Source organism: Artibeus jamaicensis, unplaced genomic scaffold, assembly GCF_021234435.1.
Source record: "Artibeus jamaicensis isolate MK-2021 breed Jamaican fruit bat unplaced genomic scaffold, CSHL_Jam_final contig_1410, whole genome shotgun sequence".
NCBI classification, from domain to species: domain Eukaryota; kingdom Metazoa; phylum Chordata; class Mammalia; order Chiroptera; family Phyllostomidae; genus Artibeus; species Artibeus jamaicensis.
In genome coordinates, this window is record NW_026521281.1 from 2,245,200 (window position 1) to 2,317,288 (window position 72,089).

General features: G+C 36.0%; 1 protein-coding gene across 10 annotated transcripts; it reads left to right on the forward strand.

Annotated features, from left to right (window-relative positions):
• Positions 1-6,546: 6,546 nt before the first annotated feature.
• NBDY (negative regulator of P-body association) lies at positions 6,547-51,476 on the forward strand. Of its 10 annotated transcripts, none has more exons than XM_053667670.1 (6): positions 6,547-6,879; positions 7,490-7,587; positions 8,604-8,740; positions 19,058-19,264; positions 48,801-48,930; positions 49,713-51,476. In XM_053667670.1, the coding sequence occupies exon 1, from the start codon at positions 6,644-6,646 to the stop codon at positions 6,848-6,850; it is 207 nt and encodes a 68-aa protein (XP_053523645.1). In that variant the 5' UTR covers positions 6,547-6,643; the 3' UTR covers positions 6,851-6,879; positions 7,490-7,587; positions 8,604-8,740; positions 19,058-19,264; positions 48,801-48,930; positions 49,713-51,476. The 10 variants fall into 10 exon arrangements, with proteins under 10 accessions (XP_053523645.1, XP_053523651.1, XP_037009638.1 ...); XM_053667676.1 differs by lacking the exons at positions 19,058-19,264; positions 48,801-48,930; positions 49,713-51,476 and adding exons at positions 22,693-22,743; positions 24,706-24,806; positions 39,096-40,800; XM_037153743.2 differs by lacking the exons at positions 48,801-48,930; positions 49,713-51,476 and adding exons at positions 22,693-22,743; positions 39,096-40,798.
• Positions 51,477-72,089: the final 20,613 nt, after the last annotated feature.

Genomic DNA, 72,089 nt, shown 5'->3' on the forward strand with positions numbered 1-72,089 from the left:
ACTAAAATCACCTTTGAAAGGGAGGAGATTTTGGACCATTGATAAGATTCAGGAAAATACAATGGGGAAGCTGATGATGATTTGGAGAACTGTGTGAGCTCCCAAGGTGCCTACTTTGAGGGGGACTGAGGTGTCATTGTACTGTGTACAATGTTTCTTGTATCTTTATCCTCTTCAATAAATTTCTCTATATTTCATATTATGTGGCTGTATACTTTCCGGACAGACCTCGTATGCATCCCCATATTTATTCCAGCATTATTTACAATAACTAGATATGGAAACAACTAAGTGTCCATGGACAAATGAATGGATATATGTATATATCCATTGAAAATGAAATCTTGCTATCCACAATAATATGGATAGATTTGAGTGCATTATGCTAAGTGAAATAAGTCAGACAGAGAAAAATACCATATGATCTCCCTTATATGTGTAACCTAAAACAAAAACAAAACAAGCCTATCGATACAAATAGATTGGTTGCTAGAGGCTGAGGGGTGTGTATGGACAAAATGGTTGAAGTCAAAAAGTACAAACTTCCATTTATAAAATATATAAGTCATGGGAATATAATGTACAACATGACAACTACAGTTAATAATAGTGTACTATTATTATTAACTAATAATTGAAAATTACTAAGAGAGTAAATCTTAAAAGTTCTCATTACAAGAGACAAAATCTGTAACTATGTGTGGTGACAGATGGTAAGTAGGCTAATTGTGGTGATCATTTCACAATACATACAAATATCAAATCATTATGTTGAAACTACACCACTACATGAAGTTAAAAAAGGGCTATGAAGAAATAGCAAAAAAAAAAAAAAAAGATGACCACCATAAAAACCTCAAAATACAATTGTTGGTGAGAGTGTGGAGATATGGTTGATAATGTAAAATGATACATACAGCCACTATGGAAAATATTATGACATTTCCTTAAAATGTTAAATGTAAAATTTCCATATGATCCAGCAATTTCACTTCTGGGTTATATCCAAAAAACTTGAATCGGGAATCTTCAAGAGATATTTGAACACCCATATACATAACTGCATTATTCACAATAGCCAAAAGTTGGAAGCAACCCAAGTGTCTATCAACATCTGAATGGATGAACAAATGTAATGTATATATTATTCAACTTCTGGAAGGAATGAAATTCTGGCACATGCTACAACATGAACAAACTTAAGGAAATTATGCTAAGTAAAATAATTTGGTCACAAAAGACTAATGTATGACTTTATATATATGCAGTGCTACAGTAGTCAAACTCATAAAAACAAAAAGTAGAATAGTAGTTGCCAGGGGCTGGGGGCAATGGAGAATGGTGAGTTGTTGTTTAATGAACACAGCAATTAAGTTTTACAACATAAAAAGAGTTTTGGAGATTGGTTGAAAAACAATGTGAATGTAGTTAACACTACTTAAGTCTCCACTTTAAAATGGTTAAGATGTTTATCTCATTAAAACAAAATAAAAAGATAGCACATTTTATGTTATGTATGTTTTATCACAATAAAAATAAATAAGAAGCCCTGGCTGGGTGGCTTAGTTGGTTGGAGCATCATACTGTGCACAGGAAGGTTGCAGTTTCCATTCCCAGTCAGGGCACCTACTTTAGGCTGTGGATTCGATTCCCCCCTCCCCCGTGGCAGCGCATATAGGAGGCAACCAATCTGATGTTTTTCCTTCTCTTGCTCTCTCTTTGTCTTTTTCTCACTCTCTAAAATTAATGAACATATCCTTGGGTGAGGATTAAAAAATAAGTAAGAAAACAAAAGGAATGAAGCACTGATACATGGTATAACATCATGAATCTTGAAAAATATTGGGTTGTCCAAAAAGTTCATTTTTTCCCATAAGATGGCTCTTACAGGGCTTATTTCTCTTTAACTTCATTTGAAACAATTTTGTTAGATTGTATTGTGACAGCTGTTGCATTAGAATGCATTTTAAAAAACATCAAAATTGGTGAGTTTTTGTGTAGCCATTTTTAACATTGAAATAGAAGAAAATAAGCAATATTTTCAGCATACTGTGCTTTATTATTTGAAGAAAGGTAAAAACACAACTGAAATGCAAAAAAATTATTTGTGCAGTGTATGGAGAAGGGGCCGTGACTGATAGAATATGTCAAAAGTGGTTTGCAAAGTTTCATGCTGGAGATTTCTTGCTGGATGATGATGCTCTACAGTCAGGTAGACCAGTTGAAGTTCATAGCAATCATATCGAGACATTAATTGAGTACCGTCAATGTTGTACCATGTGGGAGATAGTCAACATACTCAAAATATCCAAAATCAATAAAGTTATTGGTGGAAATGAAAAATGTGTGTTTTATTTTACAGGAAAACCTAAACAGACTTGTTGGCCAATCCAATATTATGGTGAATAAAATAAGCCACTCACATAAGACCATATATTGTACATTTCTACTTATATGAAATATCCAAATAGACAAATTCATAGACAGAAAACAGATTAGTGTTTCCAATGGGCTGTGGGGATGGAGGATTGGGAGTGACTACTAATGGGGATGTACTTTCTTAATGAGAGTGATGAAAATATTCTAGTCTTACATAATGGTGATAGATGTACAATTTTGTAAATACTTAAAATACTGAATTGTATACAATCAAAAGGCAAATTTATGGTATGTAGATTAATTTGAAATTTTAAAAAAACTGTAAACAACCAAAGTGTTGACAAACATCCATTCATTGACAATTAGTCACATAAAAATTATAATAATTGGGATTGTGTGCAGCTTTTACATTCTAAAAAATATTTTTTAAATTTATTTTTAGAGAGGGGAAGGGGGGAGAAAGAAAGGGAGGGAAACATCAATGTATGGTTGCCTGCCCCACACCCCCTGGCCTGGCCTGCAACCCAGGCATATATGCCCTGACTGGGAATTGAACAGGGGACCCTTTGGTTTGCAGGGTGGCACTCAGTCCACTGAGTCACATCAAGCAGGGCTAAATTTTAAAATGAGAAGAAAGAATGTTTTATCTGGAAAATACGCCTGGTTGCATTGTTAAGTTAGAAACAAAATAAAACAAAAAACTAAGTAAAAAAATTGTAATACTTCATAAAATTCTTAACAATGAATAGTTAAATAATACATTAAGACCTAAAATAAAACAAAAATATGTGTACTCTCACTCCAAATTATTGTTATTTCTCATTTAATAAGAATGTTACAGAAAAGCCCTAATTTTTGTCCTTAGATATATCCTTAAAAGCCAATTAACAGAGAAATTCTTTATATTTCTACATAGAAGAGGGAAATTCTTGGCCTCAAAATGAAAGCTCATTTCTAAAAGAAATCACAATGAATCGACCAACATCTCAATTAAAAATAAAACAAAAACCTTGAATGAAAACTATCACCCAGAGGTGGGTTCAGTTTCATTCTTTATTTTCATTCTCTCTTTGGGCACTTTAAATTACGAAAGAAATTCAGATCTACAGCACTTTTCAAATCTACTTCTTCAACCTAAGGGTGCCCTCTTCTGGTTCCATGATTCACATTCAGCTCATTCATCAATGTTGAGAAAAGGGAAAAGCTTAACTTGAGAAAGATAATTGGGAAAAATTATTATGAAACCTAGAAGTAAAAGGCCTTAGTTTTCCATTTTGGTATGACAAAAAATACAAAAACAAAATCCAGTTGCGAGTATAATGGTAGTTGCCAAGGACCGGAAAGGGGAAAATGGAAAGCCCTGGCTGGTGTAGCTCAGTGGATTGAGCGCGGGCCTGCGAACTAGACAATCGCGGTTCCATTCCCAGTCAGGGCACATACCAGGTTGCAGGCCCGGTTCCCTGCAGGCCAGTTCCCAGCAGGGGACGCACAAAAGGCAACCATACATTGATGTTTCTCTCCCTCTCTCCTTCCCTTCCCCTCTAAAGATAAATAAATAAAAAATCTAAAAAGAAAAAAGAAGAAAGGGGAAAATGGAAAGGTATGTTTAATGTGTATGAAAATTTCTGGAGATTGTTTGCAGAACATTGACAATATACTTAACACTATTAAACTGTACACTAAAATGTTTAAGGTGGTGAATTTTGTTATATTTATTTTACCACAACTAAAAATAAAAATAGATAAATTCAGTTGAAATAGAAAGAGTCCAGGTTGATGGCAGCAGCTCTAAGTTGAGACTGTTTTCACCTCAAGTCAAATGTTTATGATAAATCATAGTCACCTGGATTTGATATAATTAATTCCTTTCATCTCACTAAAATGGGCACATATTTCTCTTAATTTACTTAAACTATAGTTAAAAACAACTTCATTTCAACTTTTCAAGTTTTTAGTCTCACAGATTTAGAGACCCACGTAAAAGACTGTAAAAATTCCTCTTCATTTACTTTGGGAAATATTTAAATATCTTGCAATAAAAAAATAAAGACTCTAAGATTTGACTTCTATTGGGTTGAAAGCATGACATTCACTGAGATGAAAAACACTAGAAAAGAAACAAGTGTTGTAACACTGGTTGTAACAAGTTGTTGTACTGGGTTGTAACAATGCTAAACATCCTACATTGCACAGACAGTTCCTCCTCACTCCCAAGAATGATCTGGCCTCAAATGTCAATAGTCAAGAATGAGAAATCCTGGTTTAGAGTTATTTCCTCTGACCTTGACCACTTTTTCTAGCCTTTCTAGCACACTTCTCTTCTTTCTCTATTACTCACTATTCTGTCTTTAGCCCACTTCTCTTTTCTCTGTATTTTCTCTTGGGCATGTAATCCTTTTCCATGACTTCAACTACCACATCTATGTTACTGGTTCCCACATCTATATATCTGGTCCCAACCACTCTTCTTGCCCTAGAATGTTGTTTCTCCTGATTTCCCCATCACACATTTCTATTAACCTACTGCTACATTTCCTGTCTTTATTAGTGGCATCTGATAGAAAACCATAGGGTCATTTATATTCCAAACATTTTATGAGTATTTAGTTTGCAAAAAGGGCTGTGTTGTTACTTGGTGGAAAGTAGTGATGGTGGAGATGAGAGGCAATCATGGTTAATAAGCACTTTAATTGCATTATCTATGATTATGGTGATATTTTTGCAAAGAAAAAAATTATCACCTAGAAGCTAAAGCTCAAAGTGTTTAATCAACTATTTAAATATCACAAAGCTTTCATTTAGCAGAGGATTTTGAAAGTCAAATTTTTATATTAAGGATTGAACTATCTCCATTTTTAAAATTTAAAAAAATGAGTACACTTACAACCCAGTTATTCCATTTGTGGGAATTTATCCCAAGAAACCCAAAACACTAATTGGAAAGAATATAAGCACCTCTGTGTCCATTGCAGTGTTATTTACAATCGCCAAGATATGGAAGCAGCTCAAGTGTCCATCAGTAGATGAGTGGATAAAACAACTATGGGACACTTACACAATGGAATACTACTCAGCTATAAAAAAAGAATACAGTTTTACCCTTTGTGATGGCATGGATGGACTTTGAAAACATTATGCTAAGTGAAATAAGCCAGTCAGAGAAAGACAAATACCATATGGTTTCACTCATATGTGGGATCTAAGGAACAAACTGACCTAACAAGCAAAATAGAGACAGACTCATAGATACAGAGCAGGTTGGTGGGGGTGGTGGAGGTGTGGAGGAACCCAGCAAAAAAGAGAAAGAACTCATTGGGGAGGGAGGGTGTGGGTAGCAGTGGAAGAGGATATAGGGGGATAAATGGTAATGGAAAATACAATATAATGAACTATTAAAGAATTGAGGTCAGTGCTAAAAATGTGTGGTTTAGTTTGTCCATAGCCTAAGGGAGATGGTTGTGAATGGTGAAGTTCCAGTGGCTTTTTCTTCCAAGCCAATTTGTACCCTCTCCTGGTTACTTATCACATATAATAGAATATAAAATGCTTGTGACAGGAAGATGAATCATTATTTTCCATAACCCTAGGACGAAATGAACATTACCAATTAAAGCATGACACACCATGAATTGTCCAAGATTTCATGGATATCCAAATGTTTTAAAAAGGTAAGCCTTCAGAAGTTTCTAATTTGTTACAATATGAAGAAAAACGTGATGTTAAATTCTGTGATATACGGTAAACTTACTGGCCACATTCAATTTCCAAGGTCAATGCTAGTGTGCTGTTCTGCATTTGAGTCAACTAACATGTTAGTGTATTGTTTCCTAAATGGTCAGAAGTAGTTCCATAGCTTTGTGTTTTGCATCTGCAACTCAAAGCACTTAGCTCTTCAATAATTTCTTTGTTTGCACCCCCAGCCCCTCACCCTCCACACCGCGTTACTATGCACACAGAGTTTACCAGCATAGATTGTATAAGAAAGCCCATAGATTTGGTTACACTATGGGGAGAAATGATGGGAAAACATCGTATTATATAAATGCGTCATTTAAGACCCATCCTCATAGAAACGTGAAAATGGGGTAGGGTTAAGAGCTGGGGCGGAGGCGGAGAGGGGATATACGTCTCAGGATACAGGAAATACGGTAAGAGAGAAACCGGGAGGAAGCTCTGTGTCTGGAGGGGACCCGGCGCCATCTCAGGTCTCTTTGCCTTGCTAGGGCCCACCACAAAAAGCTGACGCCCAGGTCCTACAATCCTTATGGGGGACCAACCTTGCACCTCCGGGAGATCTACGCTCCCACCTGGAAACACGCGGGAAATCAAGCCTCCGAAAAAGCGCTGCCTCCTAGCTCCACGGTGGGATTATCCGGAAGGGACCCCCAACGGAGGTACTACCCCTCTCCCCTCCGCACCTCCTCCTGCATCACCCGGCCTGAAGTCGCACCCTCCTCCTCCAGAGAAGTAGTAGATTATACTTCTCCCACCCTAAACCAGGTCAGATTCTTTCTTTCTCATCTGGGACATTCTGGCTCTCTGAAAGTTAATTACGTGTTTCCTATATCGCCTTCCCACTTTTCCTGATTTCTCCACGATTTTAAAATTGAAGAAAGAATATGGAGGCATTAAATCATTATTCCACAAAATATGCTTAGGTGAAATTTTGGATATTTAACGATATTAAGTAATTATTTTTACTATGTTAGTTGTGATAATTGTGGGTTATATTAAGAAAAGTAGGCTTAAATGTTTTAATGTGGTTGAAAGTATTGTAATTAGGTGGGGTTGAGGTGGGGGTTCGAAACAAAAGGTTCATAAGTTGATAATTATGAAAGGTAAGTGATGTATTTATGGGGAATCATTAGAATGTTCTCACTACTCTTGTGTACAGTTGAAACTTTCAGTTTAAAAATGCTTTAAGATAAATAATGACAATATATTCAAGGCCTAATTCCCCTGCCTAGCACTGTGCTAACAGAATATTTATAAAGTGAGCTATAGAACTGTGTGATCATTTCCCTGTATATGGTGGGAGAAATTAATAAGTAAAAACAAAATTACAATATGATAAGTCAAACCCAAGTGCCATAATGTTTGCTTGTTCAAGGTATTCAGGAAGCAACCTAGGATGGACCCAGTCATTCTGCCTGGTAGTAATCATGAACTTTCAGAGAGGAAAAGGGAAATTTGGGTGAGCCTTAAAGGGTGAGTGACATCTGCCTTGTGGAAGGGGAGAGAATGTTTTTCAGGCCTCATGTTTCTAGAACAAAAGCCCCAAGACAGGTTTGTTCTGGGAAGAGGTTGGCTATAACTCTGAAATCTATGAGGACTATGAGGTGAGACAGAATATTGTAGGGTCCTGAATATTATGCTAAGGAGTATGCAATTTAATCTGTAAGCATGGCAACCATTGATGATTTTCAAGCAAGTGATGTATTTTAGGAGTCTACTTTTTTACTGTCAGAGAAATAAATGTTCAATTTACATGAGCTTATAGAATGCAAAATATAAAACCAAATCTGATGTAAGCTTCACAGAGCCTTGTAATCCAAAGGAGACAGGGCTTTTTCTTTCTTAATTTATGCAATAAACCTCTCAATGAAGCCCTTGCAAGGGACTAGGCATTGTGCTGGCAGCTAAAAGGGGTGATGACCAAGGCATAGTGCCTGCTACATAGTAGGAGTAAAACAAATATGTGAATAAATAAATGAATGACAGGACAACAGTGACAACTAAGGGTGTTCTGAATTTAGGGCTTGGTGGTATTGCATAGAAAATGAAAGAGCTCTAGTGCACTTGAAAGTATTGCTAGATCATTCCTTACAGCCTGAATTCCCTCAACTTTAGTTCTGTATCCAAATGGGTAGTGGTGGTTGGTAAGAGTATAGGAATAGCAGTGCTCAGAGAGAAAACTAAGGAGGTAATATAGGCCAAAAAGTACTAGAGCTACATAATTTCCTCCACTGATTCAAATCACTGAAAATTGTAATAATAGTAAATATTTAGTGAATATTTTTATGTGCCAGATACTATTGTAAAGGGCTTCCATAGTCTATGCTTAACTATGCAGTAAACTCTCATAGAATATATATCCTTATAACTCTTTTACATGAATCATAATTGAAATGGGAGAATGGTGGAGCATAAGGACTTGAGGAGGCCAGGGAAAAGAGATAAACAGTAATGGAAAAAGTTATTTTACCTTATTTATTATTTTTCAGTCTTTGAGGGATTGCAGTATGACTCCATTTTCTTGGTGCATTCATAAAATAGTTTATTCAGTGAAGACAACGAGGATTATTGACAATGCTACCCTGCTTTTCCTGTTGTCCTGCACTGGGAAGTTGTGACTTTTAAGGTAATGTCTTTACCAAAAAATTAAGGAGAGAAGAAAAATAAGAGTTGATTATGACATTAAGTTAATTTTGACATTACAAATGACTAGCCAAACAAAAACCAAAAAGCTATCACCAAATGATAGAATTGAAACCATTTTCTATGCTATATGAACCATATATACAACATAAGAATGTTATTTATAATCTGTTTTGTTAGATTAACTCCTTATTACGTTATAGTTTCTGTTGTTACTATGAAAAGTATATTTTAAATCACATTTTCTGATTATTTCTGGTAAATGGGAACATGATTGATATATTTACATACTGATTTTACATGCTGCAACCTTTCTTAATTCTATTTATTCTGATAATTTATGTATTCTTTGTTAATTATATTGGGAATAATGGCAAATTCTTCCTGTCTAATATTTTTTGCTCATCCATATGTTTAGAAAATTTTTAGCTTGTTTTCTGTGCTAGATGGTCTTTAGTACAACAAAAATTAGTAGAAGTGATAGAGGATGTCCTTGTCTTGCTACTGAATTTACAAGGAAGTTTTACAAATGTTTCATTATTTTTAGTAGATTTCATTTTTCATCTAAGGAAGTTCCCTTCTATTAACTTGCTGAGAGTTTTTCTTGTGAATGAGTATGGAGTTTTTTCTTCAGACACTGTAAATATTTATTGCCATGATTATATGTTATTTCTTGATTAATATGACAGTGTGACTATATGATAAATTATGATAATCAATTTCTAATAACATCGGTTTTGGTTTCATTAGGTCTTACCACTGAATATTTTGGTTTTTATTTTAGTAATTTTTGGTTTTATCTTTTTTACTTTGTTTCCTCTTCTTCCAATGAAGAAGCTTTGTTTATTTGAACCTTTAGCTCAATAATTTTCAATTTTCTTTTCTAAAATGATTTATGACTATAAATTTTTCACTATGTACCACTTTAGAAGAACTTCACAGGTTTTTATATGTAGTAACTTATTTTCATTAAATTATTATTTTTTAATTATTTTATTGTTGTTCAAGTGCAGTTGTCTGAATTATTATTTTTGTTTTCTCATGATTTCTTTTTGACTCATGAGTTATTTGGTTTTTTAAAAGTTACAAACATGTGTGTCTTTTTAAAAATCATATTGTGAAATCATTAGTTCAATTACAGATGAACATCTTATTTTCTGCTGTAAAGTGTTTAATGTTTTTTATCTTTCAGGAAATAAAAACCAAAATTGTACACTGGCTCCTCATCCCAATAGATTTTGAAAATATAAAACTTTTTGTTTCATTAAATACGTAGGAAAAGAGTGATATTATTCAATGGTGGAATTATTACTGATATTTATGCTTATGTTTTTTTAACTTTTTTATTTTGATCCAATTCTACACTTAAAGAAAATTTGTAAGAATATTACAACAAACTACCATATACCCTTTCCCCAGATTCACCAATTAACACATTGCCATGCTTGCTTTATCATTCTCTATTTCTATATCATTCTTTATCATTCCACTCCCACTCCCTTCCCCCTTTTCCTCTTTTCCTCCCCCACCTGTTTCCCTTTCCTCCACCTCCCCCTCTTCCTCTCTCCTCTTTCTTTCTCCCTCTTCCATTTCATCTGTCTGAACTATTTGAGAGTAACTTGCAGACATCATGCTCCTTTACCTGTAAATACTTCAGTGTATATATCCTCAGAACAACGTCTTTCTCTTACACTGTGACAAAATAAAAATTTGACATTGTTCTGTAAACATTTATTGTCAAGATTACACACTCATACTTACTGGAAAATGGATGAGTCTGGGAAAACATCTATTTCAAGTGACAATATAAGCTGCGTTCTTTTTTCCAGCTTTATTGACGTACATTTAACATAACATTCTAAGTTTAATGTGATTATTTGTTATATGTATTATAGAATGATTAGCACAATATGGTTAGTTAACATTTCAGTAATCTCTCATTGTTACCATATTTCATGTATAGTTAGAACTTTTAAGATCTACTTTCTTAGCAACATTTAAGTATATAATACAGTATTGTTAACTATGGCCACTGTTCTATAGTATAGTACTACACTGTGATGATAGTTGTATAACTATGGATAACTAAATATAGTGTAGTATAATGCACATCATGCTATACACTAGATCTTGAAAAATTGTTATAGGTGAAGGTTTATACCTTTTGACCAACTTTGTCCATTTCCCCCACCCTCTTGCCCAAGGAAACCACCAATCTACTCTCTTTTTCTAGGTGTTAGGCTTTTTTAGAGTTCATGCATTAGTGAGATTAAACAGAATTTGTCTTTCTGTGTCTAAATTATTTCACTTAGCTTAAGGTCCTCAAGATTTATCCATTATGTCAGAAATGGCAGGATTAACTTTTTATGGCTGAATAATATTCCATTGTGTATATAGACCACATTTTCTTTTTCCATTCATCTCTCTGTAGGCATTTACTTTGTTTCAATGTCTTCATTATTATAAGTAATGATACAGTGAATATTAGGGTGCAGATATCTCTTGTCAGTAGTAATTTTATTTCCTTCAACTATATTCCCATAAATGGAATTGTAGAATCATATGGTAGTCCTATTTTTAGTTCTTGAAAACTTCCATACTGTTTTCCCTAGTATGTGTAACAATTTACATGCCTACCAACAGTATAAATGATTACCTTTCCTCCATGTCCACGCCAGCATTTATCTCTTGTCTTTTTCATTCTAGCATGTGAGATATCTCATTGTAGTTTTCATTTGCAGTTCCTTGACAATTAGTGATGCTGAGCAAATTTTCATGTAGCTGTTGGCCATTTGAATGTCTTCTTTGGTAAAATGTCTATTCAGGCCCTGTTCAACTTTTAAAAATTGGATAACTTATTTTTCTCCTGTTGAGTTTTATGAGATACTTATATTTTGGATATTAACTTTTATCAGGTATGTGGTTTGCAGTTATTTTCTCTCATTACATAGGTTTTCCTTACAATCTGTTGATCATTTGTTCTGCTGTGCAGAAGCTTTTGAGTTTGATGTAGTCCCATTTATTTATTTTTCTTTTATTGTTTTTTCTTTGGGTATTATACCCATTAATTGATAGCAAAGACCAATGTAAAAAGCTTTTTCACTATGTTTTTATTCTAAGAATTTTATGATTTCTGGTCTTTTACCTTAAGTCTTTAATTCATTGAGGTGAATAAATTTTTGCGAGTCATGTAAGGTTGGGATTCCGTTTCATTCTTTTTTCATGTGAATATCCAGTTTTTTCAGCATCATTTATTGAACAGACTATCTTTTCTCCATTGAGTACGCTTAGCTTCCTTGTCAGAGAATAGGTGACCATATATGTGGGGGTGTATTTTTGGGCAATCGATTATGTTCTATTGGTTTGTCTTTTTCATGCCTGTACCATACTATTCTTTTTTTATAAATTTTTGTTAAAGTATAGTAGCCATACAATATTGTATTGGTTTTAGCTGTACAGTGTAATGATTCAACATGTATATACCTTACAATGTGATCACCACACTGTCTAGTAACTACCTTCTAACATATCAGGTTATTACAATGTTTTTTAATTCTCTGTGTTGTAAACTATATCCCCATGGCTTATTTATTTTACCACTGAAATTTTGTACTTCTTATTCCCCTTTATATTTTAACCTATTCCCCAACCGTTCACTCCTCTAGCAACCATTAGTTTGTTCTTGTTGTAGACTGCTCTGCCTGGTTCTAGGAATTGTATCTCTACCCCTTGTGGCTAAGGGCCAGGGACAACCTTTGGAATGCCAGCCACAGGAGACAAAGCCTGTCTCTGGTAGCAAATGCTGCCTCAGTTTCCTCTCCCTGCCCCCAAAGCTTGGTTGAAAGTCAATGACTGGTAAGACCCCTCACAGCGAAGGGCAACCTAAGCCAGGCACGATCACTTGGGAGGCCTTCATGGAAGGACAGGGGGGAGGGGCTGTAATAAGGAGCAATGGACTCTCGCCCCCCAGCTTTGACATAGCCCGAGTCCCCATGTTCTCTGGGAGATGTGCTTCCTGGTTCTAATCCCCTTAAGCCTAATACCTGATGGGGAGGGGTGTAGCTCCTTGCCTTGCTAGAGCGTGTCCTGGGGGAAAATCTGGCATCACAAAGACTTCCTGATAAACCTGTGAAATCTGCTCTGCTAAGAGTGCTTTCATTCATATGTTAAGGGTTTGAGCAAGAAACCCTAAAACTCTGTTCCTGACAGACTGACTCATACTAAGATTTCTTTGAAATGTTATCTACTGTTTGATCCTTGCGGCCCTGTATTCCTGAGTATTACAACCCAATAAAAGGCCCTGGAGGAGGGAGCTCGAGGCCTTTTTCTCCTTGGAGAAACTGGCTGCTGCTGGCCTTTTCCCCCTGAGAAACTGGCCACTGCTCACGGCCTTTTCCTCTGGGAAAATGGCCACTTCTCCCTAAGCAGATCACATCATGTTTCAGTCATGTTTTCTCTCATTCATGGCACACAGGGGGACTTGCGAGGAAAGTCGCCCCCACATGTTCTCTGTATCTATGAGTCTCTTTTTGTTTTGTTTTATTTTTTAGATTGCCCATATAAGTAAAACCATAAAGTTCTTTGTGTTTCTCTGCATTTTACTTGGCATAACACTCTCTAGATCCATTCATGTTGTAGGAAATAGCAAGATTTCATTATTTTTATGACTATTATTCCATCATGTGTGTATCACATCTTCCTCTTTTTAAAGATTTTATATATTTACTTTTAGGGAGAGGGGAAGGAGGGAGAAAGACAGAGAGAGAAACATCAGTGTGCCAGAGAGACATCAAGCGGTTGCTTCTTGCACACCCCCAGCTGGGAACCTGGCCCGCAACCCAGGCATATGCCCTAACTGGGAATCAAACTGGTGAATTTTCAGTTCTCAGGCTGGCACTCAATCCACTGAGCTACAGTAGTCAGGGTTGTATCACATCCTCTTTAACCATTCATCTATCAATGGACACCTAGGTTGCTTCCATATCTGGGATATTGTAAGTAATGCTGTGATGAACATGGTGGTGCATATATCTGTTCAAATTGATGTTTTTTTCTGGACATACTAAAAAGTGGTGTTTTCATTTTTTTTCTGGTAAATAATTAGAAATTGAATTGGTGGGTCATGTGGTAGTTCTATTTTTAATATTTTGAGGTATCTCCATACTGTTTTCCACAGAGGTTACAACAACTTATAATTGTACCAAAAGTGCACATCGGTTCCCTTTTCTCCTCATTCTTGCCAGCAAATAACTTGTAGTGTCATTTGTTGATTTATTGATGATGGCCATCTTGATGTATGTGAGGTAATAATCTTATTGTGCTTTTGATTTGCATTTCCATGATGGTTCGTGATGTCGATCATCTTTTCAGGTCTATTGGTCGTCTGCATGTCTTCTCTGGAGAATATCTCTTCATATCTTCTGCCCATTTTTTATTGTGTTCTTTATCTTTTTTGTTATTGAGTTGTATGAGTTCTTAGTATATTTTGGGTCTCAAGTACTTATTGGAGATGTCATTTGTGCATATCTTCTCCCATTTAGTAGGTTGTCTTTTTGTTTTATGAAGGTTTCCTTTGCTGTGCAGAACCTTTTCTGGTTTACAAAAATTCCAGTTGTTTCCTTTTTTCCATTGTTTACCTATCTTGAGGGGACATATACAAAAATATATTACTAAGAGTGATGTCAAATATACCACCTATGTTTTATTCTAGAAGTTTTATGACTTCTGGTCTTACATTTAAGTATCTAATCCATTTTGAGTTTATATTTGTAGATGATATAAGAGAGGTGTCCAGTCCTTTTCTTTTTTTGCATGTATCTGTCCAGTGTCCCAAAACCACTTGTTGAAGGTACTGCCATTGCTCCATTGTATATTCTTGCCTCCTTTGTCTCAGGTTAGTTTCCCATATAAGCAAGGGTTTATTTTGTGGCTATTCTGTTCTATTGATGTATGTGTTTGTTTTTGTGCCAGTACCATATTGTTTTGATTATTATAGCTTTGTAGTATAGTTTGAAATCAAGGAATGTAATATTTCCAATTATGTTCTTCTTTCTCAAGATTGCTTTGGCTGTGGTTGAATATAAACATTAGGATTATTTTTTCCAGTAATGAGAAGAATATCATATGTATTTTTATAAGGATTACATTGAATCTAGATCGTTTTGGTTGTATGGTCCTTTTAACAGTATATCCTTCCATTTATTTGTGTCCTCTTTTTTTTCTTTCTTCAATGTCATAGTTTTCAAATCATCTCCTTTGTTAAATTTATTCCTAGGTATTTTATTCTTTTTGGTACTATTGTAAATGGGATTATTTTATCAATTTCTCCTCTGATCATTTGTTATCAGTGTACAGAAATGTGATGGGTCTGCATATTTTTTGTCTCCCGCAACATACTTGAATTCACTTATTAATTCTATTAATTTTTGGTGGATTCATTAGGGTTTTCTATATATAGTGTAATGTCATCTGCAAATAATGACAGTTTTACTTCTTCCTTTGCAGTTTGGATGACTTTTCTTTTTTTTTTTTTTTTTGCCTGATTTCTGTGGCTAGGACTTGTATTAGTCACAGAAACTGGGGTTCCTGGGTGGTGCAGGCCAGGGTCAGCCCCCATCTGTGTTTCTCCCAGGGCACCCTGCCTGAGGTATAAAGCAATCTGAGATAGCTGCTACTTGTGCTGGGCTCCAGGATTACCAGGAGAAGCCAAGCTGTGAATTTAGGGTTGCTGCTGCTAGTGCTGGCCTGGGGCTCACTGAGGCCAGCTGTTGCTTTTTTGAGAGGATTAGAAAGTTGTGCAGAATGAGCCAATACCAGCGATTCATATGAAAAAACAGCTTGGGTGGGCCCGTAAATTGGGTGAGGCAGAGTCTCTGGGGACCTACAAGGCAGATCAAACAGTGTTAGCCAGGTTGATGGAGTTTCAGATATGGCACCAACTTGCAGGCTCTGTGGCTCTCTGGGAGGAGGGTTTAGAAAAGTGACAATGGCTTCTGCTTGCCTTGATTTCTCCCAGTGTGCTACTGATTTCTCCCACTATGCTACTGGTGCCTTTCAAGCTGCTACACCAGTGCTGGAGTTCAGAGGGAGTGAGTCTGAGTCTGTGAGTCCATGCATAGGTTCTTTAAGAGAAACTGGGGCTCCAGCAGTTTCTTCCACTGACTCAATCCCTGCTGATTTGTGCAGCCAAAAGTTATGGGGACTTATCTTCCTGGCACTGAAATCCTGGGCTGAGGGGCTTGGTGTGGGGCTGGAACTCCTCGCTCCCACAATATCCCTCCTGAATTTTTATCCACCACACATGGTGGTGGGACCAGCCTGTTTTGCATCTGCACCCCTCCTACTAGTTTGGATGGATGTGGTTTCTTTAATTCCGTAGTTGTCAGACTTCTGTTCAACTTGATTTCTGATGGTTCTGAGTGATGGTTGTTCTGTATTGTAGTTGTAATTTTGTTGTGGTTTTGTGAAGAGGTGAGCCATGTCTGCACATGCTGCCAGCTTGACCAGATGTTCCATTGCTTTTTAGTCTATTTTGTTTATTTCCTCTCTGAATTTTATTATTTCCTTCCTTCTATGTACTTTGGTTTTTTTTTTCTTTTACTAGTTTCCTCAGGTAAAAATTCACATTGTTCATTTGGGATTTTTCCTGTTTCTTGAGGTAGGCCTGTATAGCTATAAACTTTCTTCTTATAACTACTTTTGCTGCACCCATAAGTTTTGTAAGGCTGTGTTTTCATTTTCATTTGACTCAAGGTAGTTTTGATTTCCTGTTTCATTTCCTCTGTGATTCATTGTTTGTTTAGCCCCATGTTGTTTAATGTTCACATACTTGTGGTTTTTGCCTTTCAAAAAAATGCTTATCTGAGGATATATTTATTGATTTCAGAGAGCAGGGGTGGGTGGAGGGAGAGAGAGGGAGAAAAAGAGAGGGAGAGGGAGAGAGAGAGAGAAACATCTATGTGAGAGAAACAGCAACTGGTTTCTGAATTTATTTCAATTCAGAAATAAATCAATCACCTACCGGTGACTGAATCTGCAACCTACATATGTGCCCTGACAGGGAATTGAATCCACGACCTTTTGGTTTATAGGATGATGCTCCAAGCAATTGAGCCACACTGGCTAGGGCATCCACAATTTTTTAAAATTTAGTTTTCCTCCTGTAGTTAATTTCTAGTTTCATGCTATTGTGGTCAGAAAATATGCTCAATAAAATTTCAGTCTTCTTCAGTTTATGGAGACTTTTTTGTGGCCTAATATGTGGTCTATCTTGGAAAATATTCCATGTATACTTGAGAAAAATGTGTAATATGCAGTTTAGGTATGAAATTTTTTATGAATGTCTTAAATCAATCTGGCCTAATGTGGCATTTAAGACCATTATTCACTTATTAATTTTCTGCTTGAATGATATATCCATTGTAGTAAGCAGGGTATTAAAGTCCTCAACTACTACTGTATTACTCTTTTATTTTCTGTCTTTATGTCTATTAATATTAGCTTTATATACTTGGGTGCTTCTATGTTGGGTCCATAGATATTTACAATTGTTATATACTCTTCTTGAATTGACCCCTTTATCATTATGGAAAGTCATTCTTTGTCTCATTTTATATTATTCGTTTAAAGAGTATTTCATCTGGTATGAATATTGCTCCCCCAACTTTCTTTTTCTTTCTATTTCCATGGAATATCTTTTTCCATCCCTTCACTTTTAGTTTGTTTGTGTATTTTGATCTAAAGTGAGTTTTTTTAGGCAGCATATAGGTAAGTCTTATATTTTTATCCATTCTGCCACCCTGTGTCTATTCATTGGAGTATTTGGTTCATTTACATTTAAAGTAATTATTTACAGGTATGTGATTATTGCCATTTTAAATTTTTTTGTTTTTCTTTTCTCTTGATATCTTCCTTTGTGGTTTGTTAGTTTTATTTAGAGTTTTTTTAAGGAGTTCCTATCTTTATTTTATTTTGTAATTTTAAAGATTTTTTTATTTTAAAGTATATTTTAATTGATTATGCTATTACAGTTCTCTCATTTTTTCCTCCTCTTTATTCCCCTCCACCCTGTACCCCTGCCTCCCACCAGCATTACCCTCACTTAGTTCATGTTGTACATATAAGTTTTTTGGCTTCTCAATGTCCTGTACTGTTCTTACCTTCCCCTAGTCTATTTTGTACCTACCATATATGTTTCTTATTCCCTGTACCTTTTCCCCCATTTTCCCCTCGCCCCTTCCCTGCTGCTAACCCTCTATGTGATCTCCATTTCTGTGATTCTGTTCCTGTTCTAGTTGTTTGCTTAGTTTGTTTTTGTTTTAGGTTCAGTTGCTGGTAGTTGTGAGTTTGTTGTCATTTTACTGTTCATAGTTTTGATCATCTTCTTTTTCTTAAATAAATCCCTTTAACATTTCAAATAATAAGGGCTTGGCACCAAGAAGTTAAAGAAAAAACATTTATTCAGACTGGTAGGAGGGGTGGAGAGGAAGCATGGCAGGCAGCTCCTAGAGAACCGGGTCCTCCAGGTGGGTGAGGTGGTGGCTGATAAACCAGGAGGAACAACTGGAGAGGGAGACAGATCGAGCAACCCAGGGTTCCAGTGAGGGAAAAGAAAGCCTGGCTGTAAAAACCTGTGGGGGTTTTGGCAGCAGGAGAAACTCCAAGCCTCACAGGAGTTACTTATTTATTTTTAGACAGAGGGGAAGGGAGGGAGAAAGAGAGGTAGAGGAACATTAATGTGTGGTTGCCTCTCACATGGCCCCATTGGGGACCTGGCTCACAACCCAGGCATGTGCCCTGACTGAGAATTGAACTGGCAACCCTTTGGTTTGCAGGTTGGCGCTCACTCCACTGAGCCACACCAGCTAGGGCCCTATTTTTATTTTTGATGTGCTTATTGTAGTTTTTGTTTGGTGGTTACCATGAGGTTCATATGTATCAATCTATATTTATAAGCATTTAAGTTCGGGCCCATTTTAATAGAACTGCATTTTTACTCCCACTCCCTACTTTATGTTTTTGATATCATATTTTAGATCATTTTGTTTTCTGTATCCCCTAACTACTTATTTTAGCTGTAATCTGAGTTCAAATATATTTTTTTTTCATTTCCTGATTATATTACCTGAAGCAAACTATTGAACTTCTGAGTGCAATTTTCATCTCTATAAATGAAGATAATAAACACCTGTAACACTTGGCTCATAAGGTGTTTTGAAGGTCAAGTGACATAAGTAAAGTAAAAGAACTATGTGCATGTAACAATATATTGAAATAAATCTTGCAATTTTGGTTTTGGCAGAACTCCCAAATCAGTATATATCAACTCCTCCAAGCTTCCATATTCAGCCATAACACCATCACACTTGACCTGCAAAAAGGTGAATGAAAGCTAGTTTTGTGACTATTACCCTCAACCATAAAGACTGTATATAAGGGTACACAAGGATAATAGATGCAGACATTTTTCTACAACTGGACTATATGTACCCCATGCCCTCTAATAAAGGTGAGAATTAATGTTTTTTTAAATATAGGTAATATTGGTTTATAACATTATATAAGTTTCATGTGTGCAATATTATAACTCAACATCTACATTTACTACATAGTGCTATCAAAAGTATTGTTTTCAATTTTCACCATAAAATTGACCTTTTTTATCCTTTTCACCTCTGCTAAAGAATGATGTGTCGTTTGCCTGTATGAGTTTGTTTTTTTTATATTCTACATATGAGTGCAGTCATACAGTTATTTATTTTTTCTCTCTGGCTTATGTCACTTAACATTATATTCTCAAGAACAATCCATGTTTTCACAAATGGCAGGATATTACCCTTTCCCATGGTTGAATAATGTGTGTGCATATGCCACATTTTAATTTATTTATTTTCATACCTTGACTATTGTAAATAATGCTGCAGTGAACATAGAGGTGCATATATATTTTCGTATTATTGGATAAATACCCAGAAGTGAAATAGCTGGATCATATGGTAGTTTTAGTCTTACTATTATTTTTTCACCTATCTTCCTATAGATTTTTTTAGTGGCTGTACTAATTTACATTCCCCCAACAGTATACAAAATTTCATATTTCCCTGCATCCTCCCTTGTTTCTTGTCTTTTTGATGATAGTCATTCTAACAGGTGAGGTGATATCTCACTGTGGTTTGAATTTACATTTTCCAAATAATTAGTACTGTTGAACACCTTTTCATTGTGCTTGTTGGCCACTTGTATGTTTTTTATAGAAAAATTTCTATTCATCTGCCCAATTTAATTAATTTTTAATTTTAATTAATATTTTAATATAGTCGTCTCTATTTTCCCACCACCACATATCCCTGCCAAACTAATCTCCACCTCCCCCCTTTTGGTTCTGTCCATGGGTCCTTTATATATGTTCCTTGACAACACTTTCCCTTCTTTCCCCAGTTATTTCCCTCCCCCCTTCCCTCTGGTTACTGTCAGTTTCTTCTTTATTTCAATGTCTTTGGTTATATTTTGCTTGCCTTGTATGCTTTGTTAATTAGGTTCCACTTATAGGTGATACCATATGGTATTTGTCTTTTACCACCTGGCTTACTTCACTTAGCATAGTGCTCTTCAGTTCCATCCATGCTCTTATGAATGATAGAAATTCCTTCTTTCTTTCTGTTGTGTAGTATTTCATTGTGTAAATGTACCGGTTTTTTTGATACACTCATTTACTGATGGGCACTTAGGTTGCCTCCAGCACTTGGCTATTGTAAATTGTGCTGCTACGAACACTGGGGTGCACAGGTTCTTTTGAATTGGTGTTTCTTAGTGTATAGTCCTAGTAGTGGGATTGCTGGGTCAAAAGGCAGATCCATTTTTAGTTTTGTTAGGGAATTCCATACTGTTTTCCACAGTGGCTGCACCAGTCTGCATTCCCACCTACAGTGCACTAGGGTTCCCTTTTCTCCACAATCTCACCAGCACTTGTTGTTTGTTGATTTGTTTATGATGGCCATTCTGACTGGTGTGAAGTAGTATCTCATTGTGGTTTTAATTTGCATTTCTCTGATGGCTAGTGATGCTGAGCATGTTTTTACGTCTGTGGGCCCTCTGTATGTCCTCCTTGGTGAAGTGTCTATTGAGGTTCTTTGCCTTTATTTATTTATTTATTTATTTATTTAGAAGGGAATGGAGGGAGCAGGAAAAGGAGAGAAATATGTGCAAGAGAAACACTGATTGGTTGGTTCCCAACTGCAATCCATATCTGGCCCACAATCCAGGCATGTGTCTTGACTGGGAATCAAACCAGCAACCCTTTGGTTCACAGACCTGCACTGAATCCACTGAGCCACACCAGCCAAGGCCATCTGCCCATTTTCAATACACCTGTTTGGGGTTTTGTTGTTGTTGTTGAGATGTATGATTTCTTTATATATTTTGGATATTAACCTCCATTGGATGTATGGTTTGCAAATAATTTTTTTTATTTGGTAGGTGGCCTTTTCATGTTGTTAACTGTCTCTTTTGCTGAGCAGAATCTTTTTAGTTTGATGTAGTCCTACTTCATTATTTTTACCTTTGGAGTCAAATGCAAAAGGACACTCCTGAGACTGATGTTGAGAAGCTTACTGTCTATGTTTTCTTCTACGTGTTTTATGGTTTCAGTCCTTATATTAAATACTTTAATCTATTTTGCATTTTTTAAAGATTTTACATATTTATTTTTAGAGAGAGGGGAAGGGAGGGAAGAAGAGAGGAAGAGAAACATCAATGTGTGGTTACTTCTCGTGTGCCCCTCACAGGGGACCCGGCCCACAGCCCAGGCATGTGCCCTAACTAGGAATCCTTTGGTTTGCAGGCCAGCACTCAATCCACTGAGCTATAGAAGCCAGGGGTGTTCCGAATATTTTTTTAGTGTGTGTATGGTGTAAGATAGTGGTCCAGGTTTATTCTCTACCATGTGGCTGTCTAGTGTTCTCCACGCCATTTATCCTTTCCTCATTGTACATTCTGGGCTCCTTTGTTGTAAATCAGTTGAACATATATATATGGTTTTATTTCTGAACTCTATTCCATTGCATTAATCTATGGGTTTGTTTTTTGTTTTTCTTAGCCTCATCCAAGCACATGCTTATTCATTTTAGGGAGGGAGGGAAGGGGAAAAGAAAGAGAGAGACAGAGAGAGAAACATTGATTGGTTGCCTCTTGTATGCACCCTGACCAGTGACCAAACCTGCAACCCAAGCATGTGCCCTGACTGGGAATGGAACCTGCACACTTACAGTTTACAAGATGATGCTCCAACCAACTGAGCCGCACCAGCCAGGGCCTATTTTAATGTTAGTGCCATACTGTTTTGATTACTATTGCTTCATGATAAAGTTTGAAATCAAGAAGTGAGATAACTCCTGCTTTGTTTTGCTTTCTGCATATTGCTTTGACCATTGGGGGTGTTTTGTTGTTTCATAAAAATCTTAGCATTTTCTTCTCTTTCTGTGAAAAATGCCATTGAATTGTTGCTGAGAATTGCATGGAGTCTGTAGATTGTTTTGGCAGTAGGGATATTTTCACAATATTTATTTTTTCCATCTATGAGAATGGATTATCTTTTTATTTTTGTCTTCAATTTCTTTCAGTAATGTCTTATAGTTTTTAGTGTATATGCCTTTTACCTCAATTAATTTTATTCCTAGATGGTTTATTATTTTTAATGCTAGATGTTTATTATTTATTGCTAGATGTTTTATTTTGTAAATGGTATTATTCTATTATTTTCTCTCCCTGATATATCATTATTACTGTATAGAAACAGCAGATTTTTGTATATTGATTTTGTTTTCTGCAACATTATTAAATTTGATCATTTGTTCTAAAAGTTTTGCACATAGTTTTTAGGAATTTTTTATTATAATTTGTTACTAACACATAATTGACATAATATCCTATTTGTTTCAGGTATACATCATAGTGATTGATATTTATGTACATTCTGTAATGATCCCCATGGTAAGTCTAACTACATTTTCTAACCATATAAAATTACTATAGTATTATTGACTATATTCCTTTATGCTGTACTTTCAATTTCCATGATTTATTTATTTTATAACTGGTAGTTTGTACCTTTTAGTCTCTTCACCTATTTCACTCATTCCCCATACTCTCTCCTCTCTGATAGCCACCAGTTTGTTTCTCTGTATCTGGGAGGATATTTCTGGTTTTTAAAAATCATATGGTATTTGTCTTTCTCTGTCTGACTTCACTTAGTTTAATACCCTCTGGGTCCATCCATGATATCACAAATGGTAAGACTTCATTATTTACATGGTTAAGTAATATTTCATTTAATATATGTATCTTCTTTATCCATTAGTCTACTGATGGACACTTAGGATGCCTCTATATCTTTATAATTGTAAATGATGTTGTAATGAAAATAGGGGTACATATAGTTCTCTGAATTAGTGGTTTTGTTTTCTTTGCAATAAATACCCAGAAATGGAATTGGTGGGTTGTATAGGGGTTTTATTTTTAATTTTGGGGGACTCTCCATACTGTTTTCCGCAGTGGCTGAACCATTTTACATTCTCACCAACAGTGTACAAGGGTTCCCTTTTTACCATGTCATTGCCAATACTGGTTGTCTTTTTGATAAGGAGCTAGTCTGACAGATTAGAAGTGATCGTTCATTGTGGTTTTCATTTTCATTTATCTGATGATTGGTAATGTTGAGCATCTTTTCATGTGCCTGTTGGCCATTTGTATGTCTTTTCAGGAAAAGTATCTATTGAAATACTCTGAGCTTTTTTTAAGTGTTTTTTTTTTATATTAAGTTGTATAAGTTCCTTATATGTTTTGGATATTAACCCCTTATAGGATATATGGTTTCCAAATGTATTGTACCATTCAGTAGGTTTCTTTTTTATTCTGTTGGTTGTCTACTATACAAAAGGTTTTTATTTTTATGTAATCTCATTTGTTTATTTTTGCTATTGTTACCCTTGTCTAATCAGACGAGTCCGTAAATATTACTATGACCAGTGTCAAATAGCATATTGTCTACAGTTTTTCAGGGAGTTTCATGGTTTCAGGTCTTGCATAAAAGTCTTTATTTCAAATTTGTTTTCATATATGGTGTAATAGTCTAGTTTTCTTTTTTGCATGTATTGGTCCAGTTTTCCTAACTATATTTATTGAAGAGACTGTTTTTCTCCAGTGTACATTCTTGCCTCTTTTGTTACACATTAAATGACCCATATGTATGGGTTTATTTGGGGGTTCTCAATTCTATTTCATTGTTCTATATGTCTTTTTTCATGCCACTAACATACTATTTTGATTATTGTATCTTTGTAGTATAGTCTGATATCAGGGATTGTGCTATCCCCAGCTTTGTTCTTTCTTTTTTCCCCCCTCAGGATTTCTTTGGTATTTGGGGGTTTTTGTAGTTCAATATAAGTTTTAGGAATCTTTGTTCTAGATCTGCGAAAAATACCATTGGTGTTTTCATGGAGATTGCATTAAATCTATGGAATCTTTTGCTCAGTACAGACATTTTAACAGTAATAATCCTTCCAACCCATGAGTATGGTATATTTTCCATTTATTTCTGCCATCTCTAATTTCTTTCTTCAATGGCTTATAGTTTTAATAACAGAGATTTCACCTGCTGGGTTAAATATACCCCCAGGTATTTTATTCATTTTGATGCCACTGTAAATGAGATTTAAGAAATTTCTCTTTCTGATAGTTCGTTAGTATTAGTATAGACAAGAAGCCAATTTCTGTATATTAATTTTGCAGCCTGTAATTTTACTGAATTCATTTATTTGTTCTAATAGTATCTTGTGAAATCTTCAAGATTTTTTATATAAAGTATCCAAGTCATCTGCAAACAGTGACAGTTTTACTTCTTTATTTTCCATTTGGATGTCAGTTATTAATTTTTTAATTAATTGCTGTGTCTAGGACTTCCAATACTATCAAAATAAAAGTGGCAAGAGTGGATATCCTTGTCTTGTTCCTGATCTCAGAGGAAAGGTTTTCAACCTTTCATCACTGAGTTTGGTGTAAGTTACGGGTTTGTTATATATGGCCTTTATTATGTTAAGTATGTTTCTTCTGTAATCACTTTGTTGAAAACTATTTATCATAAATGGATTTAGAAATTTTCATATGCTTTTTCTGCATCTATTGATATGATCATGATTTTTATGCTTTGTTTTGTTAATAGGTATCATATTGATTGATTTGCAGATTTTGAATATTTAGGGTTTCTTATACATAATATCATGTAAACTACATCTAAATAGAGGTAGATAGTTTTACTTTTTCCTTTCCAATTTGAGTACCTCTTTTTCTTTTTCTTGCCTAATTGGTCTGGATAGGTCTTATGGTACTATGTTAAATAAAATTGGCACAGAGTAGGCATCCTTCTATTGCTCCTGATTGTAGAGGAAAAAACTGATGTTCTTTTTTTTTTTTCTTTTGATCATGTAGAGCAATTTTATTACTTTTTAAATTGTGTATCCCTGTAATGGGATTGTCCCAACTTCTTTTTTTCCCTTTTGCCTCCCTCCACCCAGCCGATCCCTCTTGCCCACAGACAATCCCTTCCCCACTATTAGTGGTGGACTTGTCATACAGCATTTATTATATTGCAGTACATTCCTATTATATCCGCTTTGTTGGGAGTTTTTTTTTTCATAAGTGGGTGATTAGCTTGTCTAATTGTTTTTTGCATCTATTGAGATGATTAAGTTATTTTTATGCTTTATTTTATTTGTGGTGTATCATATTTGTTCTTTTGTGGATGTTGAACCATCCCTGCACCCCTGAAATAAGTCTCTCTTGGTCTTACCATATGATCAAAAGAGATCACGTGCTGTTGAATTCAGTTTCTTAATATTTTGTTGAGGATTTTTATGTGTATTTCATCAGAAATATTTGACTGGTAATTTCTTTTTCTTGTGGTTTCCTTTTCTGATTTCAGCATCGGCATAACACTGGCATTGTAACCTGAGTTTGGAAGTGTTCCTTTCCCTTCTATTTTTTGGCAAAGTTTAAGAACTTGTATTAATCCATATTTTAGTGTTTGATAGAAGTCAACAATGAAGCTATTTTATCTTGAACTTTTGTTGGGAAACTTACTGTTACTAATTCAGCCTCTTTCATAGTAACTGCATTGTTTGAACTTTGTATTTTTTTCATTCAGTTTTGGAAGCTTGTATGTTTAGAGCACATCGATTTCTATCTTTTTTTCAATTTTTTGAAGTATAATTGTTCATAGTAGCCTGTTACATTTCTTTGTCTTTCTATATATCTGCTGTAATGTGTCCTCTTTAAATTCTGATTTTATTATTTAAGCTGTCTCTGTTCATGAGCCTTGCTAAAGACTTGTCTATTCTATTTTTCTTTTTGAAGAATCAGCTATTAGTTAAACTTATCTTTCCTGTTTTCTTTTCAGTGTCTATTTGATTTATTTCACTCTAACCTTTCTTATTTCTTTCATGCTAAGAGGACTTAGTTTGTTCTTTGTCTAGTTCCTTGCAGTATAAAGTTAGTTCATTAATTTGAGATCTTTCTTGTTTCTTAACAGCAGTGTTTATTGCTATGTTCCTTCCTGTTAAAACTGCTTTTGTTGGCCCCAGCAGGGAGGTCAGTTGGTTAGAGCATCGTCCCAACACACCAACGTTGCAGATTTTGTCAGGGGACATACAAGAATCAACCAATGAATACATAAATAAGTAAAATGACAAATCAATATTTCTCTCTTTCTCTCTAATAAATAAAAATAAAAATTAAAAAACTGCATGCCATAAAATTTAGTGTATCTTATTTCAAATTTCATTTGTTTTGAGATTTTAAAAGATTTCTTTTTTGATTTACTCTTTGGCCCATTGAATTTTTAGTAGCATGCTATTAGGCTCTGTATATTTGTAGATTTTCCAGTATTCCTTTTGTAATTGCTTTGTACTTTCATACCATTTTTATTGAAAAAGATCAATGGTATGATTTCAGTTTCCTTCAATTATTGATTATTGTTTTCTCTTTGAAAATATGATCTTAGAAAATATTCCATGTTTTCTTGAGAAAAACATGTGTTCTGGTTTTGGATGGAATATCTTGTAAATATTTGTTAACTGGTCTAATGTGTTATTTAAATCAAATGTTTCACTATTTTATTTTTTTTTATTTTATTGTTATCATTGACACTCTACAAATATCCTCATTTTCCTCTCTTTGTCCATCTCCACCCAATCCCTAGTCCACCTTCCCTCTGGCCATCACCACACTTTTGTCTGTGTCTATGGGTTATGCATATAGAATATTTGGTTAATCCTTTCACCTTTTTCATCCACTCCCCACTCCTGCCTCCCCTCTGACAGCTGTCAGCCTGTTCTATGTGTCCATGCCTCTGTTTCTATTTTGTTTGACAGTTTATTTTGTTCATTAGATTCCACATATGAGTGAGATCATATTGTATTTGTCTTTCTCTGACTGACTTATTCCTCTTAGCATAATAATTTCCAGGTCCATCCATACTGTCACAAAAGGTAAGATTTGCTTCATTTTATGGCCATGTAGTATTCCACTGTGGAAATGTGCCACTGCCTTTTTTTAAATCCTCACCTGAGGATATGTTTTATTCATTTTAGAAAAAGTGGAAAGGAAAGAGAGAGAGAAACATTGATGTGAGAGAGAAATATCAATCAGTTGTCTCCCATATGTACCCCAACAGGGGAACAAACCCACAACCTAGGTATATGCCCTGACCAGGAATTTAACCTGCAACCTCCTGGTGTGCAAGATGACACGCCAAGCAGCTGAGCCACCCTGCCATGGCTTTACCACTGCTTTTATATTCATTCATTTATTGATAGGCACTTGGGCTGTTTCTAGATCTTGACTATTGAGAATAATGCTGCTATGAACATAGGAGTACATATATTTTTCAAATTGGCATTTTGGGATTCCTAGGATATATTTGTAGAAGTGGAATCTCTGGGTCAAAGGCAGTTCCATTTTTTAAATTTTTTGAAAAAACTCCAGACTGTTTTCCACAATGGCTACACTGGCCCGCATTCCCACCAACAGTGTGGTGAACGAGCATTCACTTTTCTCTATATCCTCACCAGCACTTGTTTGTTGATTTATTGATGGTAGCCATTATGGCAGTTGTGAGATTACATCTCATAGGTGGTTTTAATTTGCATCTCTCTGATGATTAGTGACATTCAGCATTTTTCAATATATCTATTGAACATCTGTATGTCCTCTTTGGAGAAGTGTCTATTTAGGGCCTTTGTCCATTTTCTAAAAGATTTTATTTATTTAATTTTGACAGAGGGGAAGGGAGGGAGGAAGAGAGGAAGAGAAACACCAATGTGTGGTTGCCTCTCACACACCCCCTACTGGGGGACTTGGCCTGCAACCCAGGCATGTGCCCTAGACTGGGAATCCAACCAGCGACCCTTTGGTTCGCAAGCTGGTACTCAATCCACTGAGCCACACCATTCAGGGCCCTTTGTCCATTTTTTAATTGGATTGTTTGTCTTCCTGGCATTGAGTTGTATATATTCTTTTCATATTTTGGCAATTAACCCCTTATCAGATGTATCATTGGTGAATATGTTCAGCCATACAGTGGTTTCTCTTTTCATTTTGTTGGTTGTTTTTTGGGGGGGAGGGGCTGTGCAGAAGCTTTTTAGCCTGAAGTAGTCTGATTTGTTTACTTTTTTCCTTTGATTTCCTTGCCCTAGGAGTCATAATGGCAAAAATATTGTTGGGTAAGATGTATTAGATTTTACTACCTATGTTTTCTTCAAAGATTTTCATAGTTCTGTGACTTACATTTAAGTGTTTATCCATTTGAATTTATTCTTCTACAGAGTGTAAGTTGGTTTTATTGTATGTACCTAATTTTCTCAACACCATTTATTGGAGAGACTGTCTTTCCTCCCTTCTATGCTCTTGCTTCTTTTGTCAAATATTAATTGACCATATAGGTATGGGTTGATTTCTGGCTCTTTGTTCTATTCCATTGATCTATATGCCTGTTCTTATGCCAGTACCAGGCTGTTTTGATTGCAGTGGCCTTATAATATAGTTTCATATCACATATTGTGATACTTCCAAATTCGTTCTTCTTACTTAAGATTGCTGAGGCTATTCAATGTCTTTTTTTTAATTCAACATAAACTTTTGGAATACTTGTTCTAGATCTGTGAGAAACTCTATTGGTATTCCAATAGGAATTGCATTGGACTATAGATTACTTTGGTGGTATGGACATTTTAATGATGTTAAGTCTTCCAATCCTTGAACATAGTATGTGCTTCTACTTTGTATGTTCCTCAATTTCTTGCTCCAGTGTTCTATAATTTTCCAAGTAAAAGTCTTTTACGCCCTTCATTAAATGTATTCCTAGGTACCTTATTTGTTTGTTTGTTTGTTGCTGTTAATGTTATAATAGTGAATGGGATTGTTTTCTTAGTTTTGCTTTCTGATAGTTCATTATTGGTGTGTGAAAATGTCCCTGAACCCTGGCTGGTGTGGCTCAGTGGATTGAGTGCCAGCCTACAAACCAAAGGGTCACTGATTTGATTCCCAGTCAGGGCATGTGTCTGGGTTGCAGGCCAGGTCCTCAGTAGGGGACATGCGAGAGGCTAACCACACATTGATGTTTCTCTCCCTTTCTCTCCCCTTTCCTCTCTGTCTAAAAATAAATAAATTAAAAATCTTAAAAATAAGAAAATGTCCCTGATATCTGAATTTTTATTTTGTATTCTGCTACTTTGCCAAATTCATTGATTAGATCTAGTAGTTTTTTATTAGAGTCTTTAGGCTTTGCTATGTGCGACTTCATGTCATTGGTGAATAAAGATAGTTTTACTTTCTCCTATCCAATTTGGATGCCTTTTATTTCTTCTAGTCTGATTGCTGTGGTTAGTACTTCCAGCACTATGTTCAATAAGATTGATGAAACTGGACATCCCTTTTTTGTTCCTGACCTTAAGGGAAACACATTTAGGTTTTTTTTCCATTTAGTTTGGCTGTGGGTTATTCATATCTAGCCTTTATTACATTGAAATATGTTCCCTCTATTTCCACTTCACTGAGAGTTTTTATCATGAATAAGCTTTGGATATTATCACATGCTTTTCTGGGTCTATTGACATGTTTATGTGGTTTTTATCCTTCATTTTTTAATGTGGTATATCACATTTATTGATTTGGGGATAGTGTACCAATCTTGAGTCCTCAGGATAAATCTCACTTGATCATAGTGTGTGACCTTTATAATGTATTGCTGGATCTGGTTAGCAAATAGTTTTTGAGGATTTTAGCACCTATGTTCATCAAGGATATTGGCCTATGATTTTCTTTCTTGGTGTGTCTATCTGGTTTTGCAATTAGGAGAATGCTGGCCTCATAAAAGGACCTTAGGAATCTTATCTAGTCTTGAGTTTTTTGAATTGTTTGAGGAGAATAGGTGTCAGTACTTCTTGAATGTTTGGTAAAATTCATCTGTAAAGCCATCCAATCCAGGACTTTTGTTTATTGGGAGTTTTTGGATGACTGCTTCAATTTCACTAGTTGTCATCGGTCTATTCAGATTCTCTGATTGTTCCTAATTCAGTTTTGGAAGATGTAGATTTCTAGGAATTTATCAATGTTTTCTAGTTTGTCCAATATGTTGGCATATTGTTGTTCATATTATTTTCTTTTTAAAAATATATTATTTTCTTTTTTAAAATATTTATTTATTTTTTTGAGAGAGGAAGGGAGGGAGAAAGATAGGGAGAGAAACATGAATGTGTGCTCGCCTCTTACATGCGACCTAGGTTCCTGTTAGGCTCCTATTAGGTTCCTAGGTTCCTATTAAGAACCTAGCCTGCAAGCCAGGCATGCGCCCTGACTGGGAATCAAACCAGTGACCCCTTGGTTTGCAGGCCAGCACTCAGTCCACTGAGTCACACCAGACAGGGTTGTTCATAATATTTTCTTAAAATCCTTTATAATTCTTTCGTGTCAGCTGTAACTTCTCTTCTTTCATTTCTGACTTTATTTATTTGGGTCCTGTCTTTTTGTCTACATCAGTCTGAATAAAGGATTGTTGAACTTGTTCATATTTTCAAAGAACCAGCTTGTGGTTTCATTGATCTTTTGTATTGTTTTTTAATAATGTACTTTGTTTATTTTTGCTCTGATGTTTATTGCTATCTTCCTTTTATTCACTTTGGGTCTTACTATTTTCAGTTTGTTTAGGTGTAAAGTTAGATTGTTTATTTGAGATTTTTATTGTTTCCTGAAGTAGGCCTGTAATACTATGAATTTCCTTCTTAGGACTGCTTTCATTGTGTCCCATAGATTTTGAGTTGTTTGTGTTTATTTCATAAGTTTTAATGTAACTTCTGATTGCATCCTTGACCTCACTCTTAACCCATTCATTGTGTAGTAGCATGTTATTGAGTTCCATGTCTTTGTGTGTTTTTCATATTTTTTTCTTGTGATTGATTTCTAGTGTCAAAAACCATTGTGGTCAGAGAAGATGCTTGATATGATTTCAATCTTCTTAAATTTATTGAGGCTCATTTTGTTTCCTAACACGTGGTCTTTCCTAGAAAATGTTCCATTTTCACTTGAAAAGAATGTATATTTTGCTGCTTTAGGGTAAAATGCTCTTAAAATATTAATTAAATCCATATGATCTAGTGTGTCATTTAAGGTGGCCATTTCCTTTTTGATTTTCTGCCTGGAAGATCTACCCATTTATGTCAATGAGCTGTTAAAATCCCCTACTTTGTATTACTGTCAATCTCTCCTTTTATGTCTATCAAGATTTTCTTTATATATTTAGGTGTTCCTGTGTTAGGTGCATGAATATTTACTAGCTATATCCTCTGGTTGGATTGCTCCTTTTACCATTATTTAGGGTCCTTTTTCTGTCTCTTACTGTAGCCTTTGTATTAAAGTATAATGTGTCAGAAAAAAAGTATTGCTACCCCAGCTATTTTCCCATTTCTATTTGAATGGAATATCTTTTTCTATTCCTTTACTTTTAATCTGTGAGTCTTTAATTCTGAAGTGGGTCTCTTGTAGACAATACATATATGGATCTTGCTTTCCTATCCATCCAGCTACTGTATGTCTTTTGAATGGAGAGTTTAAGACATTTACATTTAAAGGGATTATTGATAGGTACATATTTGTTGCCATTTATATATTTTAACTCTGTTCTTCTGTTTTTTTCTCCTCCTCCTCTTCTTCTTCATCTCTTTGCCACCCTCCTCTTCCTCCTCCTCCTCCCTCTTCTTCATCTTCTTCCTTCTTCAAGCAGGCCCTTTAACATTTCTTGTAATACTGGTGGGTGGTAATGAACTTCTTTAGCTTTTTCAATTTCAAAAATTTTTCTTCAATTTTAAATGATAACCTGGCTGGGTAAAGTAGTCTTGGTTGTAGGTCTTCGCTTTTCATCACTTTGAATAGTTCATGCCAATCTCTTCTGGGTTTAAATGTCTGTTGAGAAATCAGCTGACAGTCTTATGGGAGTTCCCTTGTAAATAATTAACTGCTTTTCTCTTGTGGCTTTTAAGATTGTCTCTTTGTCTTTAATCTTTGCAATTTTAATTATGATGTGTCTTTGTGTAGGCCTGTTTCCATTAATCTTGCTTGTGTTTGTCTGTGCTTCCTGGACTTTTGTGTCTTTTTCCTTTACCAGGTTAGGGAAATTTTTGGTCATTATTTTTTCAAATAGTTTCTCTATTTTTGCTTGTTCCTTTCTCCTTCTGGTACATGTATGATGTGGATATTGTTATGCTTCATGTTGTCCCAAAGTTTCTTCAAACTATCCTCACTCTTTGAAATTCTTTTTTCTTTTTGCTACTCTGAGGGTTTTTTTTATTCCTTTTAAATTGCTGATTTAATTCTCTGCCTCATTCAACCTACTTTTTATTCCTTTCAGTGTATTCTTGATGTCAGATAAGGTATTTTCATTTCAAACTGGTTCTTTTTCATGGTTTCTGTGTCCTCTTTTATGCTGTTGTAGTTCTCACTAAGTTCTTGAACATTTTTATAACCATTACTTTGAACTCCATATCTTATAAATTGCTCACCTTCATTACATTTAGCTCTGTTTCTTGATATTCCTCCTTTTATTTTGAGTGTGTATCTTTGTCTCACCATGTTGGCTGTCTTTTTGTGTTTGTTTCTATGTATGAGATAGATCTGCTGTGACTCCCCATCTTTGTGGCATGGCAGTAGTAGTAGATACCCTATGGTGCAGTCTCTTTGATCTCCTGAACTGGGGGCTCTAGGAATGTTCCTTGTGTGAGTTATATGAGCACTTCTGTTTTAACTGAGTTTTGATTGCTGTTGTCTGGTTTGTATGTGCCATCAACCCTCAGGCTATCTGAATGTGAGGCTCAACCCTGACCATGGCGTGCAAGGTGCTGTGCAGATACAGTCTTGATGAGCCTTCTTATGTAAATCTTTGGTTATAAGACTCTTCTTCAGCTAGTCTTTAGTTAGTTATTCAGGGTGATTATTATTTAATTTAGTTGTATTTCCAGTTTGGTCCTGGGAGAAGGTGAGTATAAGGTCTACCTACTCTGACACCATCTTGGAAGTCCTCAAATGTTTGATTATAAATTTTCTGTCTAGATGACTTATTCTTGATTAAAATTGGGTTATTGGAATCCCCTAGTCTTGTCGTGTACTATTTTTCACTTTATGCCTGCTAACATTGCATTATATAATTATTTGTTCCTGTGTTGGCTACATTAATATTTACAAATATTATATCTACCTGTTAGATTGACCCCTTTATTATGATATAACAACTTAGTTATGAATGCCTTTTTTCTTAAAGTCTATATATTTTAATGATATAACTTTTCTAGCTTTCTTTGATTTCCGTTTTCATGGAACATCTAATTACATACCTTCACTTTCAGTCTGTTTCTTTAAAGCTAAAATCCATCTTCTATTGGCAGCATATAGTTGAGTCTTGTTTTTTAATCCATTTAGGCACTCCTTTTTTTAAGAAAATTTAGTTCATTTACATTTAAAGTAATTATTGATATGAATTTATTGACATTTTGTTATTTATTGGCTGTTTTGTATTTTGGTGTTCCAGTTGGTTTAATTATTGCCTTTTTTGTTGAATTTATGATTTTTTTGTAATGGTATTATTTGATTCCATTCTCTTTATACTTTGTGAATCTATCATAGTCTTTTGCTCTGTAGTTTTCATGAGAATTATATAAAGTATCTTATAGATTTAACATTCTTTTATGAAGATAACTTCCACCATACACAAAAACTTTTTTCTATTGCATATTGAATAATAATTATTGTAGCTATAGTTTTTTTTTAAGATTTTATTTATTTATCTTTAGAGGGGAAAGGAAGGAGAGAGGGAGAGAAACATCAGTGTATGGTTGCCTTTCATGTGTCCCCTGCTGGGAACTGGCCTGCAGGGAACCTGCCTGCAACCCAGGCATGTGCCCTGACTGGGAATTGAACTGCGATTGTCTGGTTCGCAGGCCCGCGCTCAATCCACTGAGCTATACCAGCCAGGGCTAGTTATTTTTAGTAGTCTTGTTCTTTATTATTAGAGTTAAGTGCTAACATTCCATTGTTACAGTATTTGAGTAGTCTGAGCTTTACTGTATATACACCTTTACCAGTGTGTTGTACATTTTCATGTTTCCATGTTACTAATTAATATTCTTTATAGTTTATAGAACTCCTTTCAGCATTTATTGTATGGAAGATCTAGTGCTGATGAATTCTCTCAGCTTTTGTATGTCTCTAAGAGTCTGTATCCTTCATTTCTGAAGGACAGCTTTGTTAATTTGAATATTCATGGTGGCAGTTTTTTTTCTTTTCTGTTTTTTTTTAGTTTTGCAATATTTTTATTGTATTTTTCCCATTACATTTAGTCCCCTTATATTTCCTACCCCCACAATCACCACACTGCTCTCCACATCTGTGAATCCTTTTTTCTTTTTGCTCAATCCCTCTACCTCCTACCCTCTCCACCTCCTTATTTGTCATCCTGCTCTCCATGAGTCTGTTTCTATTTTGCTTGTTAGTTCAATTTGTTCATTAGATTCCACATGTGAGTGAAATCATATGGTATTTGTCTTTTTTTTTTACTAGCTTATTTCACTTAGCACAATGTTCTCCAGCTCCATCCATGCTGTGCCAAAAGGCAAAGTTTTCTTCTTTTTTATAGCCAAGTTCTATTCCATTGCGTAAATGTCCCATAGTTGTTTTACCCACTCATCTACTGATGGGCACTTGGGCTGCTTCCATATCTTGGTGATTGTAAATAATGCTGCAGTGAGCATAGTGGTGCTTATGTTCTTTCAAATTAGTGTTCTGGATTCCTTTGGATACACTCTCATATTCCCAGAAGTGGGATCACTGGATCAAAAGACAGATCCATTTTTTAATTTTTTGAAGTATCTCCATACTGCTTTCCATAGTGGCTACACCAATCTGCATTCCCACCAACAGTGCAAATGGGTTCCCCTTTCTCCACATCATCACTAGCACATGTTTGTTGATTTAGATGATAGCCATTCTGACAGGTATGAGGTGATATCATTGTAGTTTTAATGTGCATTTCTCTGATAATTAGAAAACAATATTTTTTCATTGTCACTGAGACTTCCAAAAACCCTTTGCAGCTTCAAAACTGTCAGTCTTCTTCTGTCTTAACCTTCCCCCTTGTTTAGCATTGATTCCATGGTCTATTATTAAAATCTTTCTCTTGGAAAAATTATCTGTTCTCCTCATCTTCTCTTTCACCTGGCTGTTGCAATCCCAAGTCTGGATTGACCTAAACCATCTACCTTTGCCAACCCTTGAACAATTTAACCTTCCTGGAAGGTTAGGAACACCCTAAATTCATGATTACTACTCCAGATAGTCACTCAACACTTTCTGCTAATAACAGAAAGTGTCTGTTCAGGTCCTTTGCCCATTTTTAAATATAATTTTTTAAATATTTTATTTATTTATTTTTAGACAGAGGGAAAAGTAGGAGAAAGAGGGAGAGAAACATCAGTGTATGGTAGCCTTTCTAATGCCCCACACGAGGGAACTTGGCCTGCAACCCAGGCATGTTCCCTGACAGGGAGTTGAACTAGCAACCCTTTGGTTTGCAGTCTGGTGCTCAGTCCACTGAGCCATACCAGCCAGAGCCTTTGCCTATTTTTTAATGGGGTTGCTTGTCTTCCTGGAGTGAAGTCATGTGAGTTATTTATATATTTTGGAAATCAAACCCTTGTCCAAGATATCGTTGGCAAATACAGTTTCCCATGCAGTTGGGCCCTTTTTCATTTTGCTGATGTTTTCTTTAGCTGTGCAGAAGCTTTTTGTTTTGATAAAGTCCCATTTGTTTATTCTTTCCTTTATGTCCCTTGCTCTAGGGGACATATCGGTGAAAATATTGCTGCGTGGAATAGCTGAGATTTTCCTGCCTGTGTTCTTCTCTAGAACTTTTATGGTATCATGACTATATTTAAGTCTTTAATCCATGCTGAGTTTATTTTTGTGTATGGTATAAGTTGGTGGTCTAGTTTCATTTTTTTTGCATGAAGCTATCCAGATCTCCCAACACCATTTGTTGAAGAGGCTATTTTTACTTCATTTTATGCTTCTGCATAAAATATTCTGTTGAATATTATTTGACCATAGAAACTTGGGTTTATTTCTGTTCTCTCTATTCTGTTCCATTGATCTGTGTGTCTTTTCTTATGCCAGTACCAGACTGTTTTGATTACAGTAGCATTGTAATATAGTTTGATGTCAGGTATGGTGATCCCTTCTACTTTGTTCTTTTCAAAATTGCTGCAGCTATTTGGGGTTGTTTATGGTTCCACATAAATTTTTGAAATGTTCATTGTATATCTGTGAAATACATCATTGGTATTTTAATAGGGATTGTGTTGAATCTGTAGATGGCTTTGGGTAGTATGGACATTTTGATGATGTTGATTTTTCCAATCCATGAACATAGTATATGCTTACATTTGTTTGTGTCTTCCTTAATTTCCTTCTTCAGTGTTGTATAGTTTTCTGACTATAGGTCTTTTACCACCTTGGTTATGTTTATTCTTAGGTACTTCATTTTTCTTGTTGCTATATCAAATGGGATTTCCCCCCTGATTTCTGTTTCTGATATTTTGTTGTCGGTGTACAAAAATGCCTTCAATTTCTGAATATTGACTTTGTATCCCACTGTTTTTGCTAGATTCACTTATTAGATCAAGTTGGTTTTTGGTGGAGTCTATAGGGTTTTCTATGTACAATATCATGTCATCTGCAAACAATGAAGGTTTTGCTTCTTCCTTTCCAATTTGGATGCATTTTATTTCTTTTTCTTGTCTGATTGCTGTGGCTAGGAGTTCCAATACTATGTTGAATGGACGTGGTGAAATCGGACATCCTTGTCTTGTTCCTGATCTTAGTGGGAAATCTTTCAGTTTTTGCCTGGTCAGTATGATGTTGGCTATAGGTTTCTCATATATGGCCTTTATTATGTTGATATGTGCTCCCTCTATTCTCACTTTGCTGAGTGGTTTTATCATAAATGGGTGCTGTACTTTATTGAATGCTTTTAATACATCTAATGATATGATCATGTGATTTTTGTCTTTCTTTTTGTTTATGTGATGTATTATGTTTCTTGATTTGTGAATCCTGTACCATCCTTGAAACCCTGGAATGAATCCCACTTGATCAAGGTGTATGAACTTTTTAATGTATTGCTGCAGGCAGGTCACCAATATTTTGTTAAAAACTTTGGTATGTAATGTTCAACAGCAATATTGGCCTGAAGTTTTCTTTCTTTGTTATGTCTTTATCGGGTTTTGGGATTAGGATGATGGTGGCCTCACAAAAAGAGTTTGGGAGTCTTCTCTTTTCATGGAAATTTTGGAATAGTCTGAGGAAGATAGGTATAAGCTCTTCTTTAAATGTTTTGTAAAATTCTCCTATGAAACAGTCTGGTCCAGGGCATTTGTGTGCTGGGAGTTTTCTGATTATTGCTTCAATTTCACTAGCTGTTATCAGTCTGTTCAGGCTTTCTGCTTCTTCTTGAGTCAGTTTTTGAAAATTTCATTTTCTAGATATTTGTAAAGTGTGTGCTCTTTGATACATATTTCATTTATGGAACCTGTGGAGATACTCCCACATATGAACACATATGCTTCATTGTATGTAATAAAAATGTTGCAAGGGTACTAAGTACTTTTTAACAAAGTAACAACTAAGTAAAGTATCACTTAGAATGTCCCTTGGTGTGTGATGTTATACAAATATTTTGTGTTGTTTTGTCATTTTTAATATTATTTTCTTTACCTTGCATTTCCAAGCAGATTGTAAGCTTTCTGAAGTCAGAAGCATTGTTCATATTTCTTTTTATCTTGAATGACAAGAATAATGTTCTGTATGTAACAGATGTTCAGAAAAGTGATTATTAAATTAACCAACTATTAATTGGACCCCTGCTGTGATACAAAAGCATTCATCAGATTTGAAAGCCTAAAGATGAATAAAACAGAACTTTTGAGAGAAAATTATTGTTATACAATGTAATGTTTTGAGGCAGTTGAAATAGTGGGATAGATCTATTTTAATATAGAAAAATTATTAAAACATTATTAAGTGATTTAAAGCAAATTGCAGAATCATGTATATGATATGATATAATTTATATTCAAAACCTCTTGTCTAAAAGTGTATTACTTCAGTACTTTCTCTGTTAAGATATAAATAAATAGAAAAAGGTGTGAAAAGAACTGATACTTGAGTTTTCTTCATGAGGATAGGCTGGCTGAAGAAAGACAAAATTGGTGTGAAGAGTAATTTTGTCTATGTTTGGATTATATGCAGTTAAATAATATTCATGTATTATTTGTGTATATAAACAAATATAAATGTTCTAAATAATATGAGAATGCGTTCAGATCTAATGGGGGAAGAATGAGACTAGAGACCAATTACAGAAGCTTAAAAATATCAAGACACACAGATGTAGATATCCGCTTACTTTTCTCAGTGAAGAATGCCTAGGGTGATGGAAATATCTGGTCTACATGACATATATAACTTCATTGTGTAGGCAACTACATTAGGTATAAGTCATGAAGCCAGTTATCAGCATCCCATGACTTTTTTTATGTTTAAGAAGAAATGCTCTAATTTGCTTCCATTGTAATCTGCTTAGAAGAGAAAGTGGGATGTTATCCTCATAACAAATATATCTGATGTATATGATAATTGCATTTCTCGATATATGGTAAATAAATAAATTGCCATTCTCATTTTATATCTTTCAGTATTATGATATAATCAGTGGAGTACCATCTCCTGATTTGGATAAATTCTGGGACATGACCAAGATCAGGCTGTAGACCTCTAAGATTGAAGACCATGGCCTGGATCGTGGTGAACTCACCAAAGCAAATAATGCCTGTGAGATGTCCCTGCAGCAGCCTATCAGTGCTCTCTTTTGATGACACCCAGACCTTACTATTTAACTTTGAATTTCTATAAGTCCATTATAGTCATAATAAATTTTGTCTCTCATTGCTGTGTTAATTTTGTATGACTACTATCTAGTAAATTGTGACTTTTTGGTAAATGTTTCATAATAACTCCCAATATAAATATTGCTGAAATTGGTGTTAAAACATGATCTTCTTCCTACAAATGGCCATTCACTCATACTTGGTAATATGAAAGTATTGAAAGTGTATGTGGGAGGATATGGGGTAAAATTTGAAAGAGAATTAAGTGTCCAGAATATTCTTTTCACTTTACTGTCAATTTTTCTATGGTATTTATATATGTGGTCTTTGATATCCATTATTCAACATCTTAAGTGTTTTCCTGGTCAAGATGGTTGGTATGCTTATTATTTGTAATTTTCTACTTCATTTCTAAAATAAATAGGAAATCTTAATTAAAAGCATTAATAAAAATTATGGTGGAAAATATAAGAATAAGAAAACCTCAGTCAGTAACTTTCAATATTTCATATAGTTCAAAGTTGTTCAGAAATTTGATGAAAAATTGAAGTTAATTTTGGGGAGACCTTTACATTAAATAATGTAGTGGAAGTACAGTAATTTAAACTATATATTACTCATAGCAATATGTACATAAGTCAATGTAACAGGATATAAAATCCAGAAATAAACATAGGCTTATCTAAGAATTTAAAGATAGCATTTCAAAGTAGTGGAGAAGGGCTGAATCTTTCATTAAACTGTGTTAAGAACATCTGGCTGATCATGTGGGAAAAAATTAGATCTCCCTCCTTGTACCATAAATTTAAATGAGACATCAAGTCTCAAAAATATTAAAAGGAAACTTTGATAAATATTTATATTATTGTGGAATTGGCATGAACCCATAGATAAAAATAATTCGGTCTTTCAAATCTTATTCATTAAATACTTACGATGAGACATGCTATATAGCAAGTACTGGACCTATCATGGTAAGATAGCTATCAGTACAACTTAATCTATCAAGGAGGGCATATCATTAAAAAGTTATAACGTATGGCTGGATCCAAGTGCTCAGGTTGCCCTCAGACATTTCTCATTATCTCCCAGGTCAGCTTTCTTTGCTTACTTTGTTTTTAGCCAGGCCATCTTTTCATATTGAGAAAGATGGCATCCTAGCAGCTTCAGGATTACATTACATTAAGCTCACACATTCGGAAGAAGAGGTAGTCTCTTTCTCAACTCCATATATAAATAGCTCAAAAAACACTTTATTTGACTCTATTTGGATAATATATCAGTTTGTAGATGAGTCACTATCCACCAGAGTAGGTGCTCCTATTGGACAGTCTAAGACTGTATACTCACCGTAAAAGAGAGAAAGATGAGGCTCCTTACTTCACAGCCTCATCAGCATCATGTTGAATCAGTGAGGGACAATTTCTAAAACAAAGGGAAATGGGACAGATTACAAATTAATATGTTCACTATAAAGCTGAAGAATGATGGATAGTAACTAGGCAGCCCTGACTGGTGTGGCTCAGTTAATTGGGCGCCATTCCACAAAGCTGAGGTCACCAGTTTGATTTCCAGTCAGAGCACATGCCTAGGTTGTAGGTTCAGTCCCTGGCCAGGGGCATGTATAAAAAGTAACTGGTCAATGTTTCTCTCTCACATCGATGCTTCTCTCCCTCTCTTTCTCCCTCCCTTCCCCTCTCTCTAAAAACAACTAAATAAAATCTTTAAAAAATAGTAACTAAGCAAACAAAAGGGGAAAGAAGATGTCAATCAGAACAACCATGTGAAAACCCAAAGGTAAGAAAACATTGCATATTTGACAAATTTAAAGAAAGTAGATGGAGTGGTAAGAGATCTGGCAGGAGAAATATGTACAGGAAATAATAAGGAGATATGTAAAATTGCATCACAGAATGTAGGTTTAAATGCTGAACCTACAACCTAGGCATGTGCTCTGACTGGAAATCAAACTGGTGACCTCAGCTTTGTGGAATGGCACCCAATTAACTGAGCCATACCAGTCAGGGCTGCCTAGTTACTATCCATCATTCTTCAGCTTTTTTCCTATTGTACATAAAATAAAATATACATAAAATAAAACTTACCATTTTAACCATTTTAAGAGTGCATTCACAGTTACCTAATATACAATCATCACTGTCATCCATCTCCACAACTTTTTCATCTTCCCAAACTGAAAGTCTGTACGCACTAAGCAACAACTCCTCATTTCTTACTTCCCCTATCTCCCAAACACTACCAATTTACTTTCTGTTTATATATACTGCTCTGAGTACCTTGTATTGGTGGAATTATACAATATTTGTTTTTTGCATATATGTACTTATTTCACTTAGCATCTTCAAGATGTGTTTATGTTGTGATATATTAGAATCTGTCCTTTTTTAATTGTGCTAAAATGCACAACATAAATTTACTTTATGAACCTTAAAAATTTTATTTATTTATTTTTACAGAGAGGGGAGGAGAGGGAAAAAGAGAGGAAGAGAAACACCAATGTGTGGTTGCCTGTTATGCACCTCCTACTGGGGACCTGGCCCACAACACAGGCATGTGCCCCAACTGGAAATTGAACTGGTAACCCTTTGATTTGCAGGCCAGTGCTGAATCTACTGAGCCACACCAGCCAGAGCTATATTAACCATTTCTAATTATACAATTTAGTAGTGTTAAGTATATTCATACTATGCAACCAATCCCCTTTTCATCTAGCAAAACTAAAATTCTATACACATTAAGCTACTCATTTCCCCCTCCCTCCAGCCATTGGTAGACAGCATTCTACCTTCTGTTTCTTAGTTTGACTACTCTAGGTACCTCATATAAGTAGAATTATATGGTATTTGTCTTTTTGTAATTGTACTACTTCACTTAGTATAATGTCCTCAAGGTAGCATGTGATAAATTTTTCTTTTCGATTTTTTTATTTAAAGATTTTTTTAGAAACATTTTAGATTCATAGAAAAATTGAGTGTCAAGTACAAAGTTCCCATATATATGCAGACTCCCTCGTCATCATCATCACCCCCAAAGTGGTCCCTTTGTTACATTCGATAAACCTATACTGACCCATTATAATCACCCAAATTCCACAGTTTACATTAACTATTGGTGTTTTACATTCTAAGGGTGTGAGCAAATGTATAATGACATATAAACATGATTATAGTATTATACAGAATATATTCACTGCACTAAAATAATCTGATTCATGTATTGATTCCTCCCCTGTTCACCCCAACTGCTGGCAACCAAACCACTGATTTTTTTATTGTCTCCATTGTTTTGCCTTTTCCTGAATACCATGTAGTTGGAGTCATACAGTACATAGCCTATTCAGATTAGCTTCTTTCCCTTAGTAATGTGCATTTAAACTTCCTCCTGGTCTTTCCATGGCTTGATAGCTCATTTATTTTTAATGCTGAATAACATTCCATTGCATGGATATACCACAGTTTTAAATCCATTCCCGTACTGAAAAACAAGTTCTTTGCTCCCAAGTTTTGGCAATTATGAATAAAACTGCTATAGACATTCATGAGCAGATTTTTGTGTGGACATATTTTCAAATTTTTTCATTTAAATACCAAGGAGCACAATTAAGAAGTCAAGTGTATTCCAAAGTGGAATTTTGCATTTTAAACAGTCATGAATGGGAGTTATTTTTTGCTCCATATTCTAGCCAATATTAGCTATTGTCAGTACTCTGGATTTTGGTCATTCTAATAGTTTTGTAGTGGTATGTCATTGTTGCTTGAATTTGTGTGTCCCTGATGACAGGATGTGGAGCATCTTCCCAGATGCTTCTTTGCTGTGTATGTCATCTTGATGATGTGTCTGTAAAGGTCTTTCCTCAATTTTAAAATCAGGTTGGTGTCTTTATTATTGTGTTTTAGGAATCCTTTGTAGCCCTGGCTGGTGCGTCTCAGTGGATTGATTGAGCACTGGCCTGCAAACCACAAGGCTGCCAGTTTGATTCCCAGTGGGGGCATATGCCTGGGTTGTGGGCTGGGTCCCCAGTGCAGGGTGCATGAGAGGCAGCCACACATTGATGTTTCTCTCCCTGTCTTTCCCTTTCTTCCCCTCTCTTTAAAAAGAAGTAAATAGAATTCTTTGTATATTTTCAAATAACTGTCCTTTTATGGATATTTTCTTCCCAATCTGATGCTTGTCTTCTCATTCTCTTGAAATTGTTTTGCAAAGCAGATGTTTTAATTACTAACAAAGCCCAGCCTATCAGTTATCTCTATCATGAATCATGCTTTTAGTGTTGTATCTAAAAAGTCATATGATCTCAGAATTTAACAGTTTTGCATTTTACATTTTTTTTTGCTTGTGGATATCTAGTTTTTCTGGCACCATTTTTTGAAGAAACTTTCTTGATTCATCATATTGCATTTGCTCCTTTGAAAAGATCACTTTCTTATATTTATGTGGGTCTATTTGTTGGCTCTATTCTGTTCCCTTGATTTATTTGTCTATTCTTTTGCCAATATCACACTATCTTGATTACTGTAGCTTTATTTTAAGTTTTGAAGCCAGGTTGCATCAGTCTTTCAGCTTTGTTTTTCTTCAAAATTGTGTTGGCTACACTGGGTATCATGCTTCTCCTTTACAAAGTTTAGAATCAGTTTGTTTGTATTCATAAAATAACTGCCTGGGATTTTTATTGGGATTTCATTGAGACTATAATACATCAAGTTAAAAATAACTGACATCCTGACAATACTGAGTCTTTCTGTCCACAAGCATGGAATATTTCTCCATTTATTTAGTTCTTGGATTTTATTAGAATTTTGTAGTTTACCTCATACAGACTTTGGACATAGTTTGTTAGATTTATACCTAAGTATTTTATTTATTTTACTGCATTGTAAATGGTATTGTTTTTAATTTAAAATCCACATGTTCAATGCTGGTATAGATAGGAAAGCAATTGATTTTTGTATATTAACCTTGTACCCTGCAACCTTGCTATAATCACTTTAGTTCCAGATGGATTTTATTGTCAATTTTCTTAGATTTTCAGCATATATTATTAAGTCATCTGCAGACAAAGACAGCTTTATGTATTCATTCCAAATAATATACCTTTTATTTTTTTTCTTGTCTTAGTACATTAGCTAGTACTTCCCAGTACAGTGTTAACAAGGAGTAGTGACAGGGGACAACCTAATACCAGCGGGTAAGCTTTGAATGTCTTACCATTAAGCAAGATGTTAGCTGCCTGTTTTTATAGATATTCATTATCAAGTTGTGGAAATTTCTCTTCCTAGTTTATTGAGAAGATCTATCATTCCCAATGAGTGCTAGACTCTGTAAAATGCTTTATCTTTGCATTTATTGATATGAACATACATGTTTTTCTTCAGCCTGTTGACATAATGGGTTACATTAATTATTTTCGAATGTTAAACCAACTTAAATATCTGGGATATATGCCACTTGATTTTGGTGTAAATGTTTTAATATATATTGGATTCAATTTGCTTATATTTTGTTGAAGATTTTTGCATCATGTTTACAAGAGATATTATTCTGTAATTTTATTTTTCTGATAATGTCATTGTCTGCTTTTTGTATTAGAGTAGTGCTGCCCTTGTAGAGTGAGTTGGGAAGTATTCTGCTTTTGGAAAAATGATGTAATTCCTTTCTTAAAAATTTTGTAGACTTCACCAATGAGCTAACCTGGACATGGTGCTTTCTCTTTTGGAAGATTATTATCATTTCAATTTCTTTAATGGATATAGGCCAACTCAGATTGTCTATTTATTTTTGTGTGAATTTTGGCAAATAGCACCTTTCCAGAAATTGGTCCATTTCATTTATCACATTTGTGTGAGTAGAGTTGTTCATAGTATTCCTTTATTATCTATTTAATATCTGTGGGATCTGTAGTGATTTCCTCCCTTTCATTTCTAGTATTAGTTATTTGTGTCCTCTTTCCTTTTTTCTTGATTTAGCCTGGCTAGAGGCTTATCAATTTTATTGATGTCTTCAAAGAACACCTTCTTTAAAATATACTTTTTAGTTTTTTCCAGCTTTATTGAGGTACAGTGACAAAATGTATATATTTATGATTATTAAATATATGTATGTATACACTTGATATGATTATCAAAATCAAGTTAATTAACATCAATCACTTCACATAGTTACATTTTGTTATTGTGGTAAAATACTCATAACATAGAACTTACTATCTTAACTATCTTTTAGTTACAGATAAATAATACTAAATTTCATATGGTCGTGCAACCATCACCACCATTTATCTGCAGAAACTTGCATCTTGCAAAACTGAAACTCTGTATTCATTCAGTACTAACTGTTCCTGGTTCCATCTACCTAGACTCAGGCAAACTACCATTCTAATTTTTTTCATCTTCCTTTCCCCCCGACAACTTATCCACTGATGATCAATAGTCTACTCTCTTGTTACTATATACATAACTAAAATCATCCTTTCCACATATAAGAGAGATCATACAATATTTGTCTTTCAGAGTCTGGCTTCTATCATTTGGTATAATGTCCTCCAGTTTCTTTTGTGTTGTTGTAAATGGCAGGATTTTGTTCTTTCTCATGGGTTAACAATATTTTATATGTATATACACATATATAGTCACATGTTATTTGTATATTTATTCATCATTGTATATTTAGGTTGTTTCAATATTTTTGCTAATATAAATATTGCTACAATGAAGATGGAAGTGCAGATATCACTTCACAATAGTGATTTTATTTTGTCTAGAGATATGTCCAGAAATGAGATTGCTAGATCAAAAGGGATTCTATTTTTTCAATTTTTAAGGAAACTGCATACCATTTTCTGAAATGGCTGTATCAGTATACATTTCCATCAATGGTGTATATGGGTTCCCTTTTCTCCACAATCTCATCAATACTTATTAAATTTTGTCTTTTTGTTATAGGCATTCTACCTGATGAGAGGTGATATCTCATTGTGCTTTTGATATATAGTTCTCTGATGATTATTGATGTTGAACATTTTTTCATATACATGTTGGTCATTTTTATGTCTTTGGGAAAAATGTCTTCTCAGGTGTGTTTCCCATTTTTCAATTGGATGATGGTGATGGCAATTATATTGAGTTTAAAAGTTTCTTATATATTTTGAATATTAATCCCTATTATTTATATAGCATACAAATATTTTCATTCTGTGGGTGCTCTTTTCATTTTTTATTGATTGTTTCATTTGCTATATTGTTTCATTTTAAATTTTGTATAGTCCCACTTGTTCGTTTTTGCTTTTGTTGTGTCTGCTTTTTGTATTTTATTTAAAAAAACATTGCCAAGAGGGATGTCAAAAACAATTTTCTACTTATCTGTTTTCCTAGTAATTTTATGTTCGTAGGTATTATGTTTACGTTTTAATCCATTTTTATTTGATTTTTATGTATAGTTTAATATGTGTCAAATTTTATTCTTTGTATGTAGATATCTCATTTCTCCAAAATGTATTAAAAAGACTGTCTTTCTCCATTGTGTATTTTTGGCACCTTAGTAAGAAGTAGTTGGTCATATATGCATGGGCTTATTTCTGTGTTCTCTATTCAGTTTCATCTATGTGCCTGTTTTTATGGCAATACTATACTCTTTTGATGACTGTAGCTTTGTAATATAGTTAAAAATCAGAGAGTGATCCTCTGGCTTTTCTCTTCTTCAAAATTGTTAGAGCTATTTGGGGCATTTTCTATTTCCATATTAATTTTAGGATTGTTTATTATATTTCTGCGAAAATACCATGGGATTTTGATAGGGGTTGCATTGAATCTGTAGATCATTTGGGTAGTATGAACATTTTAATAATATTAATTTTTTCACTCCAATAATATAGGATACTTTTTATTTATTTGTGCCTTTACCAATTTCTTTCATCACTGTTTTACAGTTTTCACTGTACAGATCTTTCACTGTCTTGGTTAAGTTTATTCCTCTTTTTTGATGCTACTGTAGATGGCGCTGTTTTCTTAATTCCTTTTTCAGATAGTTCATTGTTACTGTATAAAAACGAGATTTGTATGACTTTGGTATGTTGATTTTGTATCCATCAATATTACTGAATTTGTTTATTAAGTTTAAAAATTTCTTTGGTAGGGTCTTTAGGATTTTCTACATGTAAGATCATGTCATCTGCAAACAGGGACACTTCTTTTTTCACAATTTGAATAATACATATTTGCTTAATTGCTGTGGCTAGGACTTCTATTAATATGTTTAGAAGTAACATATTCTAACTTCTATTAACAAAAATATTAATAGAAGTGGTGAGCATACCATTTCACCTTCTAGAATAACAAAGCTCTTTTTTGGACTGCTCCTAATTAGATATTGTGAAAAGCTTTCTGCCAAGAAAGCAATGGTTCTCTGTTCTATCAAAATCTGTTTCAGAGTTTTATATCATTTTAGTCAGGTCTTTGATTACTTAATAAAACTGAATCATGTCAATAGTAAGAGCTAACCTTTTGTAGTTGTCTTTGAAATATTTTATTATTACTTGGTCAATGTATTAAGCATTGTTTCATAATAATCTATATTCATATATTAAGCCTATATGTATGTTGTATCTATATAGGTATATGAATGTTCCAGAAAATGTGTGAAATTCCTGGAAGTCTGATATGTTCTTGCATAAGATGTCTGTCTTAAAAAAGAGGCTTACACTAAAAGAACTGAATCTGAGCATCAAGGAAATGCCCTAACTTTCATGTAAAGGCAGCAGCAACAAAATCTATAAAGTTTGTGGCACATGTGGATGAAGTCTATTTTGCTTCAGGAAAAATGATCCCTAAGTGTCCAACTTGAATTGCCTTTTTTAACTTGTCAACAGTCTGCTCCTAAATGAGAGAAACTGAGATGGGTAAACAGTTTGTAAACTAAACAAATAGGATTATGGAAAAAAACAAGACAGCTACTTTGTTCTTCATGCTTCCCTGGCCAAAGCCCTTTTTTTGTTGTTTGTTTATTTGTTTGTTTTTGGTGGGGGGTTTTTTGCACTCATTTTCCCTAGTGCATTTACGATGACCTTCATTTAACTGCTACTCATGGGTTATTGATATGTTCTTGTTGCATGTATGTTTTCTAGATGGGCTGAAGCCTCGCCCTGCCAAAAAGGCTAGTGCACTCACAGTGGCAAAGAGGCTGTTAGAAAATGTGTTTCTTAGTTGGGGTACGTCTTCCACAATCTCTAGTGTTTGAGGCATCCAGTTTACTAAGCAAATCAAACCTTGATGGTAAGCCTTGAACACTTCTGAAATTATCTGTCACTAGCCATAACACCTTCAATCACCAGGCATGGTTAAGAGAACTAGTGCAAAAACTGGATTTATAAAGTGTTGTTAACAAAAAGATCAAGAGTAACAAAAATTAATAACAAGGGGCTGAAAGAACTGATAAGAAGGATTATAATTTCTTTGAATTTTGTTTGAAATATTACTGATTCTCTAATCTTTTATTTTCCAGATATAAGAAAACCCTTTCTCTTAAGCTACCTATGACTTAGAACAATTTGGTAAATTATACCTTTGTGAGCAGAATTGAAACATTTATAGTTTTCTCCTTATTTGATTACTCCAAAATCCAGAAACTCTATGTGAGTATTCTTACTTTCATGGCAATGTTATTATTTGCATAAGTTCAATAAGAATCTGTTTTCCTTGTAACAAGACATGATTGGAAACTGGTTCTATTACAAAGGCTTTAACTGGAATGTCATATTTAAAAGAGCTGTGCATAGACTCAGATATGACCAAAGAGCTGTAAGGAACTAGGTTTGATGTATGTAGGCAAGTAAAACCCTTGCAAATATCAGCCTGGTATCTTCCTTACAGGGTCCCTAGCAGCCTTACTAGGTGAGTGAAAAAGGCTTACTTCCTAGCAGGTACAGGAAACTCAAGATACTTTGGGACCAAGGAAAAGAACTCACCCAAATTTATAGGTATTGCAGGTAAAGTCTAACGGCAAGTCCTTGCCTTGACTTTTTTGGCCTTAAGAGGCCTTTTAAAATTCAATATGAGGATACTTCATGAAAAATTCCAGCAAAGCAGATTTTTAAAAATCTGTAAGTACTAATTTTGCTGCTTCTATGTAAATAGCAGAAGTTTATTAAAAAGAGACCTATTTTGGAAACAAAACACCTTAATTTTAATTTGGCTATCTTTTGTAAAAAAAAAAATAAGGGTGATTTTGGAACAAAATATGTGTCAGTAATATACCTTATTGAGTATTATATTCTAGTATTGTTCATTATCTTTTGAGGGTTTTTTTTCCTACCTGTAAATTGGACTGGATCCAGAATTATGTTTGTCTCCTACAGAATCTGGTTGACTCTCCAAACTAACATTTTCAATTTTTCTCCCACCCTTCTGACTTAAGATCATGAGAATTAAAAATGTACTTTTCCAAAAACCGTGCAAGATAAAGTGGGACAACTTAATATAAACTTCAGAGAAATCACAACACCTCATATATGGACAATCTCAGTGCCTGTTGCAGAAAAAATCACCAGGGACAATCAATCTGCAATCTGTCACATTGTCACTTTCTCCCTCTACTCCATTTGAAGATTCTTCAACCCAGACACCTAGAAATCTTTTCAACTGGCTGCCTTCAGAAATGAGAAACTGGAATAATAGTCTGCATCAGTCATTAACCATTGCTTATCTTCTCATTTACATAGGGATGCCTCTTACTAAAAACCTTGATTGCTTACAGCAATAGGCCTAACTTTGGGAACGACCTGCATCATCACCTCTTGAAATGAGAGACAACTATTTAACTGAACTGACCTATTTTCAAGACTGAGACTTGTTTTAAAGCTTATATATAATAATAATGTCCTAATTGGGCTTTTCTTAAGGTTTCAATGGGAAAATTGGCACAAATACTGAGTTGAACGTAAACTCATATACTGCAAGCATGTCTCTTGCTTATGTCCCCCCCTTCATTATATCAGGGATATAATGAACCCAAGAAAGGCATTGTCACCTTGGCAGCAAGGACTTAAAATGTTTTGTTTGATCTATTATGTTTTCAGAGAGAAAAATCCTGATCAAAAAGGGAAAATTAGGAATGGAGTGAAGAAATAAAATGGAGTCACTATTGTCAAGCTAAGTTACTAACTTCAAGTAGGTTGGGGTATGAGGAAACTATTCCATTCTGTTTAACTAGGCTGCAAACTTTAAGTTACGAACTTTCCAGTCCTGTGTCAATGCCTGTATATACATAAAACCTCTAGGTAACCCTCTGATTAACCCCTGAAGGATTAAGAAAAGAATTTTCATGTATCCAGACCACATGACATCCAGTATTCAGACCACTGTTCATCTAGTGAATTACCATATTGGACCAATCCAGAGGTTAATAATATAGGACTGATTTCTCTCAACCATGTACTTTTTAATATAAGAACTATTAGCTTTTCTTTTTGTTTTTTTCTTTTTTCCTCAGAAGACTCTGGCTATAGCTCAGCAGTGTTTCCAGTTTGCAAACCCTAAAACCCTTAAATAAATTTTATTTATTTCTAGCAAAGCCTCCAGACTTTTTGAGTTTGTTCAACTGGGGCAAGTCTAGGGACTACATTGGAGCTTTCAGAGATTCCAAACTGAAAAAAAACTAGGAAAGGTCAGAATATGAATGAGGTCTGCACTCTGGGCATAAGTGCTTCTTTAAAATACCTAGTGAAAGTTTGGACCTTGTTATTTTAAAAACACCCATTATTAGGTATATAACATTCTGCTTTGCCTTTGTCAAGGATGTTTTGTATCCCTGCCCACACTGGAGGCCCAAATTTCACCCATGTTCAGATTCCCTGGTAAAAGTATGCTGGTGACCAAGTGACAAGGAGAAAATTCTGAGATATCCTAAATTAAATTACAGCAAGCTGGAAGGTAGAAGGAAGAAACAAGAGGTTAGCAGTGCATAGCAAGAGAGGAAGGAGGTTGGGGGACTGGGTGGGAAAGGTGAAGAGATTTAACAACTGGTGGTTACAGAAAGACTTGGGAATATAAAGTACAGCATTGGGAATATAGTCAATAATATTGTATTAAATATGTACGGTGCCAAGTAGATACTAGAAATATAAGGGGGAACATTTTGTAAAGTATATGATTGTCTAACTATTATGTTATACACCCAAAATTAATACAAAATAATAATGTAAACTAATTAAAATTAAAATTTAAAAACTGCAGGCAAAACTAACAAAAGGCTACTTACGTTCCTGAATGTATGTTGAATTTTGAATTAATTTCCAGGTGGTTATTTCCCCCATTATCTAAAGAGAATAACCAAGCACCACTGATCAACATGGACTCCGACTTCTTGCTTACACATGAACTTTCCAGACTCTTGCCCAACACCAATCCAAAGGAGCAAAAACGTTTTTCTTAAGGACTATGCACTTATCCCAGAATTAGCTTTTCTTCATTTTTTCTCACTCCCCTTATCTATATAGCCAATGTAATTTTTTTTCAAAACAACTTACATATTTCTTCTGCAAACTGTTTACAAGAACGTCCCATCAACTCCAGGACAGAGGATATGGTCATCATTTTCACCAAGCCGTGCCTCTGCTGGTTCAGCCTTTGTGCTGCAGGACCTGGTCCTTTCTAGGTAGCATTTTAACCCTTCCTTCAGAAAAGCTTTCAGCTGTGAAAAATTTTTGTTTAATACAAGCACCACTGCATTCTCAGTTTTACCCTTAGAACCAGAGAGGGAAAGATTAGGCCTCAGGGCCTGCCAAACCCTGGGAGAAGAGCAAAGCAAAGGGGAAAACACAGACTTCTATATAGAATTTGCAGAGGAAAAGGTACATTTAAAAGGCTAGCACTTGTCCTGGCTGGTGTGGCTTGGTGGTTGAGTGCTGGCCTGATAATGAAAGGGTTGCTGATTCCATTCCCATCTGGGTTGCAGGCCAGGTCCCCAGTAGGGGGTGTGCAAGAGGCAACCGCACACTGGTGTTTCCCTCCCTCCCTTACCTTCCTAAAGAATAAATAAATAAAATCTTTAAAAAAACAAAAGGCTAGCACTTCAGGATACCATATTCTTTAATCTAACAAATAAAATGAGGGCAAAAGTAGGTTTACAGTTGTATGTATGTGAAATGGCAATGTTTATTCTTGTATTATTTATTTATTAGCTATTGTATTATTTTCTACACAAACTGTAAACTTTTTGCCTCCCCCATACATTGGCCTTTCCCCTTTTCCACATTATATAATATTGGCTCCCCCCACCCAGGTATTCAGAATTCAGCATGGATGAGATTTACCCTGTCCACATGCCATTCCATCAATGGCTATATCTTGGTTTGCCTAGGGGTTTCCTTCATGCTCAGCTGTTCGAAGGCAGTACCATTCTAGTAACTGGGGAATATCTTTGAACATGAACATGCATTTTAGAGTGTTTTGAGATTGACACCTAGGGGGTCTTAATGGGACAAAGCCTGTGATTGTTTTCTTTTTTGTGTGTGTGTGTCATTATCTGAATAACTTTTTTCTTTTTTTTAATTTTTAAATTTATTTAGTTATTTTTCAAGTACAGTTTTTTGTCTATTTCTCCCATCCCAGCCTCCCCTTCCCCGTGCTCCCCACCTCCCTCCCATTTCCACCCCCCTTAGATCTCGTCCCTGTGTCCTTCCTATTTGTTCCTCCAAATCCCTCCCCCTTTTTCCCCTTAAATTCCCTTCCCTCTCCCCTCTGGTCACTGTCCCCTTGTTCTCTATTTCAGTGTCTTTGTTTTTTTTTTCTGCTTGCTTGTTTGTTTTGTTGTTTAGCTTCCTGTTAAAGATGAGATCATATGGTATTTGTCTTTCAACACCTGGCCTATTTCACTCAGCATAATGCTTTCCAGTTCCATCCATGTTGTTGCAAAGGGTAGTAGCTCCTTCTTTCTCTCTGCTGCATAGAATTCCATTGTGTATATGTACCACAATTTTTTGATCCATTCATTTTCAAGACACATTGTTTATACAGTACTTTAAAACTCATTGGACCTGTGTTTATTCTTCCCTTATTGTCCTAATTATTTGGGGGCCAGCCAGCTATAATTTACATTTCCTTTTGCCTTATATCCACTGCCCTATCTGCTCTTGTGATTCAGGTATTGTAACATAGAATGTTTCCCTTCACGTTGTGCATTCATATATAATGAAGTTACATAATCAGATTTAAATATGCCAGTGCATCTAAAAATCCATCACTATATTCATTGTGGTGGTTCCCTTTGCAAAAGCTGTAACTGTTGATATGGCCTCTGATAATTAATGACACTACAAAACAGAAAAGAGAAAGTGCAGCATGTGAATTCAGTTTGTAGGTGAGAATGTGCTACAGGAAAACTGAGCTGCAGGACATTCATAAAATATCCCCTTCATAATGAATACCATTTTTTTCAGCCTGCCAACAAAAGATCTTCATGACCTGAGATTTTTTTTCCCTTTTCCAACTTCATTATAACTACTGAACTATTTTATACTACTTCCAGATCCTCATGCTACAGGCTATTTCCCTGAACATTCTCAGTTATTTCAATGTACATATTTCAGCAATATTTTTCCATTTTCTTTTTAATTTCCTGCCTTATTCTGAACCAGTGAGTAAAATGACAGTTTGTTAATTAGATACATAGAAGATTATTAACTGGGTACATAGAAAGTGAGGCATTAAGCATAAACCAGGACCATTAGTGAGAACAGATTAGAATTCTTAGTGCTGTTTGGGCCTTTGAGATGAGCTAGTTCACCTCCTCGCGTGCACTGAGTATGAAATAGGTCCAAAGAGAGAAAAGTATTTAACGTAACTGATGTCTTATAAGTCAGGCCTTCATACAATGTTTCCTGACTACCTGGGACAAGCTGGTACTACTGATGCTTTTCTTTTTTTTTCCACAAAGGAAATATTTGTGCTGTATTGTCCTTATTGTGCCCCTTCCCCGTTTTTTCCTTTTACCCTGAACTGAGTTGGGTATGCATCCTTCTCACTGTTTTATTATTTATTTGTTTGTTTATTTATTATTTTTCTATGACAATTTACAATCAACACCATTCTGCACTAGTTTCAGATGTATAGCACAGTGGCTAGAAAATTACATGCTCTAAAGAGCAGTCCCTCTGATACCCCAAGCACCCACTTGGCCCCACACATAGCCATCACAACACTAATGATTATATTCTTAATGCTGCAACCCACACCTCAGTGACTATTTTGTGACTACCAGTTCTTAATCCCTTCACCCTTTTCACCCAGTCCTCTAACCACCTCCCCTCTGACAGATACTGACTGACAGTTATCAGTATCTATAAGTCTTCAGTTTTGTTTATCTTGTTCTTTAGATTCTATATACAAGTGATATAATGTGGTATTTTTTCTCTAACTTATTTCACTTAACATAATACCTTCTAGGTCCATCATACTGTCACATAGGTAAAAATTTATTCTTTTTATGGCTGAATAGTACTCCATTGTGTGTGTGTGTGTGTGTGTGTATATATATATATATATATATATATATATATATATGTACATGGCTTTTTTTTCCACTCATGTACTGGTTTGCACTTGGTTGGTTCCATAGTATAGGTGTGGTAATTAATGCTGCAATGAACATAAGGTTGCATATAATCTTTCAAATAGTGTTTCAGTTTGTTCTGATATATTCCCAGAAGTGGAATTGCCAGGTTAAAAGACAGTTCCATTTTTAATTTTTTGATGAAATTCCACACTCTTTGCCATAGCGGCTATACTAATCTGCAGTCCCACCAACAGTGCACTAGGGTACCCTTTTCTCCACATTCTTGTCAACACTACTTGTTTGTTGATTTTTTGATGATAGCCATTCTAAGAGGTGTGAGGTGGTATCTCACTGGGGTTTTGATCTGTATTTCTCTGCTGATTAGAGATGTTGAGCAACTTTTCATATGTCTTTTGGCCCTCTGTAGGTATAATTTTCTGAGTATATACCCCCAAGTATATAAAATAGGAGTTTTTCTGATACTACATTGTTTCCCATTCTTACCACTTTTGTGATTTTTTTTCATACTCTTGTACTTCATATACTATTTTTTTCTTGAGAAGGTGTACTTAACTATTAAGCTATTTCCCAGAATAATGCACCATCTAGTGACATATGGACAGCTTCTATGATATCTTTGAAATACATTATGCCTTCGATCATCTAAGATCATCTAACATTCTGCCATTGCTACTGCAGCTTAGGAATCATTATACTATACTTCACGTGGGTTAACTGTGGTGTCAACACAGAGATAAATGACATTTATCTTTAATTAACAGAATTTCATCTTTCATATTCTTGACAAGAAAGTTATACCTGTAGTTTCATCTTTAACATGACACTCCCTTGCCCTACTGACAGATTGTCTCCTTGACCAAGTTCTACTCGGCTCTTTTGAACTGTCTTCTCAAGTAGGCTCTGACTCTTAGGCTTCTGTATTTTTCTCTGCATTGTCAATGATTGCAAGAATCCTGCTAAGTAAGTTTAGCCAGAGTCCCTCATCCTTGATATCTGACTATCTTCAATATCTAATTAGGTTCTTCATCCTGCACTATCCCCTCAGATGATGGCTGATCACCCTAGCGTGCCTTCAACAAAAATCCTGTTAGGACACTTTAGCCAGAATCCTCCTTTTAATGCTGACGTTTTCTCAATAATTTCTCATCTACTGACTCTCCCACCCCACCCTGCTCCTTGGCTAAAAAAAAAAATTCCTTTTTTCCTTGTGTGTTCAGAGTTGAGCAATGGTCCCTATACTTATCATGATAGTCTTCCCTTGAATGAAGTTTCTCTTACCACTTTACAAGGGTCATGTATTATTTTTCGTTAATAGTTATGGTGCCATGACATGGATAAGATCAGATCCAACACTGAACCCCTAGGCCACTTAGCCAGGCCCCTAGGTGTGCACCTTTGAAGCTTTTGTCTTCACTCTTGACTGATTGATCAATTCATTGGTGATTCCCACTCCTGGACCACTGTTCTGGACAAATTTATGTTGAAGCTGGAAGAACAGATTTTGATATTTAAGATTTTTAGTATATCCCAGAAGTTGGGTTAGAGTCCCAAGACCAACAGAGGCTGCATTAGAGTCCTAGGTTTTCTGTTTGTAAAAAACTGGGTTAGAGTTCCAGACAGGCAGAAGCTGGATTACAGTCCCAGGTTTGTTTCTTGGTTTGTTTGTTTATCTGTTTTAATGATACCTAATGGGCTTAAAGTCATCCTGGCTCTCTGTGTAGGCTAGTTCTTCTTCTGGCTCCTTGTTTTGATTGGTGCTCATCCCTGGCTGCTGGACTAGAACGTTTTCTGTTAGCTCCTTGTTTTGAGTGGAGTTAGCTCCCTCACTCCTAGGCTTGAATTTTTTTTCCTGGATGTTTGTGAAACTTCTCTGTTCCTTCTATTTGATCCTGATTCTCCAATAGGAACTTAACAGTTGATCAAAACTCTTCTCTTAACTCCCTGCTGACTATATCCACCAACTGTGTCCACCTCCTTCTTCCAACTCTGCCTACCTAGTACTCATTGGTATGATTCTGTTGCAGATAATTTAGCCTTTCTGAGAATCTTGCAATCTCTCCAAACTGGCTTCTCTAAGACCTCTCCATTCTTATTGCTTCCACTCCTCCCTTGTTTAACACCTCTGATATTTTGTTCACTCCTTTGGATACTTTGATATGTCTCCCTTCAAGTCACTACTTCCTCCATCCCTTGACCATCCCTGCAACACTTTTTCTTCCCTCTTCAGCCCATCAGGCCCTATAGTTGCTTGAACTTTAGTCCCGAGCCCCCACTATGGCTTCTCAAAGAACTCAAGTTTCAGCAAGAGCAAGCACCTGAGGCTGAAGAGGAAAAGGGCTAACTGGAAAGAGAGTTATTTTTTTTTATCCAATCAGATCATTTTGGTGATCTCCAAATAACCATTAGATATCTCTTGAGCCTAAGATATAGCCTACAGCCTCCATAAGATTACATATCAAGATAAAATAAAATTGCCAAAGTCTCCACAAATGTGGGTAAAAAGCATCATCCCTCATATTGACCAGGTAATCTTTACTTGTCCCATTTTGGCCAGAAACACAATTGACATATAAATATAAAGTGGAGTAAGATGAGAGGTGGCTATTTTATATACACGAGTGTTTTTTATTGCTCTGTTGCCTAATTTATTATTAAAATTTTACAATAATTATATAAGATCTGTGTTTGCATTTTCTGTTTGTGTACATTTGCATTTATGTTAAATATATGATACTTTTCTACCTCCAACTGGCATTACCAAAGTAATTTATAAAAAATAATCATGACTCCTGCCCTGGCTGGCATAGCTCAGTGGATTGAGCGCGGGCCTGCGAACCAGAGTATCACTGTTTGATTCCCAGTCAGGGCACATGCCTGGGTTGCAGGCCAGTTCCCAGCAGAGGACGCATGAGAGGCAACCATACATTGATATTTCTCTCCCACTCTTTCTCCTTCCCTTCCCCTCTCTCAAAAAATAAATAAATAAAATATTTTTAAAAATCATGACTCCTATTTAAATTGACTCAGATATAAAGTAGAGCTAATATAAATTAAATATTATATTATTAAAACTATCAAAAATATAATGAGCCCTGGCTGGTGTAGCTCAGTGGATTGAGCGCGGGCCTGCGAACCAGACAATCGCGATTCGATTCCCAGTCAGGGCACATACTGGGGTTGCAGGCCAGTTCCCTGCAGGCCAGTTCCCAGCAGGGGACGCATGAAAGGCAACCATACATTGAAGTTTCTCTCCCTCTCTCCTTCCCTTCCCCTCTAAAATAAATAAAAAAATTAAAAGAAAAATATAATGATAAGTTTAAAGGCTGTTCAAGTTCACATAAGTTTTGAAAATCTTTTGTAAATAAGATTAGTGTAATTATTTTGTGTAATAAAAAGATCTGTGTCTTCTGATTTATTAGCATTAAATATAATGTCAGCATACATTTTTATTCTTATCTGGGTTTCCTAACAAAATAAGGTTAATAGATAATAAAGAAATAACTCGAGATGATGAGTAGCTTTGATTTCTGTTACACTATATTTGCCTTAAAGCAGTTTCCAAAATTTGCTTCACTCGTAACCACAGAGTTATGTTAAGTAAGTGTGTGGGTCATTTCTAAGTAATATAAACAACTAAAATATGACTTCTGGCCAAGATGGGGGTGTAGGTAGACACACTGTGTGTCCTTGCACAACCAAAATAAGGACAATAACAATTTAGAAACAAAATAACAACCAGAACTGACAGAAAGTTGAACTATATGGAAGTTGGACAACCGAGGAGATAAAATAGACACATTCATCCAGACTGGTAGGTGGAGCGGAGTTGGGCAAATAGAGAGGGTTCATGGCACAAAAAGTGGTGCCACCAGGTTCAAAAGGCACCTTCAGTACACAAGATGGCAGTGGGTGGACCCTGGGAATGCAGGCAGCTGCTGGCAGAACCTGGGCATGAGGTGGCAATGGGCAGACCCAGTGAGGCGGCAATTGTGAAGCCAGGCACTGCACACAAGGTGGCTGACACTGTGGTCCCACATTTGCGTACAGATAAACCAGGTGAAACTGCGGAGCAAGAGAGATCATGCAACCCAGGGTCCCAGAGCCAGAAAATAAAGCCTTAAAACACTGATTGAAAGCACCTGTGGGAGTTGAGACACTTGGAGAGACTCCCAGCCTCACAGGAGAGTTTGTTGGAGAGACCCACAGGGTCCTAGAATGTATACAAGCCTACTCACCCAGAAATCAGCACCAGAAAGGCCAAATTTGCTTGGGGGAAGTGGCAGAGGAAACTGAGATCTGGCAAGAGCAGAGTAAGCACCATTGTTCCCTCTCAGACCCCACCCCCACATACAGCATCACAACCCAGCAACTAGGTTGCCCCACCCTGGTGAACAGCTAAGGCTCCGCCCCTCATACATAACAGGTGTGACAAAACCAAAAAAAAAAAAAAGGCCCAAATGGAAGAATAGATCAAAACTCCACAGCAAATACAATTGAGTGATGAAGAGATAGCCAACCTATTAGATGCACAGTTCAAAGCACTGGTGATTAGGTTGCTCACAGTATTGGTTGAATTTGGTCACAAATTAGATGAAAAAAAGGCTACATCAAATGCAATGAAGGAAAATGCACAGGGAACCAACAGTAACGGGAAGAAAACTGGCACTCAAATCAATGGAGTGGACCAGAAGGAAGAAAGAACCAAACAGAAAGGAATGAAGAAACAAGAATGCAAAAAAAAAAAAAATGAGGAGAGGTTTAAGAACCTGCAGGACATCTTTAAACATTCCAACATCTGAATTATAGGGGTTTCCAAAATGGGAAGAGGAAGAGGAACAAGTGGAAAACTTATTTGAACAAATCATAAAGGAGAACTTCCCCAATCTGGCAAAGGCAATAGATTTCCAGGACGTCCAGGAAGCTCAGAGAGTCCCATAGAAGGTGCACCCAAAGAGGAACACACCAAAAAAAACCCAAAAAGAGCAACTAAAACACTAATTATTGAACGTAACATTAAGTTTATATACTTTGGTCATCTTGTTTTTTTCTAATATATTTTATTGATTATGCCATTACAGTTGTTCTATTCCCCCCTTCATTCCCCTCCACCCTGCACACACCGTCCCCCACCATTCCCCCCTTTAGTTTATGACCACGTGTCTCAAGTTCTTTAGATTCTATATTTCCCTACTATTCTTACCCTCCCCCTATCTATTTTCTACCTACGGTCTATGCTACTTATTTTCTGTACCTTCTCCCCCCTTCTCCTCCTCCTACTCCCCTGTTCCTAAACCTCCGTGTGATCTCCATTTCTATGGTTCTGCTCCTGATCTAGCTGTCCTCTTAGTTTGCTTTTGTTTTAGGTGTGGTTGCTAATAACTGTGAGTTTGCTGTCCTTTCACTGTTCATATTTTTTATCTTCTTTTTCTTAGGTAAGTCCCTTTAACATTTCATATAATAAGGGCTTGGTGACGAACTCCTTGAATTTGATCTTAGCTGGGAAGCACTTTATCTGTCCTTCCATTCTAAATTAAAGCTTTGCTGGATAGATCGATCTTGGATGTAGGTCTTTGAATTTCATGATTTGGAATACTTCTTTCTAGCCCCCTCTTGCCTGTAAGGTCTCTTTTGAGAAATCCGCTGACAGTCTGATGGGAACTCCTTTGTAGGTGACTGTCCCCTTATCTCTTGCTGCTTCTAGGATTCTCTCCTTCATTTTAATCTTGGGTAATGTAATTATGATGTGCCTTGGTGTGTTCCTTCTTGGGTCCAACTTCTTTGGGACTCTCAGAGCTTCCTGGATTTCCTGAAAGTCTATTTCCTTTGCCAGATTGGGGAAATTCTCCTTTATTATTTTATCAAATGTTTTCCATTTGTGGCTGTTCCTCTCCCCTGCTGGTACCCCTATAATTCAGAAGTTGGAACGTTTCGAGATGCCTTGAAAGTTCCTAAGCCTCTCCTCCTTTTTTTGAATTCTTGTTTCTTCATCCTTTTCTGTTTGGTCATTTTTTCCCTCCTTCTGGTCCACTCCTTTGATTTGAGTCCCAGTTTCTGTTGAGGTCCAAAACAGATGTTGAAAAGGGACAATCCCGAACGAGCCCCAGATAGAGTTAGGCTGACCAGGAACTAAAGTTAGGCTGACCGGGAGCAGGGAAATTTTTACACAAAGAGCCTTTTGAATTTCCCTAAGCCAATGGCAATCAGCTATTTAGAGCTAGCCACTAGCTAACAGCCACGTCCCTAATAAGCCAATGGCAATCAGCTGTTTAGAGCTAGCCAATAGCTAACAGCCACATCTGCTTCTGTTCAAAGCTTGCTTGCATACCCCTATATAAGGACATAGCTGTAAGCGCCAGGGCGTGGCTCTCATCTGCAGGTCTCCTGAGCACAGTGTCCTCGGACACTCAGAGAGCTCGCCCCTGTGCAGGTAAGCAGGTAAAACTTGGCCAATAAAGTAAAAGACCTCCCCTTGGCTGACAACGCTACAACAGTTTCCTTTTCATTACTATCGGTTTCCTGTGCGTTTCCATTCATTTCAATTAGTTTAGCCTTCACATGTTCTTCTAATTTGTGACTAAAATCAACCAGTTCTGTGAGCATCCTGATCACCAGTGTTTTGAACTGTGCATCTGAAAGTTTGGCTATTTCTTCATTGCTTAGATTTATGGGCTCTGGGGCTTTGAGTTCTTCTTGAGCTGTGTTTTGGTCTGTTCGCGCCTGCTTCGTAGGAGGAGCGGAGCTTTAGGTGTTCACCAGGGCGGGGCCACCCAGGTTGCTGGTTTGTGATGCTGTAATGGGGGGCGGGGTCAGAGAGGGACAATGGTGGTCCCCTCTGTCGCTTCCCGAAGCTGGGGCCTGCAAGGTCCATCTCACTGCTCGCTCCTTCACTGGTTTATCTGCGCGCGAATGTGTGACTGAGGTCAGCCCTCAGTGGGTCTGCCCGCTACTCCACACCTGGGATCCGCCCACTGCTGCTGGCGCACCTGGGTCGACCGCCCGGGTAGGTTTGGTGGATCTTTCCTGCCCATCCCCACTCTGCGGCTTGCTCTGCCCCTCTTACTGATTTGGCTGAAGGGTTCGTTGTTGTCAGGCTTCCGTATAGTTCAATTTTCTGTGGTTTGGCTGCATTTTTGTTGCTAAAACTTTATTGTTTTTAAACTTGGTTGTGTGAGAAGGCACAGTGCTTCCACCTATGCCTCCATCTTGGCGGAAGTTATCATCTTGTTTTTAAATGGAATAGAGAAGCTAAATGTATTTGGGACTGTGAATTAGCCTGAAATATTGTACTATACATAGGATATCACCAAGATGGTAGTGTAGAAGGCCCAAACTTCTGCCCCTTCACAAAGATCAGTAGTTTGCCACCTCTACTTGAATAAAACCAAGTCTGGAATAGCACAGGAGTACACTTAGAAAGTCCAGCAAAACAGTGGAACAAAATATCTGTGAATAACCATCATCCAAGCCAGTGTTGCTCATCAGCAAGAAGGAACTCCCCAGCTACAAGGAGTTTCTCTGATGGGAAAAGGGAGGATGAAATGAATGAATAGTTTCCCAGCCTTTGGGGGCATTGCAAGAAGCTCCAAGTTTGGTTTTGCTCCACCCAGAACCTGACAAAGCTAAGACATATAGAGATGGCTAGGACCAAAGAAGAAAGCAGAAGCTACCAAGTTTCAGCCATGTATCAAGAATGACCATGGTTTCTAGTGACCAGCTCTGCAGAAGACCCTTTCAGCTGCTTTCACCACTAAAGAACCCAATGGCCAGCAAAGCTTCCACAGACATGTAAATTTCACCAGGTTTCACCCCACAGGTGTTTGCAGATGCCAGCCACATGAGCCCTTCACTCACAAGGGAGTGACTCCACTCTCTTCCCATCCATTCCAGAGCATCTGACCCCCACTAGCAGCCACTCCAAGTCTGTGCTGATGCACAAGTGCACAATGCAAGCCCAAACCTCCACAACCAATTCCCACAATCATGGGTATGCTTGGGGCTAGCCCTTACAGATATGCATCTTCACTGTAACCTCCAAACATACATCATCCTCATCTGTTGTGTATCACCACGATAAGGTCCTTCAGCCATGAAAGTGCACACTAACAACCAAAGCCACCACATATGCTTCTGGGCTCAGAATCCATTCTATGTTCTGTCACTAGCCTGCACTGCTGGTATCACCTGTAGCTAGCTCCAACAGATGTGCATCTGCATGTCCCTGGCCTGACTCCCGATGTTGGTCTATATTGCCATGCCCCTGTGGCAAAGCCCAGCAGTCATAGTACTGCATGCCAGTCAAGCTTCCAGCAACTGCCAAATGCACCTGCAGTTGACTCCAAACCTTGTTGCTTGCCCTGCTCCATACCACTAATATGTGTTTTTGCACTAGACCCTCCAGTACAAAGGCAACTGCAGCTGGTTCCTACAGCAGAATGCATGCATCCTACTGAATCTATTCCTGGTGCCTGCCCTGGTCCCTAGCTGCTGGACTTGGAGTCACTGCTGAAGACCCCAACAACCTTTCTAAGAATCCTCCATAGTGCTTGACAAGGAAGAGGTCATTGTCAATTCTGTGAGACCCTGTAGCCTGAACTAACAAGACTCCATGGCCCCTGGACTTACTACAGTTGCTGCATATCTCTGTATCTGGCACCCTTCCCCACTATAATAGATCAGAGCATGCTTGAAGCTCCAGTGTACTTTCACCTTCATATGAAGATCTTTTCTTCCCAAAGTCAGTCTATGAAGTGTGGAAGAGGTGCCTGCTTTTTAAAATGAGTAAACACCTATCTATGCGAGGCTACATGGATCACAAAGAATTGGAATGGCACCACCAAATGAAACAGTAACTAAGCCCCCCAAAATAGATACTAGAGTAATTGCCAAAAAGGTATTAAATTATCATTTTATTTTTTAAGGATTGTATTTATTTATTTTTAGGGGGAGAGAAACATCAACATGTGGTTTCCTCTCACATGCCCCCCACTGGGGACATGGTCCACAACCCAGGTGTGTGCCCTGACTGGTAATTGAACTGGCAACCCCCTGGTGCTCAATCCACTGAGCAACAGAAGCCAGGGCTAAATAATCATTTTAAAGATTCTGAGAAACCTACAAAACAACACAGATTAATGATGCCACAAAATCAGGGAAAAATAGAAAGAACAGAATGAGAAGCTTAACAGACATAAAAAATATAACAGAAAATAAAACAGAATATTTGGAGCTGAAAAATACAGTGACAGAACTGAACACTTTAATAGGGAGCTCCAGACTGGAAAAGCAGGAGAAAGAATTAGTGAGATTGAGTAGCAGACATTTGGTCCACACCAAAAGGTATTTGATATTTGGTCCTTGACATGTGCCATTACTAGCTAGGCTACCATAGCAAAACAAAGTTATAATTGACAGTAGAGCCACAGCATAATTATTGAACCAATAAAACATGATAGTATTTTTATTTATTAATCATGTAAACCAAAACTAAATAAATGTTTTGGTTATTTGAACTCAGATGTTGTCTAAGTGTAGACACATTTGTCGGAAGAAAATATCGAAGACAATTTTTTTTTCAAATATTTATTTATCTTTAGAGAGGAAGGGAAGGAGAGAAGGAGAGAAATATCAATGTATGGTTGCCTCTCATGAGTCCCCTCCTGGGAACTGGCCTGCAACCTAGGCATGTGCCCTGACTGGAAATCAAACCGCGATCGTGTGGTTTGCAGGCCCGCGCTCAATCCACTGAGCTACACCAGCCAGGTCGAGGACAATTTTGTAAGGGCCAAATATGTTGATGGACACTTTTGATAGGACCAAATTTTAAACCATTTAGCATAGACCAAATGTCTCAGTGGATGTTTTGTACAAGGCCAAATGTCCTGCAAGAGTGTGTTTGAATATACATTATTTGAAATTATTCAGTCAGAAGTTTAATTTTTTTTAAATCAAAATGGATTTATGGAACAAAATTAATAGAAACATTCTACACATTGTTGGAGTTCCAAATAGAGGAAGGACTAGAAAGTTTATTTGAATGAATAAAAATGGCTTAGAACTTCCCTAAACTAAACTGAAGACTTTTGAACATTGAAGCTCATGAAACTAGTGAGTCACACTAAAATTTCAATCTAAAGTGATCTTTTCCAAGACATGTTATTTAAAAACTATTTAAAATTAAAGACACAGACTTTGAAAAGCATCAAAACAACATAATCTCATACAAAAGAACCCACAGAAGCCAATTAGCAGCTTTCTCAGCAGAGAGACTGGAAGCCAGGAGAGAATAGAATAATATATTCAAAGTGCTCAAAAAGAAAAACTGCCAACCAAGAATACTCTGTCCAACAAAGTTGTTTAGAAACAAAGGAGAAATACCTATACAAACAAAAGCTGATGTAATTCATCATCACTACACCTTCACCACAAGAAATTCTAAAAGGTGTTCTTCAACCTGAAATAAAGGGGTGTTAATTAGTAGCATTAAGACAAAAGAAAATATATAAAACATTGGTAAAAGTAAGTATATAGTCAAATTCTGAATAATACTGTAATATGGTGGTATTAGCCACTTTAGTATAAAAGTTAAACAGTGTTAAAAACAGCTATACCATAACAATTTGTTTTTGTTTGCTTTTTATTGTTCAAGTACAGTTGTCTTCATTTTCCCCGCTCATCCTTACCTCCCATCCTAGAACCTACCCCATTTGGCTTTGTCCATGTGTCCTTTATAGATATTCCTGAAAACCCTTCCCTTTTTCCCCCATTATCCCCTCTCTGCTCCCCTCTGGTTACTGTCAGTTTGTTCTTTATGTCAATGTTTCTGGTTATATTTTGCTTGCTTGTTTGTTTTGTTGATTAGTTTCCACTTACAGGTGAGATCATATGGTATTTGTCTTTCACCACCAGGCTTAGTTCACTTAGCATAATGCTCTCCAGTTCCATCCGTGCTGTCACAAGCAGTAGGAGTTACTTCTTTCTTTCTGCTACATAGTATTCCATCATGTAAATGTACCACGATTTTTTAGTCCACTCATTTACTGATGGACACCTAGGTTGCTTCCAGCACTTGGCTATTGTGAATTGTGCTTCTATGAACACTGAGGTGCATAAGTTCTTTTAAACTGATTTTTTAGGATTCTTAGGGTATAATTCCAGCAGTGGTACTGCTTAGTCAAAAGGCAGTTCCATTTTTAGCTTTTTGAGGAAAATTCCATACTGTTTTTCACAGTGGCAGCACCAGAGCCCAGAGATATATGAAGGATGCTCAGCATCACTAGCCATCAGAGAGATGCAGTTAAAACCACAATGGGATACCACTTCACACTGGTCAGCATTGCCATCATAAACAAATCAACAAACAAGTGCTGGTGAGGTTGTGGAGAAAAGGGAATCCTATTGTACTGTTGGGAATGTAGACTGGTACACTTGAACTGTTCTTTTGTAGCTGCTCATAATTTTGGCTTTCTTAAATGGCTTAAAACAAAAATTAAACTTAATGTGGGAAATCATGCCTCCAAGGCCAATGCACCCTACAACAATTAGCCTCCTTTTAGTACTCCAACCAGTTTTATGCATAATACATACATATAGAACTTGAATTTGCAAGTATCTTCAAGAAATGGGGAGATTTCAGTAAAAGTAATATCAGCTTTAAGATGGCTGAAATGAAGCTTTTTTGATACCTCTAAATTAAACTTTTTGCATTCTCAATTGGAACAAGCAGGTTCTAAAATTGAACTGAATAAATGGAATACTTATCTTGATTGGAAAATAGAAGATTCTAAAGGGAGCACAAACTTTCTTCTCAGGAAGTTAGTGATAAACTTTTAGAGACTCTCTCTGAACTAAAGAAGGGTTCCAAAATTGTTCAATGTTGAACCCCCACTTTCCTTTTTTCTCCAGCTGTCCCACCTTTTATCTAAGTTTTCCCAGATTTACCCTCCTTTTATCTTCCACCTCTTTTCTCTATACTTCCTTTACCATTTCTCCTAGTTGACTTAGGGAAAACTTAGAATATAAAGGCAGACCAAGATAGCCTAGAAGAACCTGAAATTCTGGCAGCTCCCTTTTTAGAGAAAAGTTGTCTCTTGATACAGGGAACTGACAATAATTTACTGTCCATGGACTAAAGCAGATTTAAGAAATCTAACTAAAGATTTTCTTGATTTTCTCCATGACCCTGTTGATTTCATAAAGGAATTTGATTTAACTGTTAGGATATATGATTATGAAAAAAAAGAATATAGGACCATGATCATGACTATTCTGACATATTCCACTTAATGTATGTATTAATTTCTGAAAGCAAAGCAGCAGAATGGCTAGATAAGGGCAGGTGGAAAACTCCTATAGAGGATTATTTTTGAGATTTTATTTATTTATTTTTAAGAGATGGGGGAGGGAAGGAGAAAAAGAGGGAAGAGGGAAACATTGGTATGAGAGAGAAGCATCAATTAGTTAGTTGCCTCTCATGTGCACCCTAACTGGGGACCTAACCCACAACCCAGAAATGTGCCCTGACTGGGAATCAAACTGATGACCTTTTGCTTTGTAGAATGATGTCCAACCAACTAAGCCACACCAGTCAGGGCTAGAGGGTATTTTTTAAGATTATTTAATTTTTTTAGAGAGAGGGGAAGGGAAGGAGAAGGAATGGGAGAGAAACATCAATGTGTGGTCACCTTTTGTGTGCCCTCCACCAGGGACCTGGCCTGCAACCCAGGCATGTGCCCTAGAACTGGAATCGAACTGACAAACCTTTGACTCACAGGCCAGCACTCAATCCACTGAGCCATACCAGCTAGGGCTAAACAAAGAAACAGACTGGGGAAAATGGAGTGAATTAGCTCTTCCTCAAAATCCAGCAATGTAGATAAAAACCTAATGAAACCATATATGCTTTCTTTGAACATTTTCAAAATGTTTCAAACAATATTCAGAATTGCCTCCAAACAGTTTTAAGAGTAATTAAAAATGATCCAGGGGCGGGGTAGGCTGGGATGGGAGAAATAGACAGAAAACTGTATTTGAAAAAAATAATTAATTAAAAAAAAGATCCAATGCTCAATTCAGCATTACCAGAAGGATTAGAGGCAGAGCTTGTAACTCTGATTAAACAACATAAAAAATGGCCAATCACATATACTGATTAACTAGCAAATTTGGCCAAACAATTATTTAAAACTATTTAAAAAGAAGAAAAGGATCCAACTACTAAAATTATGAATTTACAGTCCCAGCAACTAAGCAATCATGTCAGATGTCCCGCCAAACCTTTTTTTCCAACAAGTAGAAGGCAAAGACTGCTTTTACTCTAGAAAGCCAGGTCATCTTAAAAATGGTTGTAGAAAGCTGAAATGGGATTTAGAAACAGAAAGGAATCATGAGCAAGCACGGGTTGCTCTGAGGATGGCCAGAGTGCATTTCCCTATCTCCTTATAGGAGAGAGTGAATTACCATAAAAGGGGGCACTAATAAGGTTCTTGTGGATACTGGGGATACTTTATCTGTTCTAAATCCTACCCAATTAAGTTGCCCTTCCCCTTGGAGTAAAATGCCTTTACAATTGATAGGGATATCCAATCAACCAATGTTCATTTTAAAATCAGAACCTATTCCCTTTCAGCTAGGAAATGTTCCAGGGTAATGTGTTTTTGCTAGTCAAATCTGCTCCAATTCACTTGATAGGATGAGACTTTTTTGAAACCCATGACACCTACATACACATTTCTCCAACAGGTGAAATGTATTTAGAACTAAATGAATCAGATGCTGAACCAATTGAGAAAAATAATAATTTTCAAGGAACCTCCACAAGAGTAAATGAATCCAGAGAGTCGACATTAGTTGCAGGGCGTTTCTATGGAGCTCTGGGCTCTTTCCGGTACAAATATTGGGAAGATCAAATCAGCCACTCCTGTAAAAAAAAAAAAACAAAAAAAAACTATTGACAATACTTCATCTTTACCTAATATTCACCAGTATCCTTTAACCCTCAAAAAAGTGCAGCTTGCTGCCAGTACTAAAAAAGAATGCTGTAAATGGAATCATGTCATTTTTTCTAAAGGTTATTGATATACTAGAGTGGTAGAAAAATAATAAAAGTGAGATATTTTGTTGGTGAGTTTAGGGCTATAATCTGTGAGTTATATGCAGGTAAATGCTGTAGCTACAAGCAAGCTCTGCAGAGTATTCTCGGGGCAATGTAAATGGGTTAATTCTTTATGCACTACCTGAAATTAGCTCATTATGTTAGATTACTTTAAAGGGGGGCTTATAATTCCACATATGAGCCCCTGCAATTGCTCTATTCTTCCAGTAAAGAAACTCAATGGTAAAGGATGGAAATTTGTACCTGAAAGATCTCAGAGCTGTAAATAAAATAGTTATTCCCAGACATCCTAAGGTTCCAAGTCCAGACACCCTATTATCAGCCATTCCTGAGGACTGCCAATTATTTTTCAGTAATATATTTATGTAGTGCCCTTTTTGGCATTTTTGTAGACAGAGTTAATATCTGTTGCCTTCAGCTGGGAAGATTGCCAATTTACTTGGACTGTATGCCCCAGGGATATACAGAGTCCAACCTATTTCTCTCAGATACTAAAGACTGATTTATGTTTTTAAAATATTTTTTAAATTTATTTTTAGAGAGGGGGAAGGGAAGGAGAAAGAGAAATATCAATGTGTGGTTACCTCTCACACGTCCCCTAGTGGGGACCTGGCCAGACAGGGAATTGTACAGGTGATCCTTTGGTTTGCCAGCCGCGCTCAATGCACTGAGCTACACCAGCCAGGACTAAATGATTGTGATTTTCCCAGAGGTTCCACTTTAATCCAATATGTGTATTATTTACTTTTATGCTCTAGGACATTACTAGATTCCCCAAAGGACACAATTTACCTATTACAACAGCTAGCTGTAAAAAGACATAAGGTCTCAAAGGACAAGCTTCAATTCTTTTTGCTCCAAGTGAAATAAATATCTAAGTCATCTTCTATCTAAAGATGGGCTACTAATTAATCCTGAAAATATTCAGAAGAATCCTATCCTTTCTTCTTCCAAAAACAAGAAGCAGCTTAGAGGTTGTGTGGGGTTAACTGGATACTGTTGGCAACTGGGTTCCAAATTTTTCATTAATAGCTTAACCTCTATATGCCTTATTAAAATCAGATTGAGCTGGTCAAATTCAATGGAATCCTGAAGTGAAACAAGTTGTAGAATCTCTAAAGGAACAATTATCTAAAGCTCCTTTTTGGGGACACCCTATTTATAAATTTTCTCTCTTCCTTTTCATACATGAAAAAAAAGGAAATGTTTTAGGAGTCTTCAGTCAGAAACATTCACCTCATCATAGGCCTATAGGATAGTAAAGCCAGTAATTAGACTCAGTAGCAAAGGAATTCTCTCCCTGTATGAAGCCCATCTCTGCTACAGCCATGTTTGCAAATAAATAGAAGAAATAGTTATGGTTTCCACTTTAACCATTTATGTTCCTAATTTCATTGAATCTCTGCTACACTCTCAGGATATTCAGCATTACTCAGTCAGCCAAATGATATCTTATAAAGTACTCCTGCTTTCTGCCCATGATATTACTTTAACTGATGTAGCAGTCCCAACCCAGCAACTTTACTACCTTTATTACAAGATAAAGACACCCTCTGACACTTGTCTCCAACAACAGACATCAAAGTCTCCTCTAGAATGAGAAACTACTGACATCAAATTTAAATAGTTATCCCAAGACATTGACAAGGCTTGTATATCTACAGATCAATATCAAACTCATAATTCATTTTCATTGTCTTTTTCTGTCTGCTAGTGATATTACAATAGTTTAAGTTTTTATTTGGGTTTTTATACCCTCCTTAGTTTTTATTGGAAATTGAGGTTTACAGGGTTAAAATTTATGTATATATACTTTATGGTGTTCCGGAAGGGCTCCTGGATCACCTTAAAATATTTTTTAAATGTTAAATTGCAGGGGAAGCATTGTAAAATAAGTGATGAAAAACTCCTAATGTATTATGTGTGAGCAAACAATGGTTGTAAATTAAACAAATAGTTAGGGCTATGGGCTCTAGGAAACCCAAGTTGGTGGCTTGGTTTTTTCCAGCTCCCTGGTATCAACATAGTGCATTTGAGCTGAACTTAGAAGAAGGAATTTACAAGCTGACATTACTGAAAGAAGCCACTTACAATATTGCTACTGAATAATATAGCTTTTAATACTCTTTCTATGGCTCATGTAAATGATATGTCATATACGGCAAAATAAAACAGAAGGCAAAACTCGGATCATGATAGTTCACAGGAAAGAGATGACCCAGAGCAGGGTTTTTTTTTGTTTTTTTTTTTTCCACAATGAAGTCCACAAGACCTGACTGGCTTTCATTTACCTTTACCTTCCTTTTCAGCGAAAATTTAGTTTTCACTCATACCTTATAAATCCAGTATTTCTCCATCCCCAGTGGTCCACTGTTTCAACAAAACATCAATAGTGAGACTTCCTAGGAATGAGTCTTCCGGGTGCTGTGAGACCACACTTTCTAACCACAAGGTTATACATAAATGCATCCTTCAGATTAATGTATGACCACAATGGGGAATTGTGCATGACAAAGGGGTTGTATAGAAAGTAACCTCGCAAGGTGATATAATAAATTCCTAAATTGGCAGGTCATGGTGATTAGTTACTGTCTGACTTATTCTATTATTTTCTATAGAACAGGTAGCTACTTACTTCCTCTAACTTATTTCAATTAGCATAATGTCCTCAAGTTCTCTTAATGTTGTCACAAATGGCAATATTTTATTATTTTTATTGCTAAATAATATTCTGTTGTATGTATAATAAACATTTGATTCACCTATTCATGAACACTTAGGTAGCTTCTATATTTGCTATTATAAGTAATATAAATAATATGTTGAGTTTTACACTTGAAACCTATATGGTTTTGCAAATCAATGGTATCCAAGTAAACTCAATAAACTACTAAAATGAGCATGGGGGTGAATATATCTTTTCAAGCTAGTATTTTTATTTTCTTTGGATAAATACCCAGAACTGGAATTTCTGACTCATATGGTAATACCATTTTTAGGGTTTTTTTTAAGGAGCCTCCATACTATTTTCCATAGTGGCTGAATTAATTTACATTCCAGTCAAGAATTCACAAGGGTTCCCTTTTTCCCCACATCCTCACCAATACTTG

Excerpts from the sequence above, each read along its gene's own strand:
- NBDY (XM_053667670.1), top strand. The coding sequence starts at position 6,644 with ATGGGGGACCAACCTTGCACCTCCGGGAGATCTACGCTCCCACCTGGA.